General features: G+C 37.2%; 1 protein-coding gene and 1 long non-coding RNA gene across 2 annotated transcripts; one reads left to right on the top strand and one right to left on the bottom strand.

Annotated features, from left to right (window-relative positions):
* The first annotated feature begins 6,373 nt into the window (after positions 1 to 6,373).
* On the top strand, positions 6,374 to 52,192 carry Patr-1 (Protein associated with topo II related - 1). Its single transcript, XM_089647869.1, has 15 exons — positions 6,374 to 6,493; positions 7,221 to 7,308; positions 16,366 to 16,443; positions 19,150 to 19,259; positions 20,039 to 20,335; positions 21,516 to 21,632; positions 26,920 to 27,675; positions 30,541 to 30,672; positions 30,922 to 31,042; positions 36,621 to 36,760; positions 37,265 to 37,471; positions 41,101 to 41,415; positions 44,688 to 44,839; positions 45,858 to 46,002; positions 47,660 to 52,192. The coding sequence occupies exons 1-15, from the start codon at positions 6,455 to 6,457 to the stop codon at positions 47,918 to 47,920; spliced, it is 2,958 nt and encodes a 985-aa protein (XP_089503995.1). The 5' UTR covers positions 6,374 to 6,454; the 3' UTR covers positions 47,921 to 52,192.
* A 3,998-nt stretch (positions 52,193 to 56,190) lies between these two features.
* LOC149410758 (uncharacterized) lies at positions 56,191 to 61,707 on the bottom strand. The gene is made up of 4 exons (XR_016305001.1): positions 61,696 to 61,707; positions 60,649 to 60,718; positions 60,444 to 60,542; positions 56,191 to 56,347 (listed from the first exon to the last, which is right to left on the bottom strand). It is a non-coding gene; the product is annotated as an uncharacterized LOC149410758 (long non-coding RNA).
* Positions 61,708 to 72,089: the final 10,382 nt, after the last annotated feature.

Raw genomic sequence — 72,089 nt, forward strand, 5'->3', positions numbered from 1 at the left:
ACACGGAATCACAATTGTATACTCAAGTTCGTCGTATAGAGAATTTGGGTAATGATTATTAGTTAACGAATCAATCACTAAATATAAACAGGTATGAGTAGAATTTATATCAGCAAGCAGACCGACAAATATAATTAAACAAACTGCCTAGCGCTGCTCCGACTTATTTCAGTTTCGCAACCGTATTATAGCCACAACTTCAACACGGAATCACAATTTTAAACCCAAGTTCGTCGTATACAGAATTTGGGTAGTGATTATTAGTTAACGAATCAATCACTAAATATAAACAGGTCTTAGTAGATTTTTTTGTTATTTGTTTTTGGGGTGTTATGCCGTGTTGCGCTAACTCCTTCTTTAGCCAACGTTTCGGACAGCATTGCAGTGTCCATCATCAGGGCAGATGTGTTATCATAACGATAAAGAAAAATGAGTATGGCTAATTTATTAAGAATCTTTTAAAATAAACAATTATTGGTAATCCGGTTAAAATGGGATCGCAGGAATTACGAATGAATGAACAGGTTTTCTGATAAATTTTGAGTAAATAGAATAAAATGTAATGATATATGTATTACCAAGGCAAGTACACGTGTTCCGACATAGGAACAAGATAATATATTGTGACGAAATGCTAAAATAATTGCATGATTCCTTTCTAACATACAAAACTAACTTATTAAATTTCTTAGCATGACATATTTCAAAAATATTTTCACATCATTTTTCAAAACTCCTATTTATTAACAGTCAATTACAATTCGTGAGCTTATTATAATTCTTGTTTTCAATTCATTTATTATTTATTATTTATTATTTTTATTATTATCCACACACTTCCTTCCTTTTATAACAATCTCAGGCGAAATTACGTAATGATATTTTATGGACATACGTAATAGGTACTACAACTATGTAATAACTAAAAATATCTAATTGTATCTAATTGTATCCATATAATAATACAATATAAAACCATAGTATTTATACCTTGATACTGGGTACATCTACTTTAACCGCTGTCAATCGGTTTTCTAATTCTAGAATTCGCCACAAGATGTCGCCACTTCCGTTGGCATTTCGCACTTGGACGGGCCCAGGCCACAAACAAATAAGCACAAACTCGACAGCCAAAATTTACACATCTTCGGATCTACCGGATCTGCCTTGATGATGGACACTGCAACGCTGTCCGAAACGTCGGCTAAAGAAGGAGTTAGCGCAACAGGGCATAACATTTCACTCCACTATATTTATAAAAGTATTTATTAGTACAGATTTTACGCGAACAGAGGTCCCATGGAACGTAGGTAACATTTCCCTAAGATTAACGAGCCCGACAGAGGTAGAAGCTTATATCCGTAAACTGAAGACTGACAAGGCTACAGGGCCGGATGGAATCCCTTCCAGTACTATCATTAGCATAGCGCCAATGATAAGTGAAGCTCTTTGTCATATATTTAATACCAGTATTTTGACTTCTACTTTCCCCCAGATATGGAAACTGACCCGAGTCAGTCCCATTTTCAAGGCTGGTGACAAGACAGACGTCAAGAACTACAGACCGGTAGCCGTATTATCAGTGCTACCAAAACTATTTGAAAAAATGATTTGTGACAAATTAAGTCTACAGATTATGCCATTCATTGGAGAAAATCAACACGGTTTCCTTCCAAAGAAATCAACAGTCACAAATCTGCTTACTTTCTCGAGATTGGTAGCCACCGGTTTAGACTCAAGGCACCAAACAGATGTAGTTTACACCGACTTTGCCAAAGCATTTGACCGTGTTAACCATGATATCTTACTGAGGAAAATGTTTAAACTAGGCTTCGACCTACCAACACTAAACTTTTTCTCATCATATTTAAAATCCAGAAAACAATTTGTTTCGGTAAATGGACATAATTCAAAAAAATTCTCAGCGAAATCTGGAATTCCACAAGGGTCTAACCTCGGACCGCTGTTGTTTCTAATACTAATAAATGACATCCAAAACTATGTTAAGAATAGTAAATGTCTACTGTTTGCAGATGACCTTAAAATTCTAATGGAAATAAGCTCCCAACAAGATTGTCTTAAAATGCAAGCTGATCTGGATGCACTATCTGAATGGTCGTTGATAAACAAATTAGATTTCAATACAAAAAAATGTGTCACTATGTCTTACACTCGCTCTTTAAACACTATACTTTACGATTATAAGATAAAGGGCGAAACACTATCACGTGTAAATTCCGTAAAGGATCTCGGTGTCGTCTTTGATCCCGAACTGAAATTCTCTGGCCATATATCGCAGCTCACTCAGTCTTGCTACAAACTTCTTGGGTTCGTCATTAGGACATGCAAGCAGTTCAATAACCAAGATGCTATGTTAGCATTGTTCGATGGCATACTGAGAAGCAAGCTGGAGTATGCGAGCGATGTTTGGGCACCGTACCACCAGAAGTACATTGAAATGATAGAGCAAATCCAGAAGAAATTCCTCAGGTATGTCTATATGCGGACGCATGGAACCTATCCCAGATTCATGCACCATATCGACTTACTTGAGGAAACCAATTCTGTGAGTCTGGAAACTAGGCGGAAAGCAAGCCTAGCCACTATATCTTTCAAAATTTGGAACAATTTTATTGATAGCCCATTCCTCTTGGGATGCTATGATTTATATGTACCAGACCACTACAGCCGAAGTCGATACCATGACTTATTTAGAGTACCAAAAGGCAAAACCGACGTCCTGGCAAAGCATAGCATGACGAGGGGAGTGGTGCTGTTGAACGAACTTGCAAAGAATTTGGATGTAAATGACTGTTCTTTAAACGACCTAAAACAATTATTGAAGAGTCACTTACCCAAATGCTGATATGATGTAAAATTATACTGTTTGTAAAATTGTACTGTAACTGGAACGAATGTTCTGTTGTGCAATAAAAAAAAAAAAAAAAAAAAAAAAAAAAAAAATAAAAAAAAAAATTGTTAGGCTGTGGTTGTGTTGCAGCACGGGGTGGTTATAGAACCATGCACATTTTGTCTGTTGTCTGTTCGAAAACAGTGTTTGGTTTTCGTTGTTGAAAGAATCTTTATGAATTTGTAAAAGTGATGTTTTTTTTATAAATGATTAGCAGAGAAGGGAATTGTATATCTTTAAAAGATCTACAGAAAAGTACGCAACGTTATATGTTTATCTCCTAGGACCTAGGATAACCCCCAGCAACGCCGAGAAAACGTCATCTTGAATGAAACTCGATCATCTGGGCTCCATATGAATTAACATACACTTTACGCATTGAAAGAGTCCATATTTTTTAATAGTTTTTATTCTCGCGGCTCTATGGACGTTACCCTTGGCTTTACCCATCGATTTATATATTAGGCATGACCAATTACCACTCCCTAGAGACACGTAGAGGTATTGCTTTGCTTAAATATTTTTTCCAACTAATAAACGGTCACTTATCTAATAATGAGATACTGGCCCAATTAAATTTTTTTGTACCAGAGTCTCACTCTCGAGGACGTCATCACAATCTTCTATATAGTAGAGCAAGCCGCACTAATTTATTTATTAACTCACCTGTGGGGAGAGCTACGTGCTTTTTGAATGCAGTAAGTAAGTGCAAGGCATTGCATGTACACTGCATAAATGGTACAATTATAACGTCTTAGGCTTTATTACCTGTAATTGTTATAAATAAATGTACAAATTATATATAAATAAATCTAGTTCAAAAAATCTTTTAAAAAATCCGTGTATTTCTTCGGTAGTAAGGGGCTAAATTTTTGACTTGTTTCAGTTTAACATTGTATACATTACAGAATGGTCAGAGCGCGAATAATTGCACGTTATCGATTTGCTTTACAATAATACTGAAATAGTAAATATTTTATTATATGTAGCGTCATGACTGAAAGGATTGAGATGAATGTAATCTCTCAGTTGATTTTAAATCTACATGTGTAGGGTTACACGTCATATTTCCGATGCAACATAATTCCAACAGAATTCAGGTCTAAACTAAAAAGGTATACCTTTTTATGCTCTCATATCCAATTAAATAAACCTGTCCTAGAGTAGCATTCTTGTATTGCCTATAATACTTATACATCCTAATCACATTATTCTTATTGCATTTACGTTATTCGAAATCTGTCTCATAATCTTATATGTACTGTTGTACGGCCAATATAAAAAAATGTTTTTCCTTTCCTAAACACGCTTTGCTAAATCACTATTTTGATTAATCTTTATAACGAATTGGTGTACATTATGAATAACAAAAAATATGCTTTAGATAAATTGAAGGTTTTCCTAACTTTCACTTAGTAGAGTAGAATACAAATAAAAAAATAAATTACTCAATAAAAAATATAAATGTAAACTTCTAGGAAAAATATTTTTTAAATATAAATGTATGAACGCGTAAATTAAACAACTTTAAAAAATACAGCTAAGATTATCTGTGAAAGTTTCACTTGATTAACTTTTTTGCATTCTTATACAATTATTTACAAAATAAATAAAAACCAGTTTTGTGCTTGAAATCGAACATTTCTAGACTCCGTTTGTCAAGCGATTTTAATGCCTATTACCTACAAAATAAGGTATATCAAAAATATATACTAATTTTTGGCTTGTAGCTTCCTCTTAAAGAACACACATATATAAATATATATATGGTGTAGAAATGAGATCCCCGAGGCGTATGTGTGGTAAAACCATGTACGATCAGTGCAAGGCTGATGTAAGCGTAATGAGTAAGATCAAGAATGGGACGCTTAGGTAGTTTGGGCTTGTAGAGCGAAAGAGCGGAGAAGGGAGTGTAAGGAGGATATACGATGCAAATGTGAATGGTAACAGAAGTCGGGGACGCCCGAGGAAGACATGGCACGACCAAGTAAATCAGATACTTGAGTCGAAACATGTAAGAATAATAGAAGAGTATGTATGAGACGATGTATGAATGTGAATGAGGCAAGGAGTGTGTATCAAGACCGAGTTGTTTTACGGTCTGCCTTCTTTATTTTTTTTTTTATTTTTTTTATTTTATTTTTTTAAATTTTTTATTTACTGTTATTTATTTTTATTTATTTGTTAACATGTAACTGTTGGGTTATGTGATATAATGTGTATTTGTTGGGTTAGCTGGAAGTTATACCCTTTGTACTCTTTTTGTGCAATAAATATTTTTTTTTGAATTTTGAATTTCTCTGCATACCCCTGCGGGAAACGGCGTGATGTTTAGTTAGTTTTTTTAATATTTATTATTAATATATATTTTTTAAATAATACAACCATTCTTACATTACGAATAACCAGCTGAGGAATTGAACACACAGCATGGGTAGGACCCAAACGCGATGCCAACTCAAATAGGTATATTAATTGAAAATAATATTAAAATAAATATAGGTATATAGGTATATTAAAATAAATACCAGAATTAATAGTGGCATTTCAATTTATGACCGGTCTGTGGCTAAGTTGGCATTGGGTTTGGATCATTGAGCATGAAAATAGAGCATTTTATAAATATATTATTTTAAATTTGTACAGCGCCCTTGGGATGATTTTCAAATATTAAAATCATCCTAATATAATGATTTTCTACTGTGCCTGTCTCACTAGCGATGTTCTGTGTCGATAGAGGCTACTTTACAAATATTTTATTTTATCAATAGGTACCTACATTTAAAGTTAATTTTGAATGGTACATAGGTAGCAAATATTATTTGATAAAATTGGTTCGTTTGTTCAAAATATTATATCTCCGAAAGTTTTTTGCCGATTGCTTTGAATTTTGACACAACGTTTTTATATACTTATATTTTATAGATATCACATGTGACAGGTAAAAACATGTTTTTTTTAGACAGCCCCATCTGTTGAACGTAAAAGCAACACCCGCTATTGTTTCTCTATCTTCACAGACTGACTGAGCCACAGTTACGCGTTGCGGGGTACAGCTAGTATTATGTAGCTAGCGATAATAGAGGTATTTCTATTTACGACTGGTCATTTTGTTCTAAAATCGGGATAACTCGGTGCAGCTGTGGAAATTTTTTTGTTCCAGGTTAATATTTACGGGTTTTGTCGACACACTCGGGTACTTACTTAGATTTCTTTAAGTTCGAAATCACACGAAAACAAAGCATCAAAATAAGATTATTGCTGTGAAAATTTAAATAATAATAATAATATTAAGTCAATAATAGCCATTATCACAGCTTTTCTATTTTTTTCGAAAACGGTATCATTTTTCGGATCAGTATTTTCTCAGTTTTTCGAATGAAGCTTATTTAACTTCATGCCACTCGTAAAAGTGACAGTCCCGCTATGTTTTGTTGCGGCGGTAAAAACGAGAACTGCAACAAATGTCCGCCATTGAAACATATGTCCAGTCTTAGCGTGACGAGTCATGTCAGTTTTATTTAGAAATTCAGAGAATAACAAATGGCAGATTCTTTTTTCGGTTTCGATACATCATCATCGGTAAGTTTACGCTGTTAGCGACCTTCCTCGGCCAATTTTGGTATAATTAATTATTTCACAACAGTGTTGGTATACTGGCCATAATATTTGCAATGCCAATGAACACCATGCATTTTGCACAATAAATATTGCTTTGTATCTAAATGTTTTTAAATTAAAGGTACGCCATGATAATCTTCATGTTTTATAATCAGTTTTTGTATAACTTTGCATACTGTTTTTCTTCTCTGTTTGGCTTCAAAGTGAATGGCGTAAAATTTCCCCGGTAACCTCTCGTTTTTGATTGTAAAGTTCATTGTAACCAATGTTTTGAATTTAAATTTGATCAAATCGTTGGGTAATTGTCAAATCAGCCTTACCAATTATTTAAGGATTTCCAGAGTGCTCTATAAAATGACTAGTGATAATTACTTTTAAAGCGTTTGTGTCATAATGTTAAATGGAATGAAAATAATGGAAACTTTCCAACAATTTGTGTGATTTTGAACGGCTGCGATCGTGGCGGCGCGGACTAGAACTACGATAAAAATCCGATGCAAAAATTTTCTTGGTGTTCATTTTCTGTGGATAAATTGTTAGTTCTCAGCTCTGCCGGGCGGCATTTCTGGAGAAATGACTGCCGCTCAAATTTGTATGTCGATCAAAGAGAGTTTCCTGTTTTCGTTGTTATTGACAAGTCCTTGTCTATTCTAACAAAAAATGCTTATGTCTGATCACGTTTTGACAGAATTTGAATGAAAGAGACGATGGCGGGGGGCGCGAGGCCTCGGAGGACGAGTACGACGCCCTCAACGATGAGACCTTTGGAGGATCGGGTGAGTTTTCCCTTCCATAACGGCCCAGGCTGCCCCCAAATTGCGCAAATGCTGCGTACATAACCTAAAAATCTCACACATTTGACATTAGCAGACCGTAGAAGAAATATTATTATATTGTCTTCCCAAGAAATAGATTTGGTAATTTTGCATTTACCCGACGTTCGTTTCATATAATATATATATGGTATACAGTATATGATTATACTATAATCTTTAAGAGGAACGACTGCACGGCCTTCATGCAAAAAAAATTTGGATTTGTTTCCAAAATACTTGATTAAACTAAATAATAATTTTTTAAATAGATAAAGCAAATATCTAGTACGGATATGTGCTGCTTTATTTATTTGTGTTTTAAATTAGAAAATATAGGCCATTAAGAAATCGATTTTTCACAACTTTAGCGGCAAATTAGATTTTTTTTGCGGTATAATGGTAATAATATAAATAATCTTTCCCAACCTACTATTTAAATACAATGAAATTTAAATAAAAAAATAAAACACTGTAAAAAAGGCGCTTTTTTGTGTCGGAATTTAAAATGTATACATGACAAATTTGGGTTCCAAAGTAGATCGGTCATTTGAAAATTAAATTTAAACCCATCAAAATAGATTTTTTTTATTTATTCACCAGCTGTACTCCACAACACGTTGCTTTGGCTCAGTCTGTCAGTGCAGATAGAGAAACAATTGCGCGTGTTGCTGTTACGTCCAATAGATGGCGCAGTTTAAAAAAAAAACATGTCTTACCTGTCACAGATGACATCTAAATAATATAGGTACATAAAAACACTCGCATATTCGACTGCGACGTTGTGTCAACATTTCGAAGAACTTTTGGAGATTTCAAATTATGAACAAATGAACATTTTTATTTAAATTTATATTTTTAAAATTTTATATTTTTTAACCCTTTTTCATCGTTTCATTGTAACTACACTTTCGTCGAGTGGAGTACGCAATAAAACACTAGAAATAAATCAAAAATATTTATTTAAGATAGGAACTTGTTACATAGCACAAAAGTAAGGTTTATAATGAACAAATTAAGTACAAATTAATATAAAAATATCAGTCTATACAGTGACCACACATGTCAACATTATGTGGACCACAAATAGCCTTTCTACCAGTGGCGGTTCGTGGTTTTTTTAACAGGGGGTTCAGAAATTCAAGAGAAGATAAACATATCTAATTAAAATTTACTTACTGTTGTCCTACGTCAAATAGTCGAATACGGCAGCAGTCACACAACTTAAATAAAGTTAGTGGGAGGGGTACCTACATATTATTGTTTTTAAATCACTTTACCTAGACACAATTATTAGATAATGAGAAAAGTTTTATAGGAATTAAATTGTTTAATGTTTTTATAGCACTCAATGTAGGTACGTTGCTAATTATTATTGTTTTTTAGAGAAGAATAATTTCGTAGAATATATAATAGATATTTTAAAACATCAAAAAAACAAATAAAGGTGGCACGAAATAAATTTAAAAATAGGTAGTAGATTTACAAATGCCATAAGCAAACGGTTGGAGAAATGCAGAAACAAGAAAACAAAAATATGTACAAAAATGACTACAAAGTTAAATACCATAATATAACATAAAAAAATAACACTTAACTTGCATCCCTATGGTTCAAAGGTTAAACGTCGGCCGCGAAGTTCTCGGGTTTCTTCGGTTACATTCGTCAATGTTCGGAGGTCACGTGATATCACAACGCGTGTTCGGCGCACACAATTTGTCTTATTTTTGCAAAGAAAGACCAAATTTTGTATATATCACCGTCATAGGGTCTGTACCGGCTAAGATTATTTTGTATGGAGAGTTTGGCGCGGATTTCAACTCGCACAAATTTGGAATAGGCATCGTATTTTTCGGTGGCGCGGGTTTTGAAGGCGAAATTTTAATAGCGTGCTATCTATAATGTGCTTATATTATTATAAAACAAGGATGTTTTATTTTCTCATATTTTTAATGGGGGTTCGCCGCACAAACGCACTTTAGAGAAAACCGCCACTGCTTTCTACATCTGGTGCAACGGTGTTTGGTCATCCTCCCGGCCTTGGATGGACGCAGGTAGCTAATTTTAGGCACGTTTGACGTAGATGGAACCGGAGCTTCTATTGTAGAAGATTCGCCAACATTAACAATAAATATAAGAATATATGAATGTACGTACCTTAAAAATAAAAATTGTTGTTATAACTAAACTTTCATCCAGCGGACGACGAGATGGTCATAGGACACGTCCTAGTATGCGTGTGGCCGCAATCGCGTCACGTGCTGCACTGTTTACTCTAATTAGGAAGGTAATGAAAGAGTCAAGGTCGGGGAGCGGGGAGAAGTAGGTGATTTCGAATTTCGCCGAGTAGCGCGTCGTCGCCTCGACGAGCGATTAGTTATCTAGGGTTAAAGATGCTGTCAAAAAGTTTGAGAATATATTTCTGAACGTATCCGAAAAGTACAAACTATTTTTGAAAGGTTATAAAATATCCTTTTAAATTTTGTTTTAATAAACATTATTTTTGAAATATTAAAATTTTGAAATCAAACCTAATTTTTTGGTTTTAAAATGGTTCACCTCACTGAACGGAAATTACTGGTAATGATTTTTTTTTAATTAGACTAATTTATTATAAAAACTAATTATTTATTGCCACCTCGCTTTTTTGCCATTTCATATTAAAAAAATTCAGTTGCATAAATTTTTTTTCGAATTGCGGTCGGCACCATGGTACATTTTAATTCTAACTAAAGATTTGAATATAAAGCGTTGTTGTTTTGTCTTTCTAACACCGTTTAGATCCTTGAGGCAGGTATGGGTACCGCCGCCCCGGGAACCATTTATTGGATAAACAACACCCCTGCCATAGGTCAACCCAAGTGGTTCGTTACGTTTGGTGACTTAGCAGGGGTGCCCGGGTTCATGAGGTGAGGTTTGTCTAGGTTTTGGCCGCGGATGCGTTTACCCACCGACTGCGTGGCAGGTCGGATCGGAAGAGACTGGTTGAGACCTGTCGCTTTGCACCGCAGTGGGAGGGATGGATTCATACATCTGTCACTCCTGGACATACTGATCCCCGAATCCCTACCCACCCCTAATACCTCTTTCCTTCCCAGAACTTTCTCTTCTTTTCCCTAAAAAGACCCTCAAAGATGGCAAAAGCCCTGACAGAATTTTTTTCCTCAGGGCTAGCTCCCGAGTGAGGCTAATGTAAAAAAAATATCATATTTCTAACCATGATACAATGATTTCTATGAGATGATATAAGCTATTCCGAAAAGCAAACGGAATTGATTCTATGTTCTCAAAACAGGGGTTAAGCCTTATAATAGAGTAATAATACCTTAACTTACTTAGGCCACTATTTGCATTTGGGGCGATGATAAATACTGCATTAAAAATTTCAATTACGTAAAATGAAAATTTGCTTTCGTCATATGAGATGACAATCCATTTACGATGATTTCTGTCTTTGATATTTTGTCATGTTGGTATTCCTGATAAAAAAATTCATAGAGGAAAATTTATTTTTATTTTTTTTTGAAAGAAAGACAAACATTCCCGGGTTACGAATAACCTAACAATATTTGAAAATCTCCTACTACCACCACAGTAAGCTGAATATGTTGCTTGTGTTGTAATGGAGGACTTAGCCAGCCGAGGAATTGAACACACTATGCCTGGGTGGGACCCAAACGCGATGTCAACTCGGCCACCGACCGGTCTTATTTATATGTTTGTATGGACCGAAAATCGCACCTACAGTAAAGCGATCGTCTCTTTTGTAGCGTCAAAACGTCTTAAGTTTATCACACTGTCGCATAGCTGATTGCAGTAGTGCCACCACTCGAGTGGCTTCGTCAACAGTAGTGTCAATTTTAAGGGGTTGTTTTCTAGAGCTAATTATTCACGTGTGTCCTCTTCAACGTTCGGATATTGAATGACCTACATTTGATTTAAACTGCTCCTTTTATAACCCAGAAAGGTGACACAAGTTGCGACACCTGTAAAGATTATATATGTAACTTTTTTTAAGGCGATGCCATACGTAGTAATGCAAAATCATGTGTTTTCTGTTAGAAAATTTGGTCACCCGGAAATGTTTCAGATGCTTTTTTAATTAAATACTGCGAGTAGAATACATCTTGGCCTTTGAAATAATCGAGTATTTTTAAGATAAGTCTTTTTATAAGCCCAGAAAAAATTATGAAAACTGCTTTAAAGTTCAAAATCTCCTACTTACGAACCCATTTTGGGTTATGATTTTATTGTATAACGTGGCAAATTAAGTTATTTATAAAATGATCGAAAAAAATTGAATATTTATGCCTGAACATCCACCAAATAAAATAAAAGGCACTTTTTGGCCATGTTTTTTTCTTGCATAAATCAAAATAGGCGGATGGTGTTAAGCGGGAATTTAAACCTTATCGCCATCTACGTAAGGGTTGTTATTGATAGCGCCTCAATTTAAAATATCACACGACGTAGTGCATCGCCTTAACGTCCCGTACTCGGAAAATTTGTACTGTTTATGAAATGTAACTATTGTCTGATAAGAGGCAGTTAAATGTACTTTCAATTGATTACGCTTGAAACTTATTTTCGAAGATTTACGATGTTTGTGACGCCGAGTGCATAATCATTATGATTCAACATTATTTTCAGTGAGGCAGACATGAGTAATTTATAGATATGTGTAAAGTCAGGATAGAAGGCCAAATAGATACTCAAATTTACATGAAGGCGTATTCTTAATGTATTTTACATTAAATTAATGATGTCAGAAGTTTCAAAAAATAATTTTCGTGTTAAAATTAATTGGCTAATTGACACCGATTATATTCATTCAATCAAAAAGTGCTTTTTAGTTTCACAATTTACCAAGCCTCGGGGAACATGTGCAAAAGTGTCAGCAAGTACAACTGCCGATAAGCAAGCGGCGATTGGGATATGTTGTCAGGCTGAACAGAGTGGGATTGAAAAAAGTCAAGGGAGAACAGTTGGAGAGGTCAAACTAGCCTCTACCGAAGACCTGGTCACACCTCACTCGATGAACCCGGGCACCCCTGCTAAGTCACCAAATGTAGCAAACTACTTGGGGTGACCTATAGCAGAGGTGTTGGATACACGAAAACAATTCGAAATAGATTTGTACAAAACTGGGTACGTCTAAATATTTGGATATTTTCAAAGAACTGGTAGGACTACTAACGGGACGCTGCTATCTCAGGAGACACATGCAAATATTGGGAGTGGAAAACACCAACAGATGCAGGAAATGTGAAAAGGATGAAGATACTCCAATTCACCGATGGTGCCAATGTCCTGCCCTGGTGGGAACTAGGCGCAGATACCTGGGGAGACATACAGTAGAACCAGAAGACATAGCCACATACCCAATAATAACCCTGGTGAACTTTATTAAAGGGACTGGGTTGTTGTTAAAGGATTGAGGTAAAATGGGAGATAGTACAATGGGCCTATGGACTAACTGCTCACGGGAACTACGTGTAAACCGTCTCCGCTTTATGGCGGCACAACATATTTGCACGTGTTGCAGTTAAATAGTGGGCCATCGTTACAACTGAAGACATACCGTACATGAAAAACAACAATCGAAAGGTGTTTTCAAATAAATAATTACTTTGAAAACTCTAATATTTTCATTCTTGCGAAGCCGTTTTACATGAGCTCAGTATTTAAGGCGAAGCTTAATGGTAAATCACTATTTTGATTAGGACGGGTTGTTTTGGAGAATTTGAACAATTCATCAAATTTCAACTTTCATTTCTGGGTTCTGTGAAAGTCCTATTCAAATTCTGTTTTTATATCATTATAGGCTAGTTGCTTGACAAAACTGAAAAAAAAAACAGAACTTTAAAAAATCTTTCCCAGAACTTGAAAATGAACGTTGAAATTTGATGAATTGTTCAAATTCTCCGAAACAACCCGTCCTAAATCTTTATAACGAATTAGTGTATATTATGAATACCAAAAATATGCTTTAGATGAATTGAGGTTTTACTATCGTTTCGCTTGAAAAAAGTAAATTACTCAGTAAAAAATACAAATGTACACTACTAAATTTTTTTTTTTTTCTATAGAAATGTAGTATTATAGCCAAGATCCATCTGTGACAGTTTCACTTGATTAACTTTTTTTACTTTCTTATAAAATTATTTACAAAATAAATAAAAAACAGTTTTGTGCTTGAAATCGAACATTTCTAGACTCTATTGTCAAGCGATTTTAATGCCTATTACCTACAATATTAGGTATGTCAAGAATATACACATTTTTGGCTTGTACATCTGTTGTCCCTTAGCTCTCGAGTGCCGCCATAGATCCACGCATGCCGCCACGCATGCCGCCACGCATGCCGCCACGCATTCCGGCGGCATGCGTGGTTTGAAAATTTCCAAATATTTAAATGTATCCAGTTTGATACAAATCTAGTTCGAATTGTTTCCATGGAATACTGACGATCGTTTCATTAAATGTAGAATTTCGGTGAAAACTCTTTAGATTTGACATTTTGCATAGATATTTAGACAAGAGCAAAATTTTGATTATCTCCAAACAACAGATTTGGACTCAAACGAATTTTGACATTCGTAAGCCGTCATAGATGTTATATTCAAGAAATAAACAGTAGAATCTACAGTGATATTAGCGCAAGGGATAGTTATTTATTCTATTCCTTTATATATTTTTCGAAGCATAAGGGTTACAATTCCAGCGCAATAAATCCAGCGTGGACGGTACTACGTGATCGTTAAAAGTGAACCACACATGTGCGCGAAAAACAGTTCACTGGTTAATAACTAAAAGTGATTTCTGTCTGTCGAATTAAATGGTCAATCTTAAATACAGTAAAAATTATATATTCGAATTTATCAGCAGATGTTTATTAATGTTGTAAACATTTCGCAATATCAAAGGCAACACTCATATTAACTAGGACAAAAACTGTAATCGACATTGAGTCAGCAATAAATCACATTTATTTTTATTGCACTTTGTTTGATAAAATTCTGCAAAATAGTAAATAATGCAATGAACCTAAAAAATTTTTTAATATCTAAAAATTTATTATTTTATTTTTTAATGTGAGACAGGATGAGAGTCCCAACTGTTCACGACCATCTGGAGCCAGTGAGACAATGGCATCGCAAATTGGGGTATTTTTTGAGAATGAACGTAGTGGGGAGGGGAAGTACCCGACAATACAGATCAGATCACCAAATAGTACATTTCTAGCGACGTTTCAATTTTAAATGGTGGTCTTACACCACGATCTTCCACTCTGGAACGTGCTGCGAATATATCACATATTATTTTTAATGAGTAAACTGCGAAATAACACAAATTAATCAAATAAAATTTACTTGCGCAAGCCGGGATTTGAGCCTGCAATCTCCGGCCTGCTAGTCGAGAGCCTTACCCCCCGAACGTGGAGGCTCAAATAATGTAATAAATGGGCATAATAGAATTTTTAACTATGTATAGTACGTTACGTAGTATATTACGTATGTATAGTGGTACGCCACTACTTGACTCGAACGTTATTCTAGAAGTTTCCAAACAAGCTTCTTGGATTTTCTTTTATTTTTAATATTCGTTTCTGTAGCAACTGCAATGTTCGAGAATGTTTTATTTTCCACCTAAATAAGCGACAACGTAAACGAAATAGTCAGTACAGTACCAGCAACCGCGACATCGAGATCGAATTATTTTGCCTACGTGACGCGCTTCGTAACATTCTCGAACCTTCCTTTCGTAAATCATTTTGTTGTATTTTCTATGTTTATTTATTGTTTTCGGATGTATTATTAAAAACCGCTTCAGCCGAATTTCGTAGTTATTTATTAATAAAAATAATACCGAACATAACTACATATGTATGAATGAAATCCATATAAATAAAAATGTGAATGTTCATTTGTACAAAATCTTAAATACCCGAAAGTTCTACACTGATTACTTTAATATTTTGACACAAAGTTGCATTCAAATACGTGGGTTTTTTTATATACCTTTATTATATATCATCTATGACAGGTAAAACATGTTTGGACGACGTAAGAGAACACACGCAATTGTTTCTCTATATGAACTGACAGTCTGAGCCACAGCTATGCGTGGCGGGGTACAGCGAGTACAAAATAAATTAATAATACAAAAATTTATGTTTTGAATATGTAAACCGTTTTCAGTATTCGAACATTTGCACAAACAGATATAAAGTATATTTGTGCCACGTTCCGGAGTGGTGGATACACAGGTATCGCCCTGGTGAAAAGCACTGTTGCAAAGGGTTAAATTTTGATTGATTTTGTTGCTGTTTAAAACTGGGAAGAGCTCCTTTTGGCGAATATTTCGATAGCTGTATTGTAATTTATGGTTTAGAAGTAAAAAAAATAAATAACTTTTTTCGAAATTCCGAAGTTCTAAGGTAGTTTTTATGTAAAAAAAGTTCAATTCAAGTATGGAAAAATAAATATTCTTCTATGCAAAAATATTTTAGTATGGAAAAAAAAAGTTGAAATTTCGAAAAAAGTTATTCATCCTTTTTACTTCTACCATCACGTAGAATCACCTCCTGAAGTTAGTGCACTTTACCCCCGGAGACACCCTGTATATTCGTATAAATATATGTTTTTTTCACAGTTATCTCCACAATGGGAGTCTTTGGTTTTTTTTATTCTATAAAGATAGGTATTTCCGGGAAATGTCTTATGAATATAAACATGAAATAAATATAAACAATAAGATACATTATCTGGTAAACAGAAAAAAATTGCAAAAAGTAATTAAAACATTGTTTTAATCCCGATATTTGAACTAAACTTGTCAAGGTAATTTACTTGCGGTTCTGAAAATTCTCACCCTATAGTTGGAGGTATTTTGAATTTTTCCGGTTCCGAGATTCAACAGGTTAATTTGTTAAAATATTATGTATAGTGTTGCAACTGAACAGAAAATGTATAAAATCGATAAGTGCATATTTAGTAAATTTGTTTGTTTGTTTTCCAGGGGAAGATGGAGATTGGGAACAGCAGCACGAGGAGCTGTCCATGCTTACGGAGGTCGACAAGCACCATTCGGACTTGGGTAAATCTATTATCTTCTTCTTATGGTGGAGGTCAAAGTGGGATGCTGAAGTTATGCAGCTGGTCGATGGCATCAGGAATCACTTGGCACATCACGGTTTTGCCTCTGGGAAACTAATGCAGGGGCCGTTCTGAATTTGTCCACATTCACACACTTCAGAGTTCTTATCTCCTCCACCATTTTAGGGTCATATATGACCGGGCACCCATATTTTATAAAAGTATTTTTTTATCGTGCAGAAATACATAGTTTTTTTAACATTGTAGCGTGCGGTATTTCGTCCGATGCACAGATCCGAATACTTTCTCCCTCACACGCATAGCGCCGTCTCGCTTGGCAACTTTCAGCTCATCACCCGTACAGGAAGACACCCCATTGGTCGAGCTACCCCCACCCCTCCGTCATCGGCCGGCACTACCCTGCCCCAAAGGGTATATAACACTCCTATATGGAGTCAGAGTATCCAGTCTCCTGGCTAAACTAAGCAACAGAATCCTAGTGGTCATTGTCCAGTTAAACCCTCCCCAGTACCAAGTCGAGAGAATCCCCCGGGTCCTCCTTGGGAATTCAAGTAACAGCTCCCTCGGGGACATGACTTGTCGGGAAAACCTCTACCCAACTAAGAAACCACGGGTCCTCTGTTGAGGTTATTACGCTGTGTTTAGTGAGAATGTTAGTGATCATTGTTTAAACTCTAAATGACTTTACCTTGTGCTACAACTTTCCTGTACTCTGTTTTTTACTATAATCTGTGAACCCTGTATGTAAGAGAAATAAACTGACCAGACTATTTTCACCCTGACACAACATTAGAAAGAAAAATAATAATTTTTTCCATTTTGCCACCAAACATGCATTATATCAAACGATGGTGTTTTAGAAATATCGTGATTGCAGTAAAAAATTAAGTAAAATGTCGATAGCGTTTTTGACAACATTTTATCACTTTTGATAATAAAATTTTATTATTTAGAAATAGTAATGTTTATTTTAAAAGCATACACTGGATTGATAATTTTATCTAGTTTCTAAAACAGTATTTGTCTTTAAGGATAATTAAAAAGTAAGATGTATAAATATAGCTTATTTAATATACACAGAAAACATTGCAAACTGAACAAAAGTGTTGAAAGTACTGGAAGGTCAAGCTAATTTCACGCAAGCCGGCCGCAGTACATCTCTCCAGCCCGATTGTCGACACATCTTTACACCGCAGTGGGTGACAGAAGGGATGATTCATATACTTACTGTACAGGGCGTACTGTACAGGGCCCGCAGATACTTTAATAGTACACAACTGCTGACCCTGTACAAATCGCAAGTGCGCCCTACTGTCGAATTTGGCAGCCATCTCTGGTCCGGAGCCCCTAAATACCTGAAAAAAACCCTTGACTCTGTGCAAAAACGGGCGGTCCGTTTGATAGATTCCCCAATCTTAACAGACAGACTGCAATCTTTAGAGCACAGGCGTCAGGTAGGTATGCTGTCCTTGTTCTATCGGTATTACAATGGAAGATGCTCTGAGGAACTAGCGTCATTGATCCCTTCGGCACCGGTGCGTAGTCGGGATACACGCCAAACGCGCGCCCAACATTTGTACACGGTTGACATTTGTCACATGAGAACGGGTCGCTTCTACGATTCGTTCTTAAGTTCAACAGCTCGGCTGTGGAACGAACTGCCGGCCTCTGTGTTTCCTCCCTCCTACAACATGGGACTCTTCAAGACCCATGTTCACTCCTTCCTCTCCACAAAAAGACCCTCCACACAGCATCCCCAAAGATGACATAGGCCCTGAGGGAAATTATTTTCTTCAGGGCCTTCTGTGTGGAGTTAATATAAAAAAATATGTCCGTCACTCCTGGACATGTTAACTCCCGGATTCCTACCCACCCGTAATACTCTTTTCTTCCCAGAACTTCCTCTCCTTTCTTTCCTTAAAAAAACCTCCACTTAGCGTCCCCAAAGATGCCATAGGCCCGGTGGGAAAGCGTTTTTCTCAGGTCCTCCTGTGTGAAGTTAATAATCTTTCCATCTATCGCAGTTGGTCGACGCTTAGACGAGACTGGGGACCCTTTGGTCTGCTCGCTCTGCTCTTGTCTGCCAGATAACAAACTGGCTTGAACCAAGTACATGTGAATGGTTTGTTATCTACCGGCTACCCGGTGCCAGACGGCTTGCTACCTGCACGCCGCGGTGGGAGAGTTCTATGGCACGGGTATACAAAGAATGCTACACCGTGTGCAAAAATGCATTGATGGTAACAGGGATTATTTAGAAAAATGATAGAAAGTCCAGGCTTTCCGACAATGTATAGTAAATTGCAAATAAATGTGTTTTTCTATGTGAAAAGAAATTGTAGACATTATTTTATGGATAACCCTTGCATAATAATTATTTTATAAGCAATAATTATTAGCCTGAAACACTCATCCACATTGAAAAATCTCCTGATAAAAGATACATGACGCCAACGGCACTTGAACCCGTGTCCTTTCGATTTCCGGTCGACAGCTCTGACCACTGAGCTATGGTGGCTTATCTCTTATCCGCGAAATAATTCAATATATACTAGTGTTTCATTTAACAATTACTGCTTGTTACCCTTTGTGCTATGCATAAAAAAATCTTGTCTCAAACATTAGTTTACCAAAAAATAATAACTTGCATAATAATATTAATATTGTTTTGTTTGTTGTATTACAGAAGCCTTCCTGTCCCACCTGGTGCTGGAGGAGTATGACGAGTACTCCTCAGAGGCCACAAGCCCGGTGCCCCCACCTCCGCAGCAGCACAACGTACCCAATCTAGCTCAGGTAACCACACATCACCCACCACCCTTTTTCTTCTTCTTCTTATTCTTCTTTAGCCATTTTCTCATAGCCCAATCCAATTAACCTTCAGGCTTTTAAATATTTTTACCAGTCCAAATGATGGTGAAATTTCTCTTGGAATTTCGGAATGCTTGAGGCTTTTATGTTGTGAGGCTGAAGGTAGTAGGGAGGGGAAGGAGATGGGGAAGTGGAAAGGGGTTAAGTACATGGCTATTCAGATCTGGTCACCAAACATGGCTAAAGTCGTTTTAAGCATAAAGAATAAATAAATAAAAATAAAAGCATTTTAATTTTGAATGGTGTCCTTGCACCAGGATGATGCTGATAGTATCTTCCCCTTTTGAGCGTGATGCAAATATACTGTGTTATTTTAAATATGTAAATATCTAAAATTCTATTGCCAAAATTATAATTATAAATATGTAACAACTGTTGAGAAAATAATTTTTTTTTTTATTACTATATTAATTGTGAAATAACACAAATTAATCAAATAAAATTTTGTTGCGCAAGCCGGAATTTGGATTGCTAGTTGTAATTATCTCTAATTTAATGATTATCTATATTTCTTGGAATAAGGATCGTTGGATTCTTCAATAGGTTAAACGTAGACTGTGGTCTGGTCGCCACTGTCGGTTAAGTCCGGAAAAGGTCAAAAGCGATCGACTTTGCGCGCGTGTTAGTCGGCAAATAATAAATAAGGCAAGTACCTACTGATAGACACTACACTAGATGACATCTAACAAATATAATTCTTCCAGGCCCCTCCCCCATCATGGCTAAAGAACGCCTGCACCGTGGAAGAGCTGGAGCGCAACATGCGGCAGAACCAGCCCCCTCCTAACTCCCACCCACACCCGCCCCCCCAGCAGCAACACCCACTCCTGGGCGGGAAGGTGCCGCCAGCCCTGGCGCTGGTGCCGCCACAGCTGCAAAAGCTGCAGCAGCAGAAGCTCCAGCAGCAAAACAGCATGCAGAACATGGGACAGCAGAACATGATGCAGAATCTGCAGCAGATTCAGCATCAGGGTATGCCAATGCTGATGCCGTTTTTTCAGGTGAGGCTTTTATTATTGATTCTTCTTAACCTTTATACTAATCGGGTTAGGAATCCATTGCTTTGAAAAGGCCCCTCCAGAAGTCCCTGTCTACTTCAGCAGCCTCCGTCCAAAGCAGACCCAGCATCTCTTTGCACAGCTAAGTAAACGTCTTCCATCTGGAACTTACATTATCTCCACACAGGAGGTCTTGAAGAAAATAATTACCCTGGGGCCTGTCATCTTTGGGGATGCTGTGTGGAGGTTTCTTTTCTAGGAAAGAAAGGAAGTTCTGGGAAAAAGTATGAGGGTAGATATTGATGGGTAGAAATCTGGGGGTCAGGTCTGGGTATCTATTCCCCAGTCTCGATCGCTCGCAATTTCCGCCGAAAGTACATACACTGGTAGAGTTTGTTATTCTTGAGTCTCACCGACAGTACATACTACACGCCATACGTCAAAATTCATTCGACTTAAACAACGAGTGGGTCGAAGCAGTAGAGATCAGCAAAACTGTCAAAATCTCATTGCATCCTGGTGAATTGCCTTATACAAAAAAAAAATCGTTTCCCGCGCACTTTTCGAAGTTGGTATCGGATTCGTTTAGTTCTGCAAAGTTATTTTAACCATTTTTCTGGCATTTCGATATGTATCCACCACAAGCCATTCATTTCAGAAAAAGTGCGGTAGCAAATAAAAACGTTGACAGAACGACGCGACAACGGTTTGTTTTTGACATTTCAAATTAACTTCATAGAAACCTCAAACACATCAGAAACATAGACAATATTCACAGGGTTGCCAACACAGTCCTCTTCAACCGTGCGACACTCAAGAATGTATAAATATAGAACTTATGACAAAAATCGTAGAGATTTTCGTTCGTAGATGGCGCATAGCGAGTAATTCGTGGTAGAGACTCTGGTATATAATAGATACCCTGGTCTGGAGTGACGGACGTTTGAATCCATCCCTCCTTCTGCGTTGCAATGTGGTGAGTCGAGAGAGTCCGACTGGAGAGGTCAAAAGGTCTCCCTCAACTTGCTTCTGCCAATCCTGCCTGTCACGCATTTGGTAAGCAGGTGCATCCGTCACCAATATCAAACCGTGACGAGTATCCCTAATGATCCCAAATGTACCAAACAAATTAATTTAGTTGTGTTTTAAATCCATAACCTCAATATTTTGTTTATATTTTCAGGGTCGCTATCCTACAGGCATTATCCCATCAGGGATTCCGCCTCCCATGTTGGGTCCCCGGCCCCCTTTCATGTCAGGGCCCCCACCGCCCATTCACCCCTTTGGGGGCAATTTCAATGTGAGTACATCATCATTTAAAAATTAGTGTCTTTATTTACACATGCAAAACACTCTTTTCCACTGCTGTACTGTGGAAAAATAATATGTACATAATTACAACATGAAAAATTAGTATTTTTACTTGTATTGTCTGTGGTACGGACTTAATAAAGATCTGTAGCGTCGAGAAGAATCCAGATTGAATAATTAATAATAAACCGCTCGACCTACTTAGGTACGTACTTGCAGGTGCGTACTGACAGCCAAATGGTAAACAAAGCAACCTACTTGCTACGAGCACCTACTTGTCTATCGGCGACAATACTATCGCAATTCAGTCTGGCATACTACGACAACTCGCCAGAAGGTTCGAGTCTACCGCCTGTGCATAATTGCCGCGCCGCCGAAACTTCGCGAAAGGCCCAGGCTGAGCGAGTGGCTTCGATTTAGTTGCCATTCATCTACCTACTGTTGCCACTGGCCGAACAATATAAATAAGCCCGACGCAGCGAGCAGGATTATTAGTATTCAGTCTTTACTACCGTCGGCTACTACTACCTACTTCAACCGTACTACGGAAACCTTGACCCAGTTTCGCGAGCATTCCATAGTATTGTGAATAATAAACTTTTAATATCGCTATTGTAAAATCACTTGTAATTTATCAATAAACGCTGTAACTGAGTTGGGAAGATCTTTTATTTGTACACCTCGATAACTACAGTGGTATTGGTATTGGAATACGGTATTATCCGATAGGGCAGTGCAAATGACAATATCATTTACACACGCATTAAAACTCAAAAAGCCCTGCAAAATCTTGCACTGACGAAATCTTCAACACACTTATTATGTCAGTTAAACAACTCATTCAAATAATATTACTTTATGTTATATCTCTGCTTACTACGCAGATTTCTGTGTTGGGAACTCTTTGATAAAGTAAAAGGTTCTTTACAATAATTGCGTTTATTTACGTTACAATAAATGAGTCTGAATTTAGCTACACTGTTCATTACCCGAGGGTTGGTAATTCTCTGTTTCTGGAAGCTTGAAGTCTGACAAGGATACCCCACAGGCAATTGCTACACTCTCGCGATATCTGTCAGACTCTGGAGTAAGCTTTCTGACTAGTGCCATCTATCGCTTGAATACCCAACTTTTTACCATACATCACACTTTACATTCATAAATACAAAACACAAGAAATAACAAGTAACACATATACAGTAGAACCTCGTTAATTCGAAATCCACGGGACATCAAAAATCAAATTTCGAATTAACGAATTCCCACGTAATTCGAAATTTTATGAAAAAATAAAATAAAAAAATACCCCGAAAATCGATTTTCTCGGCCGCCTCTTCAAATCCGGGTGGTATTTTAGTTGTAAATTCGTATTAATACAAACTATTTCTTTATTTTCACGGCCGATTACCGTAGCGGCGGGCCCTTTAAATTCAGATATTCGCAATAAATTCGTAAAAATGCTATATATTTACGCGTAAATCGAGATTTGACTGCCGATTTCGGTCGCGGCCTACCCTTTAAATTGAGATATTCGTAAAAATACGATATATTTCCGCGTAAATCGAATTTTATCGGCAGTTTTTCGTCGCGGCCGGCCTTTTAAGTTCAGATATTTGAAGTAAGATTGTAAAAATATGTCATATTTCGGCGTGAATCGAAATTTTTCGGCCGATTTTTAACTCGGCGCCATATTTTTTAACTCGGATATTCGAAGTAAAGTTAGTAAAAATACGATATATTTCCGCGTAAATTGAAATTTCGCGTCCGATTTCCGTCGTGGCGGGCCCTTTAAAATTCACATATTCGAAATAAATTTGTAAAAATACGATATATTTACGCGTAAATCGAGATTTCGCGGCCGATTTCCGTCGCAGCGGGCCATTTAAATTGAAATATTCGAAATAAATTCGTAAATATACGATACATTTACGCGTAAATCGACATTTCGCGGCCGAGTTTCGTCGCGGCCGATCCTTTAAATTCAGATATTTGGTGTAAACTCGTAAAACTACGACATATATCCGCGTAAAACGTATTTTCTCGGCTCTTCAAACTCGGATATTCAAAATAAATTTGTAAAAGTACGACATTCCAGTGTAAATCGATTCAGATTTACAAAATAATAATACTTATTAGGACGATGTATAACCACGTAAAAATACATTTTTCGGCGTTTTACCGCCACAGCTGACTTTTAGATTCAGATTTACGAAATATTGTGATTATGACGAAATCAAATTTTTTCGAATTACACGAACAAATTTTCGTGCGCGGACAAAAATAAATTTCGAATTACGAATTAACGAATTTCGAATTAAAAAAATTTTTGTATGAAAAAAATTTTCTGCGGAAATTTTTTTGGCAAAAATTTCGAATTACTCGTTTTTTCGAATTATCGGGGTTCGAATTAACGGGGTTCTACTGTATTAGAAATACTAGATCTCAGGGTCAAAAACATATCCAACAAGCAACTACAACATATAACATTTGGGCCAAAAAGTTTCCTATACTATGGTACTAAATTCTACAACAAAATCCCACTTTCTTCAAAACACAACAACATCATAACATTTAAATCTATATTAACCTTTCCTCATCTGTGGTGTGTATTTACTACACATTGCTTCTAATAACTTTAATAACTCTATAAATATAATAAATTCTGGGTTCAGATTTTAGGTATTCCTCCGTTATACATTTATGCACTGAATTAAAAAATAATATATGACATAGTTTTCAAATTTAATTAAAAATCAGAGTTTTTTTGTTAAAAATCGGGAACAAATACACCAATACAATCAACCGTGTGATACTAAATACGCGAAGAGTGTGCGAGGAAATGACATGCTATTGATGTCCCGCTTTAATTCGCTATGCTGGAACATGAGACTTCTGCAGTGTAGTTTTTGATTTAGACCAAGGCTGCCCAACCCCAGAACGAATTATAAGTGGCCCGCGTGAACCATTTTCAAAAAATCCGCCAATCCGCCAATTTGAAAAAGTGTCGTGGGCCCGCGGTAAAACAAACAATGCAGCTTGCGCGCGGTCACCAGTGTTGCCAACGAAGGCGATTTATCGCTATTTAGGCTACTCAGAACGAGAATCAGCGACGAAAAAATCTAACCTGTTGAACTTACTTTTTAAACAAAAATACATCGGTTTTTGATATAATATTTTTTGCGTTCGAAATGGAATCTTGTAGCCACCCCCCCGCCCCATGGAATTCGAAAAATTGTTGTGGGGAATCATATATGATGTTTTTGGGTGCGCGGAATTTTTTCTCATTTTTTTTCAAGTTCCGTAACAACCCCCCAACCCTTAAATTATGTTTTATAGAAATTCTCTAACAACCCCCCCCCCCCCCGCATGGAAATAGGAACCGTCAAGTATTCAGTGGCCCGCCAGTGATTCAAAATCGTCAATTTCGCCCAACTGTTAAAAAGGTTGGGCAGCCTTGATTTAGACCATCGATACCTACGACCGCACAGCTGTGTTTGTGCCAGTCGCCAGCCGCGCCGCTAGCCAGTTGGCCGCGAACCGTCGTTAGATGTGGACCCCTTGCACGTTTCTTTAGCATCTGCTGATGGTTTTTTCATGTTTTCAGCAATTAAATTACCATTATTATCACTTTTGATATAAAATATAATAAACATAATCAATTAGCTATGAATATTCATATTTTTCATATTTTATTCATATTTTTTCTGATATTAAATCGCTTATTTTGAGATGTGTATTGACTACACAGCACCGTAACGCGTGTATTTTTTTAGCACAGTAAGGGAAAGGTTGATAGAATTTTAAACGATTGTTTGTTTAAAATATCTTAAATCTTCGAAAGATCTACACCGATTATTTATTTATTATTCTACATTTGATGTAGAATAATTATAAGTTACATATTAGGCCAAATAATGTATACATGCATATTGGATATATGCACAATGATATTGACAAGTAAAATGTACAGCGAGCTGTGAGATAAAGCTGCGGCGAGGAAAACGTGCAGGCGTGAATACATTACGGCCCAGTTAACAAAGCCAATGAGTCAACGTTAAGTTTCCAAATAGGCAGTGCCTATTCTAAGAAACTAATCATGACCTTAATTTGTGTTGTTTGGTGCGTAATATCAAATATTTTAAATTTAAAAACATATATGTTATTATTATTAATCCAGTGATGGATTCAGCGATGAAACCTGTGATGAAATCAGTGATGAAACATGCGATGTAACAATCACTGATGAAACTGGCGATGTTGTGTTGAATCTAGTGATGAAACACCCGATGAAATCACTTTTGAAACTGGCAATGTTGCTTTGAAATATTGACGCAACGTTGCATTCGAATACGCATGTGTTTTTATATACATATATTTTATAGATGTCACCTGTGACAGGTAAAAACATGTAGTCATATCTTTATGGTTACTAAAAATTAGTTCAAAACATACTTTCTGTTCATGGGATTTTGTCCGTAGCTTACTAAAATAAATCTTATTCTATTGGCAACAAAATAAACAATGAGTTCTTGCTTTTCGTTTAGTAAAGAGTAGCCATTTTAAATTACATAGTTACTACTGCGTCATTCTTCAATTTGTCTTCAATTTAACGCGCAGTTTGTGTAGTTTGTTGTGTATTTTGTTAAAAACACTTGTTTAGCTTATGGAAAATATAATAAAACTTCAAGAATATTTTCTTAATTCTTTTTAAAAATTTATTTATTATTTTTTTTTATGTGAAACCGTATAAGAGTCCCAACTGCTCCTAACCGTATGAAACCAGTGAGACTATGGCATCCCCAATTGGGGTATCTTGTGAGGCTGAAGGTAGTGGGTAGGGGAAGGAGATGGGGAAGAGGAAGGTGGGGAAGTACCTGGCTATTCAGATCTGGTCACCAAACAAGGCCAGAACCATTTCAAGCAACATTTAAATTCTGAATGGTGGTCTTACACCAGGGCGATACTGAGAGTATCTTCCATTCTGGAACGTGCCGCAAATATTCCATATACATATTTTTTTAAATGAATAATTTGTTAATTAACACAAATTAATCTAATAAAATTTACTTGTCCACGTCGGGAGTCGAACCCGCGACCTCCAACATGCTAGTCGAGAGCCTTACCCGATTACTATATTTTTTCAATAACATGTTTGAGAAAAAAACATTGGAAACTAAAAATAGTAATTGATTGATTCGATGTGAAAAAAAAACTTGCACCAATTTGTTGAAACAATCGGCGCATTCTTTTGACCAATTGTTGAATTTTTTTTCCAGCAATTGCCGCTTAACAAAATGCCTCCAGGCCTGCTGCAAAGACCGCAGCACACTGTCGCCACCCTCCAACAGCTGGAGCAACAACAGCAACAGAATAACGTCCACCACAACAACATGAATCAACCCATCAACAATGCCAACCAACCCATGAATAACATGAACCAACCAGGACTCAACAACATGAATAACATGAACCAATCTGGCCTCAACAACATGAATAACATGAGCCAACCAGGACTCAACAACATGAATAACATGAACCAACCAGGACTCAACAACATGAATAACATGAACCAACCGGGACTCAACAACATGAATAACATGAACCAACCGGGACTTAACAACATGAATCAACCAATGAACCACATGAATCAACCGATCAACAACATGATCCCTCCAATCAACAACATGAGTAAGATGCAAATGGTAAATCAGCAACAACCAATGAATAAAAACATGAATCAACACAACATGGCTGGTCAGCCGGTGTTCATATTACAGAATCAGCTGAACAATCAGCGCCCGAACATGCCCACGATGAACTTCAAGCATCAGCCGAACAACGGGCAGCCCATGATGATGATGAACCACAATAACCCCATGAAGAAGCCCAATGGACGAAGTGATGAAAGGGTTTTCTCTCAGGAGGAGGTGATGCAGATCATACAGGAGACGCATCCGCTGTTGCAGAAGTCTAATATGCAGAAGTTCGGAAGGCAGAAGAGACCTGATGAATTTATGGGGAATAATAATCAGGTAATTAATAATTTGGTTTAATATTCAGCAGTGAAACTTGACTTATGATATAGTCTTCATATACTATCTTAGAAATCGTTGTTTCTCCCTTAACCCCATAGTTAGAAATATGAACTAAACCGTGTTAAAAAGAGAAAGCACCAAACTTTTTATTCAGTTATGGAAATTAACCACAGAATAAATTAAATGTATACCTCTATGAAACCAAACATTCATGTCATGAAATTTTTCATTCATTCATGAAAAAACAATTTACGAAATTTTGTAAATTTTTTATTAATTATTTTTATATGAAACGACAAAAAAGTGAGTTTGCAGAAATGTTCATGAAAAATTTGTCTAATAAAATATGTATTTTGTTTTCGTTATCAGTAATTTTAGTTTAGGGTTTAGATGAAAAAACGTAAGGAGAGCCATTTTTAAAACTTTATTGTTTGGTTATTATCAAAAACCAGCTGACGTGTGCCCCGGCATTGCTCAACTTTTCTCTACTTTCAATAAATATAATATCCATGTATTATATATATATATATATATATATAAACCTTCCGGAAGAAATTCTCTAAATGATAGTGAAAACCCTATCAAACTCAGTTGCATAGCTTAGAAGAACTAAGCGCACAAACAGACGAGCATAGTGACTTTGTTTTATACTACAGGGTTTTCCAATAAGAGGTGTTATTTTGATATTCAATTGTAAAAGATCAATGGTTTCGTTGCTTGTGTGGCACGTAGCGCCGTCTTGTTAAAAGTAAACGTTGTCCAGATCAATACCGTCCAATTCCGGCCATAAAAAATCATTAATCATCTCTTGATAGCGCAATCCATTCACAGTAACTGTTGCTCCAGCCTCATTTTCGAAAAAGTAAGGTCCAATGACTCCGCCGGACCATAAACCGTACCAAACAGTCACACGTTGAGGTTAGAGAGGCTTTTCAACAATAACTCTTGGGTTTTCCGAGCCCCAGATGCGACAATTTTGCTTGTTGACGAAGCCACCGAGGTGGAAATGGGTCTCATCACTCAAGATGATTTGCATTTGATTCACTCAAGTGAATTTTAATAATTTCAATGCGTTGTTGAAGCGTGTATCGTTCCATTTTTATTAATGGCTTAGTTTCTACTTGTAAAATGTCAAAAAATGACAGCTTCAAAAGTAACATCTACCGAAATAGCAGGCTATTCAAAATAACACTTCTTATTGGAAAACCCTGTATTTAGAGATTGTTTATTTCTAATAAAATGTGAAAGTGTATTTTATCACATTTCAAAAACAGTTTTCGGATACTTTCAGAAATATTCCATTTATTTCGATTATATTGCAAAGCCGAAATACTCCGACCTTGAAGAGTTACGAACTTTTAATTGCACTGTTAATTTCTTTAAATTTTACTATGCGAATTTATGAAGGAGAATCGCTACTACCCGTGGCTCTATCCTACTGACTTTCTCTTGGGTATGCTCAGAATAGACGGATGAATATCACATTCCTGATTTGTGGATGGTTTAAAAGCTCGACTATTGTGGAGATAAATAATTTCTATGTTTCCAATGGTTATCTCCGACAGCAGTTTTAGCTCGCGACCTGCAGGACTAACTTGTCCAATGGTCGTGCTGGAGGGGAGTGCTAACTTGTTTTTAAATAGAATCACTTTGGATATTGATATATTTAACATCAATGAAGCAGAATTTAAATGGCAGTATTTTTTGCTGCTCATATAAAATCTGTTTTTGTAATCATTGTTTTCCTTTTGTATCCTTAACCTTTAACTATGGACGTGAAAAAAAAATCACACTCCCATGGACGTCGGGTCACACAGACCCCTTCACAAAATTCTTCTTATTTTCAAACCTGGACCAATCTGACTTTAGCAAGGAGCTTATATGTAGAAAGTATTTATAAATAAAAGATCAAGTAATAAAAATAATCAAATTTTATTCATATTTTAATAATTATCTCCAAATTTAACAAACCTAGTCAGTTTCAGTCTTTATTGACTTGAGATCATATTAAGGCTCCTTAATTATAGTAGGTATTACAAAAATCAAAACCAATAATTTTTCCTAGCTAATAAAAAAACAGTAACAAAAATCATAAAAAAAACTTCTGAAAGAAATAAAATAAAAATTCTCACAAGGATCAAACTTATGTAAAATTACTGGCACTCAGAACATAGAGGCTTGGAACACTGAAGACAAACTGGCTTCTTGCAGTTAATACAGGCATGGGTTGTCTGTCTAGAGAGCTTTGATGGGCAAAATCTACATCTTTTACGATTTTAAGGACCAACTTCTTCAGCCTGTATTGCCGCTGGGGGCACATCTGCACCTAATATTCGAGTAATTGTCGACCTCAATTCTCTAGGCAACTTTGTGCATAAAACTCGTCTTTGAGCATGTGGCAGGACTAGAGACCGCGCTAAAGTTTTCAAAAAATCACCTATTTCTATTTTCTTTTCCTGTTCCTGATTGAACAAGACGTAAGCATTTACTCCACTTAAATCTAGAACAAATTAAACAGATTATAATACTAAAATGTAAGAAAATTATAGTAGACGGGTCACATAGGCCCGAGTATATTTGTATGGAAATTATAGTCAACGGGTCTCCCAGGCCCTGATCAGATGATTATTACTCACGTAATAAGTGCCGGATGACGCGACCTTCTCCCTCCTTGGTCATAACACAACTAAAACTGAAGCTACTGAGATGCGCGGGGATGGCACGCGCGGGGAAGGTGTTTATTCCGAGAAATTGAAGAAGGGGTTGGGCCTCTGAGACCCGACGTCCATAGTTAAAGGTTAAAAATAAATTAATTTTTTTTTTATAAAAAAATGATTGGATTGAATTGATTGTATCTTCCAGGCAATTCAGCGGAGAGGCGAGGGGGACCAGTACAGCGGGTTGATGTCCCAGAGGGAGAAGCAGTGGCTACTCAACATACAGCTCATGCAGCTCAACACGGGGACGCCCTACATGGATGATTACTACTACACCGTAAGTCTGTCGACTCCGTATCCTCCATTACTCCAACTGTCAGTGGAAGTGGAGAAGGAGATCTGTTGCCTGTTCCAATTGTGTGCACCTACCCCTGTACTCTCTCAATCCCACCCCTCAAACCAAGTATTTAAACAAAACTGATGGAGGTAATTTTCACGCAGTTCTGTGAATTCTCAGCCGGGCTGTATTTAGAGAATCTTCTGCTTCGACATTCGAGTGGTTAAATATGTTGCTATTTTCTTCTAGGTGTTCTTGGACCGGCAGGCCAAGAAGGAGAAGCAGCTGGAGATGAAGGAGGCTCACAAGGCTAACCAGCAGAATCATCCCTTCAGCCAGCAGAACCTTACTAACAACAGATACAATCACGGTGAGTAACCCCCTAACTAACGGCCAGTGTCAATGTTGTCACCAATCAAATTAAGCGACTGTTTAGCTTTAATAATTTGATGCAAAACCTGTTCAAATGCTCATCCCACGCTGTTACCAATGTAGACTAGTGTGAATTAACGCTAATTGGTCATCCTAAAGCCATGACTAAATTTATGTCGAGTCAATCGTTGTACATATTGGCAATTTCACTCTGAAGCGCCCTGGAGACTATCAATATCAATTGTCAATAGTTATGTCAATCTACGTCTTTGATATGATTTTATCGTTTACCGAGGCAATTGAGACTTCCGGTTGATGGCGGGATTGATGTGTATTTTGATAGAGCTCATGCAAGCCTTAGATAAGTGAAATTCGTTTGTACAATTGGTTTTTCTATCGAGTCCTTTGGGATTCAATTTCATCACGGAACGAAATTTGTTTTACATACAGGGTGTATCGGCACTAACCCGACAAACTTTAACCAGCTATTCCTTAGCACATTTGGAGTAAAAAATGTTATGTGCACTTTGCTGTCCGGTAACGTTTTTTTTTAATAAAAAATTAATTAAACATATTTTCACCACATGTCACCACTGTTTTATCCTTTGTCAAAATTTGAAAGCAACATCGCAACTCTCGCGTGTTGCTGCGAACGAAGCCCGTATTACATAATCCAGTACCAGAAAAGAAATATTTTATTTAACAATAATGATTATTCACATTTTTCGTATGCGAATCACTGATTGTCTTCTTGTATTGTACACATCAGTTTTATTTTTGTATCTAAATTGTTTCACCTCTGGAATGCTTTGGTTTCACCTCTTACGCGTTTCACGTATTAAATAGTCTAATTTTGAAACTAAGAAACTAATTAGTAGATTTCCTGAATTTATAATCGAAGTCCAATAATTCTGAGCACTTTTAAAAACAATTTTCCTCACTTAGGTACTTATCAATAATAATAATTGGATTATTTGAACAGCGCCGTTGTTTTTTAAATCACCGTAAGTGCTCTGTCAAAATGTTACTTGCTAGGCTATCCTACAACGTATATTTTTTAATAAATTTAGTTATTTACAACTTCGCGGAATGTGATTTATGAATATTATTGCTTATGTTAAAAGCCTTCCAGAATTACCGGAATATAACGAGCAGCTTGACACACTTAAGTTTATTTCCACTAATTTGAAGGTACAAAGAATGTATAGTTTTAAAAACAATCCCGATGAATCAAAAAACGGTTCATATAAAACTGCTGCGCAACACACTGAGACAAAGGAAAGCACTCACACAAACGTCATGACTGCATTGGATTGACCACCTGCAAATGAATGCTGCCAGATTGCTAATTTATTTAAACAATAATTATTAAATTTTATTTAAAATATCGCAATTTTTTTAAAAAATCGACAATAAATTACAACTATAATTTAAAAAAAATATTCTTAACCCCACGCTTTTTCGTAATTGATTAATTAATTCAGAATTTAAACGTTGCTTGAAATGACTAGCCGTATTTGGTGACCAGATCTGAATATCCAGGTTCAGAATTTAAACGTTGCTTGAAATGACTAGCCGTATTTGGTGACCAGATCTGAATATCCAGGTTTAGAATTTAAACGTTGCTTGAAATGACTAGCCGTATTTGGTGACCAGATCTGAATATCCAGGTTCAGAATTTAAACGTTGCTTGAAATGACTAGCCGTATTTGGTGACCAGATCTGAATATCCAGGTTTAGAATTTAAACGTTGCTTGAAATGACTAGCCGTATTTGGTGACCAGATCTGAATATCCAGGTTCAGAATTTAAACGTTGCTTGAAATGACTAGCCGTATTTGGTGACCAGATCTGAATATCCAGGTTTAGAATTTAAACGTTACTTGAAATGACTAGCCGTATTTGGTGACCAGATCTGAATATCCAGGTTCAGAATTTAAACGTTGCTTGAAATGACTAGCCGTATTTGGTGACCAGATCTGAATATCCAGGTTTAGAATTTAAACGTTGCTTGAAATGACTAGCCGTATTTGGTGACCAGATCTGAATATCCAGGTACTTCCTCACCTTCCACTCCTTCCCTTAGCCATAAAACTTACCCCAATTCAACATAAAAATTGTTTAAATTATCGGATGTAATGAAATGCATAATAATTAGACCCCAAAATACTTAATTATTCAGGGAAATAAACCCCTGAGTCATCAGTTGGAAATACCAACGACATTAAGTGAAATTAACAATGCAATAATCCTATTATTGCATTGTTTAAAATTTCACTTAATTATTAGCATTAGCAAATAATATTGGGATTAGCAAATAATAATTTACGACAATTTACTCGGAAATCAATAAAGCCAGAATAATAAAAAAAGAAAGTTATCACTTACGTCGTCTGTAAGTGGCTTTACCAAAGTTTGATAATGCCGTCAGAAGGTGAAACAGCTGTCACGCGTAATAATAATTACAACTAGCAGAACTTGTTTATAAACACACTGTTTTTATAAATTTTTTAATAAGACTGTTAAAATAAAAAAAATCTCTAAATTGAAATGGAGTTCTACAAACTAAACTTAAAATCAAATAAATTTATTGCGAAGGTTCAAAGTACTGTACTGTAATATTATATTAAATAATTTTTACGTGTTTAATTATTGTTTAAAGTCAGATTAAAGCGATTAAAAAACCCACCTGGCAATTCTTATTCGAGTTTCGTTGTTTTTACGTATTGGCGCGCTTACAAGCATCAGTCGTCTCATTTTTAACCATTAATATTTAGTGTGTAGGAAAGAGAGAAGACGCTTTTCGACACACTTGTCGAAAAACTTGTTGAATGCCGACGGGCATACTCTTCTACAGATTTTATTAAATATTGATATGTAGGTAATATTGATGTGTAAATGAATGACATTGTGAGAATTTTACCAATAAATAATAAATGAAAATGCGGACATGTAGTTTATGTTAATTTTTTTATTGGAGCATTTGTTCGAAGTGACTACCATTATTTTCGATGCAAGCGTGTAGTCTTGTTATATTTTGATTATTTAAGTTTGCAGGATTTGCTTTAATTTCTGCAGCGGCTTCCATCACTCGTTCGAGCAGTTGCTCTCTTGAGGCTATTGGCTTAGCATACACTTTTTCCTTGAGAGCCCCCCACAGGTAGTAATCCAGGGGGGTCAGGTCGGGTGATCTTGGTGGCCAAGCAATGGCCGGACTTCCACGGCCTATCCAACGACCAGGAAACTCGACATCCAAGTAGTTCCGCACGGCAATCGAATAGTGTGGTGGGGCTCCATCGTGCTGGAACCACATTCTCCGTAGTAATTCGAGGTTCACATCTTCCAGAATCTCGCCCAGTTGCACTTGTAAGAACTCCAAATACATCGGTCCATTTAGTCTGGGAGGCAACTCGATTGGACCGAGTATTTGATTTCCCAGGATTCCTGCCCACATGTTGATGGAAAATCTGTCCTGGCTCGACGACTCCCGAACAAGCTTGGGGTTTTGTTCAGCCCAATGGTGCAAGTTGTGCACATTTAGCACTCCTGTTTTAGTGAACTGTGCTTCGTCGGTAAACAATATGTTTTTCATGAAGTCTGCATCTCTTATGACATTATGCAGCATTCTTCTGCAGTACACGACTCTGGAAAAGTGGTCATTCTCCATGAGGCCTTGGCAGCGCCTATAGTGAAAAGGTTTGAGCCCGTGCTTCTTCAGAACTCTCCATACCGCCATGTGTTCCCTGTGTCCTATCATCAGAGCGACCCGACGCACGGACAGCGTGGGGTCTTCGGTAATTAAGTTCAGGATTCTCTCCTCAACTGCCACAGGAACGATGTTGTGTCCTCCGCCGGCGCCTTCAATCCGTCCGATGCCACAGTCACGCAATTGTTGATACATCTGAAACAAAACAACAAATAACAACTGCTTTTATTATTCAGCTCAGTAATAATGTCAAATAAACAATCGCGGGCTTTTTCACTCATTTTATTTTTAAAGAACACTTATTTTAGGCACATATCAGAAAACTTACGTTTTCTCTTCATTTATTTCATTTTTTTATAGTAAAATGTATAACAAAGTGTTTTAAATTATAATTTTCTTAACTAGGTACGGTTGATATCTTGGATTCACAGGGGTGAAATTGAATTCAAGTAATTTAAATAATCCCATGGTGAGAAAGGGAGTGAATTCAATTGCAGTGAATGATGCATTTATTAGAGATTAAAATTAATTAACTTTTTAAAACGCCGTTTAGTGACCACTGAACACAAATCACCTAAAGTACAATTTACATTTTTAAAGTTGGTGGCCCCTTGTTATGTTTTTAATGTTCCCAGTTTAAATTTCAAAAGCGCTTTTTGGCATTATCAATGAATGTAAATAGTTTCAATAAACAATTGATAGGGTACAAACCTGGACAAAGGTAGCATGGTGTGGGACGCGTCTTCCAGGAAACCTCATGCGATACTCCCTTACGGCTGCTCGTGAATTTCCATTGCAAAATCCATAAACAAAAACAATATCTGCTTGCTCGGCAGGTGGATAATTGAGGGGCATATTTCAACAGTAAAAACTTAGATAACAAAACAAAAACGAAACTAGAAACTTGATGACATGCGAACTCCCAAAACAGCACTGACCACTGATACGAGACGGGGTGGCGGGAACCACACGGGACTTGAGACAGAATATGTGTGAAAGAGATGACAGTAGCGCGGCGTTGCCAATTATTTTACCCCTATACTGTGGGCAGTAGCGGAGTGTGGAAATTTTATTTATTTTTTGTTTTTAAAAGAAAAAAAATGTTACCGGACAGCAAAGTGTACATAACATTTTTTACTCCAAATGTGCTAAGGAATAGCTGGTTAAAGTTTGTCGGGTTAGTGCCGATACACCCTGTATAATCGCATTATATCGCGATTGTCCAGAGTTATGGAAAGAAAAATCCAAAGATTATCGCTGTATTTGCACACGTCCACAAAGCAACTGGTGGGAAAGTATTGACAGGTCGAATGAAGTTCCGTCAAATGTACACCATTCTTCTTCTTTCTTATGGTGGGGGGGTCAGAGGGGGACATCTAGGTCTGCGAGCCAGTCTAGGGCCTCAGGCGTCTCCATGTGAACCTCATCAATCCTGCCGGGGAACGAATGGAGCGGGCATTCGTTGACCACATGTTCGGTGGTCTGCACCGCACCACATTCACACATCGCCGACTCTTTAAGGCCCCATCTGTGCATCATGTGGGCACAGCGGCTATGGGAGCACCTTAACCTATTGATGGCGCGCAAGGTTTTGCGAGGCAATGAGAACCCAGGCTGTCTCTTGGTGGGGTCCTGTATAAGATGGGAATTTCCACTCAAGTTTCCACATATCTTCTGGGGTGAGAGGTAATCGGAGGAGCCTCACTCCTTCCGCCCAGAAGGGCTACCTAACGTACACCATTCAAATTTGATCTGTCAAAGTATCATCAACAAATTTTTAAATTTGTGTCATAAAGATTGCTTGAAAAGTGTGTGTTAGTACCATGGTTTGAGTCAATTCTAATATGTAATTTATTTTTTTATTATTTTAGGTGCAAATGCGACCAGTGGAGAGGGAGGTCGCGAACGGCGCAACAGTTCTCGCAGCACCGGGGATGCCGCAAACTCGGCCAAGGACGGGCCCCGCCACTATGTGCCCACGCAGTTTGAGAACTCTCTCGGCAAACTGCAGGTCAGTCTTAGTCCTTTTGAGTTACCTGGCTATTCACATCTGATCACTTAACAAGGCTAAAGCTATTTCAAGTTGAGTATGGTATTTCGCCGGGTCGATACCGAGAGTATTGTAGTTCCAGAGGGAGGTCTTACGTGACGTCATTGACGATCGTCTTAAAAAGCTTCCTCCTCGCACGTCTTTTATGAAAATGAAAAAGACAAGATGCTGGAATGATGACGTCACATGCAACCTCTTTGTCTACTCGAGAGATTGAGATTTCTGGGAATTCGGTTTTGGATTCAGCTGCGCTCATTCAATAAATCATGCCTCGGAACTGTGGTTTAAAGCCAATGAATCCAACTCGATTTCATAGTTTGTCCCATATATTTGTAGGATTTATAATTGAGCGGTTTGGAGGAATTTTTTTTAGATGATTTTTTAAAATGGGCTGTACTTGAATTTTGTGAACACATGCCATGTAATAAAACATAATATTTATAATAAATATAACTTTTGTTGCAGTGCGGTTCGGTGACGGCTCCCCGCAAGATAATGGACATGGAGGTGGTGGCCGACCCCGTAGGTGGTCCGGGAGCCTCCCCTGCCGCTCCCGGAGCCTCGCGCAGCACCCGCCAGACCCTGCTGGCCATCGAGGCCCTGTACCGCTGCCTGCTGCGGGTGGAGGACCTTGAGGAGCCGCGCGCCATCGCTAATGCCTTGGTGCTCAAGGTGACGCATTCTTCTTCGTTAGTCGTAGCCTCCTGTTTCCTACTTCAATCTCGATTGACCGATTCCCAATGTTCCAAGCTCCGTTGCATTGCTTTTACATTGACCAAGAACAGAACCAGGTTGAATTTTTCCAGCGTGATCGAGGTCCAGTTAAGAGATCCCACTGCCCAGAGCTGTTATTATGGGAAAGGATAGAGTAGGATTATTAGGATCTGGCCATTCAGATCTTGTCACTCACTACACATGGCTAAAGCTACATTTATTTATTTATTGGACAATTTGTATAGCGCCGCTTTTGTGAGATATCACCTCAGGGGCGCTTTACAGTTGATGCAGGTATTACAAAAATAAAGTAAAGTTAAGTAAAATGAAGTACAGGAACAGGTGACACGAAGATAGAAGATGGAGACTCTGCAGCAAGAATCCTAGGTGGTGAAGAAACTGGACCAGCTGCTGCAGCGAAAGAGTCCACCGCGTCCACCAACAGTGCCAGCACGAGGTTCATCATCCGTCCAGTTATGTGTCTGCTGCTAATAGAGCGCTGACACAATATCCTCTCATAGATAGCAGCACCGCTGTGACGTTCGGCGAGTCCATCATTCATCTCCATATAATCCTGTTCCTGGTGATTGTGTTAGTTAGTGGTGCATTGTGCCCGAATAAAAAGCGACAGTCGGGATAATAAATTACCCTGGGCTTAGCGAAACACTTGCTAGGGCCTTCAGAGTTTCCGAGAATTCCATTCAAAACATCTGGCGTATAGTTACCGATCGACGTTTGTTTCGAATTTTCGATTATTACATATTTCAGTCTTCTATAAAATGTTGTATGTTTTGTAGTTTTTAATTTTTTTTAAATGTATTATGTTTTTTTATTAGTTGAATGAGCAGCCAGAATTCTGCTGATGCGCTAATATATAATTTGACAGTAAGTTCAATTGTGATTGAGTTTATTTGAGTCACAAATGAGAATCCAATCGAACTTCAAATTGATTTATATTTGTAACATCGATGGCAACATATTGTGGAAGTTAGTTCCATGCTTCTACTACTCTATTTGCAAGCATTAACATAAATACAAAGACGAGTTATGTTCATACTAATCGAACAAAAAAATATGGCACGTTCCTGTTTCTAGATTTAAATCGAATCGAAATCGAACGAAACGTGTGAGAAAAGAATTGCCACAATGAATTAAAGAAATGTAAATTACATACATTGGTAAATTAATGGAACACATTAGAAAGAGATAGCCATTCAAAGAATATTTGTAGGGGTAAGATGACTATATGTATTATTATGAATGCCCCTCGTTTCTCTTACCTCCTCGCGACACCAGTAGCGAGCTCAAAGCGGCCCACTAACGGGCGAGCGTGTTTTTGTATCGACGTCTTGCTTAGACTCGCCGCAAACATGCTCGCCCAACAAACGAGGTACTGTTACCAGGTTGTCTTTCATACTATGTGTTTCTGTGTTTGCTGTCTCACTTTATTTTATTCGAAAAGCATTATGAATAATTGAATTTATTGAAATACGTGGGTGGGTCAATAAGTCCTTAGAAAAAAGCATTAAAACAGTTTGTATTTTTGTATTTTTTTTTTTATTTCTCAACATAATCTCCTTGGAGCTCAATACACTTGGTTAGACGTTTCTCAATTTTTTTTAAACTGTCAGAAAAATAAGTTTTCGGAAGGTCCTCAAAATAAGCATTTGTCCGATCGATGACTTCTTCATTTGAAAAAAAAACGTTGTCCACTTAGCCATTTTTTTAAGTTTGGGAAAAGGAAAAAGTCACTGGGGGCTAAATCTGGCGAATACGGTGGGTGGTCGACCAATTCGAACTTCAATTCTTCAATTTTAGCCATTGATCGTAAACATGTGTGAACACGGGCACTGTCCTTATGAAAGAGGATTTTTTTCCTGTTTAAATGAGGCCGTTTTTCTTCAATTTTGTTTTTTAGCTGGTTCAATAAAGATGCATAATAATCCCCTGTTATTGTTTTTCCTTTTTCCAAATAGTCAACGAAAATAATTCCACGTGCATCCCAAAATACAGTAGCCATAACCTTACCAGCTGATTTTACGGTTTTCGCCTTCTTTGGACATGGTTCGCCTTTCGCAATCCACTGCTTTGACTGTTCTTTCGTCTTGGGAGTATAGTGGTGTATCCATGTTTCATCTACAGTCACAAAGCGACGAAAAAATTCATCCGGATTGCGTTGCATGAGCGACAACAGGGCTTTAGAGGCCACCACCCTATTGCGTTTATTGTCGACTGTGAGCAAACGCGGCACCCATCTTGCAGAAATTTTTTTCATGCCCAATTTGTCATGTAAAATAGAAATGACGCTACCTTTTGAGATCCCTGTAACCTCAATTATCTCACTCAACTTTAATCTTTGGTCACTTAACACCATATCGTGGATTTTATTGATCATTTCTGGTGTAGTCACCTCTACAGGACGTCCTGAGCTTGGTTCATCCTTTGTTGATGTACGACCACGTTTAAATTCATTTAACCAGTTATAAATAGTTGCAAGTGAAGGAGCAGATGTGCCGTGAACTAAATCCAACTCATTTTTTATTTTCTTTGCTGTTAATCCTTTTATATTAAAATGTTTAATAACAGCTCTAAACTCAATTTTCTCCATTTTTGTAAACAAGCAAATTTTTTTTTTTAAATGTACGAGAAACACGCAACAACCCGACCAATCTGCTTGAAACTTCGCAGCATATTGAATCGGTAGTGCCGCTGCATGAAAACAAACCGCTTACAGTACTAGTCGCGCCACCTGTCGGCTTTTCTAAGGACTTATTGACCCACCCTCGTAATAAATGATTTTTGACTGTATGCGAATGGAAAGAAACTCCATCAGATTTGGTTTTTTGTTCGAGAATTATTTTTGCACATCTCAAAAGCACAGGAAGACTTTTTTTCACAAAAAGACCCTAGAGCGACGTGTTTGTGGTTTCCATGATAACTCAACAAAGTAACAATTCAACACACATTTAAAAAGTGATATAAAGTCATTAGAAACGATAACCTAACCTAACCTACATATCCCAGTTAATAAATTTTTTGTTTCATCACTTTTCATGACGTTATATAACTTTTTGAAGATGTGATGAATTATCATTTTGATGATTTATCCGGTGTTTGTGGCAGCCGGTGACAGCTTTTCTGACCGACAAGCTTATGTGCGATACTAAACGCAGTAAATCACCAGTTTGTCCACTGGACCCAGTTCAGTGCAACTACGCGCGTCGTGTCAGTAACCTATCTTCCCTTTTAATTCATCTAAGTTTGCAAGGAAGTGTTTCCTAGGATTGGATGCAAAAAGTTGTTTTGTTAATTTTTTTAGCTTCCACATTTATTTATATAGTGTTAAAATTGCAACTATAATGCAACTATAATGTCCAGATAAAATTTATAAAATCTGAACTCAAGTCACCCGTTTCTCTTCTTCCTTTTAATTTGAATTTTACAGTTGCTTTGTGCAAAAGTGGGTTAGAATCTTACTCTGGATTGTGCCAATAACAGTTAGTTTTTTATTGCCGACTGTTTTTGTGAAACAAATATTGAAACAGCTGCATGCAACTAATTTAAAAAATATTTTATTCTATTTTCAGGAGCGCGAAGAGAAACAGAGAGCATTGCTCCTAGAACAGCAAATCGACGAAGATCCCCCTTCTGCCGAACCCGCCAATCACTTCCTCCGTGGCATCGAGAGCATCGCCAAGCGCCAGGACAAGGACGCCATCGCCGGCAATACCGCCAACAGCACCGGCGCCAGTCATAATGCGTCCTCCACCAGCATCGGCTCCCTGGGGGGCGGCACCTCCAACCTGCTGGATGAGAATAAGACGGAGCTGCTGGGGAAACTGCTGGCTGGATTACTTTACGAAGACAGACTGGCAGCTTTCTTGATGGTTCGGAAGGGAAAGGTTAGACTTTTGACTGAAGGTTTTAAATACAATATCTGTATATGTAACAGGTCTTTCTGGAATCAGTTATGTCTTTATTGTTAGAATTTTCCAATTTGTCTCTTTTGACATTAAATTGCCATATGAATTCAATATTCACCCATGGGGGTTATTACACACCCCACAAACGAGAGTTTTGTGCGATATCCAAGTTGTTTTTCACATCACATACTCTATAATTTAAGGTAATCCTATAAAAACTAGTACAGTAGAACCTCGTTAATTCGAAATCCAGCGGACATCAAAAATCAAATTTCGAATTAACGAATTCCCACGTAATTCGAAATTTTATGAAAAAAAAAAAAAAAAAAATACTCCGAAAATCGATTTTCTCGGCCGCCTCTTCAAATCCGGGTGGTATTTTAGTTGTAAATTCGTATTAATACCAATTATTTCTTTATTTTCGCGGTCGATTACCGTAGCGGCCGGCCCTTTAAATTCAGATATTCGCAATAAATTCGTAAAAATGCTATATATTTACGCGTAAATCGAGATTTTGCTGCCGATTTCGGTCGCGGCCTACCCTTTAAATTGAGATATTCGCAAAAATACGATATGTTTCCGCGGAAATCGAGATTTCGCGGTAATTTTCCGTCGCGGCCGGCCCTTTATTTCAAATATCTGAATTTGAATTCGTAAAAATACCATATATTTCCGCGTAAAACGAGGATTCGCGGCCGTATCCCGTCGCGGCCGGCTCTTCAAATTCAGATATTCGAAATAAATTCATAAAAATGCTATATATTTACGCGTAAATCGAGATTTCGCTAGCGATTTCGGTCGCGGTCTACCCTTTAAATTGAGATATTCGTAAAAATACGATATATTTCCGCGTAAATCGAGATTTCGCGGTAATTTTCTGTCGCGGCCGGCCCTTTATTTCAAATATCTGAATTTGAATTCGTAAAAATACGATATATTTCCGCGTAAAACGAGAATTCGCGCCCGTATTCCGTCGCGGCCGGCTCTTCAAATTCAGATATTCGAAATAAATTCGTAAAAATATGATATATTTCCGCGTAAATCGAATTTTGTCGGCAGTTTTTCGTCGCGGCCGGCCTTTTAAGTTCAGATATTTGAAGTAAATTCGTAAAAATATGTCATATTTCGGCATGGATCGAAATTTTTCGGCCGATTTCCGTCGCGCCGTATTTTTTCAACTCGGATATTCGAAGTAAAGTTAGTAAAAATACGATATATTTCCGCGTAAATTGAAATTTCGCGTCCAATTTCCGTCGCGGTGATGAAATACGATATATTTACGCGTAAATCGAAATTACGCGGCCGAGTTTCGTCGCGGCCGACCCTTTAAATTCAGATATTTGGCATAAACTCGTAAAACTACGACATATATCCGCGTAAAATGTATTTTCTCGGCCTTTTAAACTCGGATATTCGAAATAAATTTGAAAAAATACGACATTGCAGTGTAAATCGATTCAGATTTACAAAATAATAATACTAATTAGGACGATGTATAACCACGTAAAAATACATTTTTCGGCGTTTTACCGCCACGGCTGACTTTTAGATTCAGATTTACGAAATATTATGATTTATTTTCGCAAAAATCAAATTTTTTCGAATTACACGAACAAATTTTCGCGCGCGGACAAAAATAAATTTCGAATTACGAATTAACGAATTTCGAATTAAAAAAAAATTTGTATGAAAAAATTTTTCAGCGGAATTTTTTTTTACGAAAATTTCGAATTACGCGTTTTTTCGAATTATCGGGGTTCGAATTAACGGGGTTCTACTGTATTCGGTAATCCATCTGCATAAAAAAAAAATGAGTCCCTTTTTCTATTTTTTAAAACATTAACCCGTTAACCGTTTGCTCGCACCATTGGGGCGACTAAAACTTTTCCCACATACTTAGATAGTTCACAATAAAATTATAATCTAAATAAAAGCATAAAAAGTGTTTTATTTGGGGTACATTTGTTTAATGGGGTTCTAACTGCACAGTAAAAATCCTTTTCAAGTATGCACAGATGTCACAAATAAAAATTAGTATGCCGATGGGTTTTAATATCTAGGCAATTCTAATGAAATTACTCTTCCCCCCCCTCGAATACCCAATACTATAAAAATCCACGTCGCAAGCAGGTCGCGAGTGCAGTTGTCATAGGTGCATTTTAATGGAAAGGACAATAATATCTATGTCGTATATATTTGAGTTACGCTCGATTTTGTTTACCGTTCTCTTTTACTATTTTGCATTATTTAATGATTGACTGCTGGGCGATGTCAGGTTAAAAGAGCTGTAATAACTAATATCTGAATGTTACTTGTAAGGACAAAAGGAGTATGTGTTAAGATACACAATCACTCTGTGATATATACAGGGTGTATCGGCAAGTACCCGACAAACTTTAACCGGCTATTCCTCAGCACATTTCGAGTAAAAAATGTTATGGGCGCTTTGCTGTCCGGTAACATTTTTTTTCCAAAAAACAAAAAATAAATTAAAAATCCACACTCCGTCACTGTCATTTGCATTGAATCTCGTGTTCAACAGCTGTTATTAGCAAGTGTGTCAAAAAGTGTCCTCACTCTTTCGTACACACTAAATAATAATAGTTAAAAATGAGACGAATGGTGCCGTGCCATTTCGTTGTGATTGTAAAAGCGCGCCAACGTAGGTACGTACGTACATTATTCAACGAAACTCGAACAAAATATTGCCAGATGGGTTTTCAAACTTTGACAAAGGATAAAACATTGGTGACATGTGGTGAAAATATGAATAATAAATTTTTTATTAAAAAAAATGTTACCGGACAGCAAAGTGCCCATAACATTTTTTACTCCAAATGTGCTAAGGAATAGCTGATTAAAGTTTGTCGGGTACGTGCCGATACACCCTGTATAGGCGACCCTAGTAATCCCCCTTGGGTGGTAATTTAATTTATTTATTTTGCAAAAACAGTATACAAACCAATACATTGGAGAAGCGGTAAAGAAAGTGATATATGGTAACGGCCCTTCCTGTATTATTTTAACAGTCTTTGTATCATATTTAATAAAAAGGTTATTCAATAACGAAATTATGCGTGATTTGGAATGGTCTTCCTACTGGACGTCTTTGTGCATTTTCCTCTCCGATACGGCCAGTTACACAGTTGGAACTCCCTATCATTGGGATTTTTAATTTGTCTTCAATGCCCAATACTAGTGTGCTGCTCTGGCATATGTTTTAAAATTACCATGTTTTTTTGTACCCGCAGATGTTGGTGATTCGCGTGTTGGCCGTGGCGCATCCTGCCGAGTGGTGGCGTGCGCCGCTGGGCCGCCTGTGGCCACGCCTGCTGCGCTGTCTGCCCGCTGCCTGCCGTCGGGACCCACTATGTCTGCAGCCTCTCGTGCAGCACTTCCGCAGGTGACCAACCAACCAAGCAACCTTACCTAACTTGTATCTTGTGATTTACACGCTAGCCAGGTTTAATATTTATAGCATAATTGTGCCTGCAAGACAATCATTGACCTAGTTCTAATAATGTGATGATTGATGGATTCCTTTGTATTGAACGGGGTTTTTTTGCCGATGAGATGTAATGTGTCCTCGTTTATTGTTGTATTTAGTACAAGAAATGTATATAGAGTCTTTCTGGAATATCGATCGTATATATTACTGTTTTGAAGGTTCTGTGATAAGCGAATAGTTATCGGCTGATGGAACCTAACCTAACCTGGGACCAGTTTTCGAAGTATCAGGGCCTAACGCTCCAACAAACTCCTTCCGGAACTAAAAAGCATTACATTATTAAAATAAAAACTATAGCAGACTTAAGATCATGCGACGACCAGTGTTTTTTGATATAGTGTCCTCTGCGTGCAGTTCTATCTTTTATAAGCATAAACTTTTTAATATAAGTGTGTTTGTTGGAAGTGACTTGCCAGGTAAGTATGTTTTGGTATCATTTCTAAATAACAAATGTAGATCCTAGGAAATAAATTGTACAGCGCCCTTGAGGTGATTTTTCACAAAAACGGCGCTCTACAAATTATCCAATTATTATTATTATTATTATTATTAAGCTCTACAGAATTTCGGTCCGAAATAAGTTAAAAACTTATCTTTTTAGTCTCTACCCTTAAATTCAGTATGTATACCTGAAAGTATCTTTTTTGTATTGCTTACATAACTTAATTATACTTTATCTTATTGGATTAATATTACGTACTATATAATTTATCTGTGGTTAGTATTAGGATATAATCTAAATAATAACTGTACAGCTCCCTTGAGGTAATTTTTCACAAAAATGGCGTTATGTAAATAATTCAAATATTATTTGACTAAACTGATTTTTTTTATATAAAGTTTGACACCTTTTCTGTAGACAAAAATGAAAAAATGAGAATCTGAAAATAAAGTAAATGTGTGTTGGTTCCAGTTACTTGAACGGTACAGAGGGCTGGGCACCCGTGTCCGACCTGTGCACCGTGCTCACTGAGGGGGTCAATCAGCCCCCGCCCACCCTGAGGGCCAACACACCCCTGGTGCAGAGGAGTCTCATGCACTACATCATCTCCACACAGGTAAGCAGCTAGAGAAAATGAGTTTGAAGTTGATGAGTTTGAGTACTTGGAAAATATATTATGTATGTATGTTAGAGCATTTGGATGAGTTCGCATACCTGAGGAGCCTCATGCACGTTGGAGCAGGTGGATGAGTTTGTATACCTGCTTGGGAAGTATGTTGGAGTAGGTGGATGTGTTTGTATATCTGCTTGGGAAGTATGTTGGAGCAGGTGGATGAGTTTGTATATCTGCTTGGGAAGTATGTTGGAGTAGGTGGATGTGTTTGTATATCTGCTTGGGAAGTATGTTGGAGTAGGTGGATGTGTTTGTATATCTGCTTGGGAAGTATGTTGGAGCAGGTGGATGAGTTTGTATATCTGCTTGGGAAGTATGTTGGAGTAGGTGGATGTGTTTGTATATCTGCTTGGGAAGTATGTTGGAGCAGGTGGATGAGTTTGTATATCTGCTTGGGAAGTATGTTGGAGTAGGTGGATGTGTTTGTATATCTGCTTGGGAAGTATGTTGGAGCAGGTGGATGAGTTTGTATATCTGCTTGGGAAGTATGTTGGAGTAGGTGGATGTGTTTGTATATCTGCTTGGGAAGTATGTTGGAGCAGGTGGATGAGTTTGTATATCTGCTTGGGAAGTATGTTGGATTAGGTGGATGAGTTTGTATATCTGCTTGGGAAGTATGTTGGAGCAGGTGGATGAGTTTGTATATCTGCTTGGGAAGTATGTTGGTGTAGGTGGATGTGTTTGTATATCTGCTTGGGAAGTATGTTGGAGTAGGTGGATGTGTTTGTATATCTGCTTGGGAAGTATGTTGGAGCAGGTGGATGAGTTTGTATATCTGCTTGGGAAGTATGTTGGAGTAGGTGGATGTGTTTGTATATCTGCTTGGGAAGTATGTTGGAGTAGGTGGATGTGTTTGTATATCTGCTTGGGAAGTATGTTGGAGCAGGTGGATGTGTTTGTATATCTGCTTGGGAAGTATGTTGGAGCAGGTGGATGAGTTTGTATATCTGCTTGGGAAGTATGTTGGAGCAGGTGGATGAGTTTGTATATCTGCTTGGGAAGTATGTTGGAGTAGGTGGATGTGTTTGTATATCTGCTTGGGAAGTATGTTGGAGCAGGTGGATGAGTTTGTATATCTGCTTGGGAAGTATGTTGGAGTAGGTGGATGTGTTTGTATATCTGCTTGGGAAGTATGTTGGAGCAGGTGGATGAGTTTGTATATCTGCTTGGGAAGTATGTTGGATTAGGTGGATGAGTTTGTATATCTGCTTGGGAAGTATGTTGGAGCAGGTGGATGAGTTTGTATATCTGCTTGGGAAGTATGTTGGTGTAGGTGGATGTGTTTGTATATCTGCTTGGGAAGTATGTTGGTGTAGGCGGATGTGTTTGTATATCTGCTTGGGAAGTATGTTGGAGTAGGTGGATGAGTTTCTATATCGGCTTGGGAAGTATGTTGGAGCAGGTGGATGAGTTTGTATACTTACTTGGGAAGGATGTTGGAGCAGGTAGATGAGTTTAATTAAGTTGTTAATTTGAGCAATTGAATGAGTTTGTGTACTATGTACTGGGAAATTAAGTTAGAGTGGATAACTTTGTGTATCTACTTGAGCAATATTCTTTAAGTCTTGAATCTTAATGAAAAAGTGTATACTTTGTTCAGCTCGGTCTCACGCTGCTAGTGGCGCTAATAGAGCGCGCCGTGTCGCTGCCCCGGCCCTTCCCGGCCGCCTGGACCGCGCTAGTCCGCGCCGCCGCCAAACAAGCACTGGCCCGCAGCGCAGACGATGGCCCCCATGCCTGCCCTGCGCACCCGCTGCACGCGCTTCCCCCTGCCGCGCTGGCTCCACACTTTGCGCAGGCCACGCTCACCCAGCCCGAGGAGGAAGCGCTAACCTTCCTGCTCGTCGACCCTGACTGTTGACTGACGGATCCACAGGAGATTGTGCACAAGAGCAGAGGTGAAGATGTAATAAAGTCTCGCCGCTGAGAGCTCCGTTTGAAAAAGAGAAAGGTTGCAATATAACCTCTCTTTTTGTTGCATGCGTCATTTGTGGGAAAGAGGGAGAAGTTACAAATTAACTAAACCTCTATCTGTTACATGCGTAGTTTAGGAGAAAGAGGGAGTTCTTACAACATAGCCAAACCTCTTTCTGACTTCTGTAAGAGAAGAAATTTTATAACATAACCTAACCTATATATCTGATAAAGAGGGAGAGTTTACAACATAGCCAAGTTTTGGTACACGCATCGTTTTGTGAGAAAGAGGTTGACGAGGTTGCAACCTTTCTACCCTCTAAAAGAGCATTGGTCGTGAGAAAAAGGGATAAGGTACAATCTAATATATGTATCTGTTACACGCGTAGTTAGGGAGAAAGAGTGAGTTTTTACAACATAACCAAACCTGAACCAATTCTGAACATGCATCATTAATGAAAAGGAGGGAGATTTTACAACAAAATCTAACCTCTTTCTGATTTGTGCGTCGTTTGCGAGAAAGATGGGGTAGTTTTAGCCTAACTTAACTCTCGATCCATTACAAGAAAGAGGGAGATTTAATAACATAATCCAACCTGTATATCTGACAGAGATGAAGAGATTACAACGGAGCTATCAGAGGTATGCAAATTGGGCATTTTTAATCTCCAATTTATAACCATTTATTTTTACTTTGAGATAAGATGAAAGATACATCTTTAAAATTTTTGTAGAAATGTTGTACATTTGTTAATCTGGACCATAGCTAACAGTAGAAGTCACGGTGGCATTATTTTTACAGAGAACATTATTTTCAAATATACAATTTGTAACCTAACCTGAAAATAGATGCATTTTAATGAGGGACATTGAATTTATATTTTTTTTATCGAATAATTGCGATGTTGACATTGTTTTGGCAGAAATGGGACGAGCGAGAGTGTCGGATAGCAAATTTCGTTGTGGATGCGAATAGCAGTTTCATTTAAAACTAAGTAAGAAAGTTATATAAAAATCTGCTACTATTAGCTAAGCCTTCCTAGCACAAGCCACTTGGGCCTATTTTGAAAATAACTAACATATTCCTTAACATGTTGATGCAAAATAGAATTTTTTTATATTCATAATTTATAAATAATATGTTAAAAATTTGTTTTGTCCTCGGTGGATTAAAATATTGTATGTAATTTTTTGTATTTTATTTTTCCATGCTAAAGCACGATAAAAACGATTTTTTTATTTCCCGCTTGTAATTATTTATTTTGTTAATGTTTTTTTTTTAATCTGCAACTGTATCGCAACGCATTTTCAGGAACATATTTCTTTCCACGTCTGAAAATGCCACGGGACGGTAGAAAATCGAATTCTTATCGTGCTTTTCCAAAGGGAAATTACTATTATTTTATTAAATTGACAGCCAATAATATGGTTTTACATTTCATATAATTTTTTCATTCTGTTAAACCCGTTCACCGCCAACTGCGCCATACGATGTACGAATAATCTATGCCTTCGGGGTGGCATATCACGTTGCATCTATTTACGCGTCCGTAAAAAACCCTGTATGTATAAATAAATTTGTTTTTATCCTTAATTGTGTCATGCAGTGTTCTATACATATATAGCGGGAGTGCAGTGAAAGGAATTATAATATTTTATGTACAACATATTTTTCTTTTTCCTCAAGAGTTAAAAAAAAAAATATATATTTATCAATGTAATTTGAAAGGTATATCTTTGTTTCATACTGTTTTTGCAATATGTTTCAGCGAAACTTTTTTCGTAGCAGTTCCACTTGATCATACCAACTTTTGCAAAGTTTTATCTTGTTGGTTCTTTTTAATTTCATGTCAACCAAGTCTAAAGTCCAAGTGTAAAGTGAAACATTGTACAACAGCTTGATCGTAGTGTCGATAAAACGTGGACACAAAGTATCCTAACCTAACCTAGTTTATTTTAATGACGGTAGTTGTCTGATGTTGAACAATTAAATTTAGGATAGTTTGACAGTGTTAGATATGAAATTAAAAAGAATCGACTATTTTTGTATATTTCACGCCATTAGATTGTGTTATGATTTTGCCCATATTGTAAAAAAATAAATTCACAATAAATATTATATAAATAACATAAATAATAGCAAAATAACAAAAATTTATGAAATATAATTTTTTAATATATTAAGATTAATAATTATTATTATTATATATTTTCATGTAAATATTTTTGTATCCCAATTTGTAATTAAAAATGTGTCGTTTATTTATCAAATTTTAATAATTAATTAACTGTTTGTAAATGTTAATAAATTTTTCGGAAAATTATTAAAATATTGTCAAATTTAAAAAAAATTGCAAAAGCATAAATTTTTTTTTCTCTTTTAGTTTTGCTTATTGAAGCTTTGCACTAACTATTATTGAATATTTTATATGTGCAAATAAATGTAACACAAAATGATATATTATTCTTAAATTTATTGTATTTAGCAAATTAGCGTTTTTAAGTTATTTTTTAAAGATACAAAAAAAAAAAATTGGCGCTTTTTGGCATAAATTTTATACACTTCTCTTAGAAACATATTATATTTCATTGAAATGTTAAGTGTTATATTATTATTATTATCATAAATAATAATAAAATTAATAATTAAATTTGAAAGTTTGATCTAATTTTTTTTCATATTATAAATGTAGTAGCTTGTAAATTTGATAGTTTTCTAGCACTGATCAGTTTTGTTTTTAAACCTCTTAAAATGTGCAACAATTTTTTTTGTATAAGTTTTGTACATAATATGTTAGCGACATGAAAGAATTCAAAGTTCGGTGCACTAGCATAAAAAAATTATATCCCTCGTAAATTTTACCTACTTTAATAAAATGATGAGATGTTATTATTCATTACTGCAAGTTAAAATGTGTTCAAAAAAACATTTATGATGAAGTAATTACAATAATTTCACATGAATACTCAGTGAATGTAGTGGATGTAATGTTTATATGTAGACAGAAAAGTTTATTGTAAAAATATGTTTTTTTACATTGAGTTTTTTTTTTTTTTTGTAAAAATTTTTACCGATTCGGTTGTCATTTTTACCGCTATAAATAAAGTTACTGTGGTAAATATGCTTACCTTAACCTTTTAAATGATTACGTAAGTCTTGCAACCGTCTCACATTCATTTCCTTTGGTTATTATCTTAAAGTTAACTTTTTAAATGATTTTATAAGGTATACAACCTTTCGTTTCTTCGTTAAATATACTCGCTGTAACCTTTTGAATGATTTCGATAAGTTATTTGACCGACCCAAATTTGATTCTTTCGGCAAAACTACTTACCTTAACCTTTCTTAACCCTTTGCACCTTAACTACTTACCTTAACCTTCCTTAACCCTTTGCACCTTAACTACTTACCTTAACCTTCCGTAACCCTTTTCACGTTCGGTAAATAATATGCTTGTCTTAACCTTTTAAATAATTTCGGCAAGTTTTTCAATGGTTTCCTCGGTAAATATGTCAACCTTAACCATAATAATTTCAGTAGGTTTCGCAACCGTCTCACATTTGGTTACTTCGGTTAACATGCTTACCTCATCAGTTTAAATGATTTCGGTTAGAATACCACCTAAAATTGGCTTGAACTGTTTAATATGCTCATTCTAATTTATACAAATTTACTATTCCTTACCTCAAGATTTCCAATGATATCGGTTAATATTTTTATCCTAACATCATGTAACGGCAACTTTGTCAATGTTTTAACTCTTTAAATGATACCCGTAAGAATTTTTACCGATCTATATTTGGTTCAAGCGGTAATACTGTTGGTAACATTTAAAGCGTTAGAATGAATCAGCATGCTTCACGTTACTTTATCTCCAACGGTAAGCAAACTTACCACTCTTAGCACCGATGCGAGTGAACTTATTAAATTGAACACCCGACAGTAAGCAAACTTACTTTAAGAGTTTAAAAGGTTAAAAAAATAAAAGTTATTTTTAATACAATTTTAGGCTTGACCCAGCTAAATGCCCATGAAATTAGGATATGAATTTAATGTGGTAATCTAGAACTTATTGGTTATTATGAAAGTTATTTTTGATTATTATTAATTATGAATAGTTATTATTATGAACTAATTTGGGATCCGTTTCTTGATATATGTTTAAAATTGTGACGGTCCCCGAGAGAGCTTTCTCACCAATTTATGATAAAGATTACAAACATGTAAATAAATTTTTAATTGTAGCCGGATTTGTTTCATTACTTGGTTTATTTTCAAATATCAAATTTTTTTATTTTAAAAGCAAAGGTGGATAACCCGGTAGTTCCGCATCATTTGGAATTGAAACGTTACTTGAAATTAGTCCTGGGTTGATCTATCATTTTGCACGACGAAGTAATCTTTCACCTGCCATAACACAGGGGCATTCCTAGCATGGTGATTGAAATAACATTCAAAATGTAAATTTTCTTAAAATAAAATATAAAAAAAAGTATCATAAGTAATTAATAAGCTTTTGAGTCGACGCCGCTGCTGGTGACCGGACTCGTTGACGTATCAGGTACTGGTGAAGGCCATGGGCCTTCCGGGTGCTCCAGTGCTGAACAGGGAAGCCGAAAGGTGCAGTGGACCTGGTCGGCGGTCGGCGGAGATGCATAGACCAGCGAGGATGTGGATGTCAGATGTGCTGGAACCAGGGCGCTGTGTGATCCAATGTAGCGCTGGCCAGGAATGCTGGGGCCAGGGCTCTGTGATCCTTTTGGAGTCCATGAATGAACCGTGCAGAGCCGGGTATATCGTCCTGTGCGCAGCGGAGGTGCGCCGGTTGTCACTTGCGAGACTTGCAAATTGTTGAACGACTGATGACTGACTGACTGCTCGCTGTGTCGGGCCTATTTATATAGCCCTGCTGGTGGCGGTAGTAAGTAGGCGAGACCGCTGGTAAAATGGAGACAACTCGCTGAGTCTGGGTGCTTCTGGTACTTTTGTTGGCGCTGGAATTATGCCTAGGCAATAGGCTAGAACCTTCTAGCGAATGCACGTAATGTGGTAGTCCAACTCGCAACGTTTTGACGTAGGTAGTTCGCTCGCAAGTAGGTACTCGTAGACAGGTAGGTAACGAGATAGGAACGCTTCGCATTATGTCTGGAGTGTTCCGGTTACGATGCTTTTTGTATTGACGAGTCGTTCTAGATGAATCTCGTAGCATCGCTACAAATCTATGACAGCCAATACTTCAGGTATCTACTATCTAAATTCAAGACCCCTGGTCTAAAAAATTAATTCATTTATCAGATCACGTGTGCTGACTGAGCTGACATCTCATCGTTCAAATGATCGAATCTTTTTTGAAAAAATAACCTGATCGATTATTGGTGGTTCGTGATCGGGTCAAAATAATTGGGTCATTCACGATTGACCCTGGACTACTTGAAATGATTGGATCGTTCACGATCGACCTGACTACTTGAAATGATTGGGTCTTTCACGATCGACTTAGGACTATTTGAAATAATTGGGTCGTTCACGATCAACCCAGGACTACTTGAATGCCATTAGCCATGTTAAGTGGCTGGAACGGAATGAAATTCCCGATTCTTTCAGATTCATAAAATACCTGAAAATTTTTATTAGTTCAAAATGTTTGTATTTTTTCCACAGTATGTCAATGCTAGATTAATCTCTTCGACTCTGTGGGCTATTCTTCTTATTTGCAGGTATTTCAATGGAGCCTGCTTGAAGGTACTAGGAGCTTTACCGAGAAACTCAACGACAAAAGCAGAACACCTATTTACAGTTGATGTTGATTTGACACATTTGACTTATGACTACATGTGGAAAGAGCTTCTGGCATCGATCTTTCCATCTTCAAGAAATCAATGCCCCTTCAAGACCCACATTAATAATTCCCTTCCCTTCCCTTCTTTGATCCACCTCACAGCACAACTCAGTGGTGATTATGTAGCGAAACTGATAGAGATAGGTTAACCTCTTGTGCGCTGCCGTTGCCGATAAGCACAACCAAAAAATCGTCTCTGTATTCAGGGTGTCCGGGGTCAAAGTGCATCAACTTCGGGAGGTGATTCTATATGATGGTAGGAGTCAAAAAAAAAAAACTTTTTCCGTAATTTCAACTTCTTTTTTTCCATATAAAAAGATATACTTTTTTTTAATATTTTTTTTTAATATTAATCCACACAGGAGGCCCTGAAGAAAATAATTTCCCTCAGTTAATCCTCAATGTGGATTAAAAATCCTTATCTTTTTCACGGCATGAAACGTTCAGTGAAGTAATCAGCTTTCAGAAGAATTAATGAATGAATCTCTTGTTACGTAACGGGCCTAACCCATTATCGGAGGTATTTGTTCATAATATTTCTGTAGCGGGTGTTAGTTCTAGGATAGGATTTCAAATGATCGAAAAGCAATAATAATGCAGTACGCACACGCCGGCGCAATTTTTCGTTTGTAACTGAAAATTACAGGGTTTTCCAATAAGAGGTGTTATTTTGATATTCAATCGTAAAAGATCAATGGTTTCGTTGCTTGTGTGGCACTTAGCGCCGTCTTTTTGAAAGTAAACGTTGTCCAGATCAATACTATCCAATTCCGGCCATAAAAAAATCATTAATCATCTCTCGATAGCGCAATCCATTCACCGTAACTGTTGCTCCAGCCTTATTTTCGAAAAAGAAAGGTCCAATGACTCTGCCGGACCATAAAACGTACCAAACAGTCACACGTTGAGGATAGAGAGGCTTTTTAACAATAACTCGTGGGTTTTCCGAGCCCCAGATGTGACAATTTTGCTTGTTGACGAAGCCACCGAGGTGGAAATGGGCCTCATCACTAAAGATGATTTGCATTTGATTCACTCAAGTGAATTTTAATAATTTCAATGCGTTGTTGAAGCGTGTATCGTTCCATTTTTATTAATGGCGTAGTTTCTACTTGTCAAATGTCAAAAAAAGACAGCTTCAAAAGTAACATCTACCGAAATAGCAGACTATTCAAAATAACACCTCTTATTGGAAAACCCTGTACATCTAAAAGTTGAAATTTCAAAAAAGTTTTTATTTTTTTTACTTCATGTAGAATCAACCCCGAAGTTACTGCACTTTCACCCCGGACACCCTGTATAAGTAGCTGTTCTGGGGAAACTACTGTGGTAGATTATATAATATTTTTATTAATATACTAGCTGTATGTCACGTGTTGCTATGGCTCAATCTGCCTGCATATAGAGAATCAATAGCGAGTGTTGCTTTTACATCCAACAGATAATAATAATAATATATATCTTTATTTAAGAAAGTTTGCAACATTACAACTATAAATGCATATTATGGTGTATATTGTACATTGATTTGTAACTTTTTTTTGAGGTTATAAAATTAACAGAAAAATTGGCACTGTTTAAAAAAAAAAGGCATATTTGTCCAACAGAAGGCCCAGTTTAAAAAAAAAAACATGTTTTTACTGGTCGCAGGTGGCATCTTTATAATATAGGCATATAAAAACAAGCGTATTCGAATGAAACGTTGCGTCAAAATTTCAAAGCACTCGATGAAAAACTTTCGAAGATTTTGAATTAACAAACATTTTTATTTATACATATAGATAAACACATTATCTGGTAAGACAGTACAATTAAAAAGACTTAATTTTGCAAAAAAAAATACAGTTATTACGAAAATAGAATCAGTTGATGCATGGTGAATATTTAGCATTGGCATATGAAGCGCTAATAATTGTAAAAATAATTCAAAATGTGTAATTGAACGATAGACTGACGGCCTGTTTGGTCGAGGGTTATCGCTTTCGACTAGCAAGCCGGAGGTCGCGGGTTCAAATCCCGGCGTGCGCAAGTAAATTTCATTAAAAATAATATAAAGTATATTTGCAGCATCTTCCAGAGTGGAAGATACTCTCATTTTCGCCCTGGTGGTAAGACCACCATTCAGAATTGAAATGGCTTTGGTATTTGGTGACTGAATAGTCAGGTACTTCTCCACCTTCCTCTTCCTTATCTACTTCCCCTCCTTATAACCTTCAGTCTTACAACATACCCCAATTGATGCCATAGTCTCACTGGCTCCCGACAGTTGGTAGAAAACATAAAATGTGGAAGTAATAGTTTAATTTTAAAAACACAATATAATATACTATAAAATAAATATTTGATTTCAAAGTTGGGTAATTGTATAATTAGTATATTAGGTTAGGTTATTCTGACTAGGAAAAGCTGCAGGGCTTGACGGCCCAAAGCAGATCCTTGACATTCTCCACCAGCCTCCAGGGTATCCTGGCCAGTATCTCTTTGGCTTCCTCGCCCCCGTGTCCTGCCACCAGGCTGTAAAGATCCGGGTAGAACTGAAATTATCACACAACCAATTTAATTTTCACCCACGTTAATTTATTTTGCAAAAACAGACCAGCTGGGGGCAAACCATATGACCATATTTTTGGCACCAAGAGGGTTTGAGAATGCTTTCAATAAACTATTTTTTATTTTTTTTATTATCAATATAAAGTTTTTTTTTCAAGACTTGATGTCTGTTTTATATTTCGCAAAAAATTCGTTCAGTCTAATGGCTAGTGGGAGAGCATTATATAGCCTTGTTGCAAAATATCTAAAATTTCTTTGGCCAAAAGTTGTTTTAGCGAAAGGGATTTGTAAGAGATTATGTCCTTTGGTTCTAGTATCACGAGCAGTTTGGACATTGTCAAAAGTAGTTTTGTGTTTGAAGAGGTATGCTAGTATGTTTTTGGCATAAAGTTGCCTAATGTCCATAACGCAGATTTTCCTAAAGATTTCATCCGAGCTGCTTGTGATTGGTAGTTTGAGGATAATCTTTATTATAAGTTTCTGAGCTTTAGATATTAGATCAATGGCGACAGCGTTTGTTCCTCCCCATGCTATGATACCATATTCTATTAAAGATTGACAAAGTGCATAGTAGATTGTTTTGAGCTGGCTTAGGTTGAGAAAGTTGCGAGTTTGTCTAAAAAAGTAAATTAATTTTCTAAGTTTGTTTGCCGTAGTGGTTATATGTTGTTTCCATTTCAAATTGCTGTCAAAAATAATACCTAAGTATTTAATTTTAGTAACCTGTTCTAAATAAGGTACAGTCATACTGATACATCAGTATCAGTCGTATATTGATCACCGAAGAGCGCACATTGAAATAACCAAACCCTGTGCAGGAAAGAAAAGTTTGCTAAAGTAGGGCAAAGGTTTGCAGAGCTGTCCACCGTGGGATTTTTCTTCTTCAGTATCTGAATGTTCATTCTAAAATGAATCGCCTGGTGTAGCGACGCTAAAATTGAGTAAGGTGGGTAAATTAGAACACATTTATAAAAGTGTCTAACTAAATAGTGTAACAATATATAACATTTTGGAAATAAGTCCCAACTTTTGTTTATTCGATTTGGGATATGTAGTAAAGTATTTTACGCAGCCAGAAAATTGCGTATCATTGTAAAAAAGGCTAATCATTCGTAAGCAGAATTTATTTTCGAGGACCGTATGGTGAAATTACAATGCAAGTTGCCTGTATATCATGAAAGTGGGACGGTCCCTGTTGGTTTTTTTCCCTTTCCTTGATGGGCTTGTCTATTTATTTCGATGTCTATGGTAACAATACATTGCAAAAGCGATAAAGAAAATTTAAAAAAAAATGGTTGGCATAATAAATATATAAAGTTAAATGTAGGACAAAAAAGGCTGCACACAGTTTTTTATTATTTTTATTTTTTTTACATTAACTGCACACAGGAGGCCTTGAGGAAGATAATTTCCCTCAGGGCCTATTTCATCTTAGGGGATGCTGTGTGTAGAGTCTTTTTATGGAAAGGAAAGAGAGGAAGTTCTGGGAATAATAAATGTATGAGGGGTGCATAGGAATCTGGGGGTAAGTGCATCATGGAGTGATGGACGTGTGAAATCCTCCCTCCAACTGAAAGAATCCGTCTGGAGAGGTCAAAAGACCGCCATTAACCATACCTCGATCTGGCCCGCCATGCAGCAAGTGGGCAGATACATCTGCTGCCAAGACCCGGACAAATCTCACCCCATGAACCCGGGCACGCCTGCTAATTCACCAGACGTAGCGAACCACTTGGGGTGATCTTTAGCAAAGGTGTTGATTATCCAATAAATGGTTCTCGAGGCGGCAGCACCCATACCCGCCTCCCAAATTGTGAACAGTTAAAGGTTAAATAATACTTTGTGTTTATTTTTCGGAATAACTTTATTGAGTAAAACCTCAAATTGTAATATTTAATTATTGAAGACAATATTAGTGGTTCCTGTCCTAGGTTCCTGGGTTCGTGTCCTAGATGTGACCGTATTAGTGGTTCCTGTCCTAGGTTCCTGGGTTCGTGTCCTAGATGTGACCGTATTTTTTTCTGATTTTTCTGTTTCAGATTTTCGTTTAAAAACCACCAATATTGTCTTCAATAATTAAATATTACAATTTGAGGTTTTAATCAATAAAGTTATTCCGAAAAATAAATATTCATTCTAGACTTGCAGAAAAGTCAATTGATGTCGCACATTAAAAATTAAAAAAAAAAAAGATAGGTTTATCTAAAAAGACGCTGTCTAGATTGCATTTAGTTCGGGTTGAATCTTGCGATCATACATAAAGATAGTTGCCAATAAAAATGTGCGGTGAAAAATGAAGAAAATGTGGGTAGTTCTTATTCGAAGTATGATACAGTTAAAAGTGACCGAGGGGGATAGGGTCCCATTAGCTCAGTTGGTAGAGCACTGTCCCGGAAAGACAAGGGTCCTGGGTTCAAGTCCTAGATGTGACCGTATCCTTTTCTGATTTTTCTGTTTCAGATTTTCGTTTAAAAACCACTAATATTGTCTTCAATAATTAATACTTTGTGCTTAAATTTGTTGAAGGACATGTGAAAAATATCGAAATTTCCTTAATTTTTATTCCTTTTTATTTCCTTTGGCAGTTAATCAGTCATTACTCTTTTAAGAATCAGAAGCATGTTTTTACCTCGCGTGAAATTATCCGGAACATAGAATTGTATTTCAGCCAGAATGTTTAGTATTCATAAGCAACCGTTCAGAAGCGTATAAGCCATCAGCAGTAATGCAACATCTTTCCTAGAACGAAGGCTGCAGATGGAATATGTTTAGAAAAAGAAAAGCTAACAATTCAATAGACGCTTCCGCATCTGGGTAGGACTATGAGTGGACTCGTCTCCTATTGGGCCTTCGGGGAACCAAGGAAGAGTGGAGAGGAGAGATGAAACCCTCTTCCCTCGTGCGACCTTTAGGGAATCAAGGAGGAGTGGAGAGGAGAGATGAGGCCACCTCCGTGAACTTTTCCCTTGTTGGGCCTTCAGGGAACCAAGGGGTATTGGAGAGGAGAGATTAGATCTGGGAAGACACATTGTGAAACCAGAAGACATAGCCACATTTCCAATGGCAACCCTGGTGAACTTTATTAAAGGGACTGGGTGACTGTTAAAGGATTGAGGTAAAGTGGGAGACAGCACAATGGGCCTGTGGTCTAAGTGCTCACGAGAACACTGTATAAATAAATAAATTAATACTGACTAAATTCATAACATTCTTAAAAAAATAACATTCAACCTAATATGTCAGAAAACTTATTATTTTATTCAAATATATATATTTTGTTTATCACAATTCCTTCATTTTTTCCTGTTCCGCTTTCAGTTTGAATTGAAAAATTAAGTTTGAATAGCAGAATAACAACAGTTTTAATTGGATAGCATCTCAAAAAATATTCACTGTAGATTTTTAAGCAGTTGCATTTTATAAAAACATATATTATATTGTGATGTATTTATCTTTTTTTGATTTGGTCTTGAATTTTTTAATGTTTTTTTTTTTATTTGTCAATGATGTAAACAATTCCTAACACTGTAAAATATGAATAAATAAAGACTTTTTATTACGCAAATAAATAAATTGTTCACTACTCAACTTTCCGCTGTTGCGCGACGTCCAGGCTAAAATAAAGAAGCCAAATCTAAAACGAACTCGCAATCTAAGTTCATCGTCCCACCTGCCGGTAAGCCGGCATAAACCGAGTTAGATCCCGTGAAGAAAAATAAGTTCGCTATATTAAGGTAACGGTCTGCAGCGCACTTCAGTGTGGAACTTTTCTGCGCAGCATTTTGTCATAATTAATATCTAATTCTCGCTAATTTTGTACACTTGCTAATAAATATTAGATTATGACATCATCCTTTTTATTTTGATCCTACCCACATATTGGTATAAGTGATGGATTAGATAGATGGATTTGGTATAAATCTTTATAATATACATTTATTCTCTGTTACAAGGTGTGACTCCTACGTGGAGATAATGTAAAAAAGGAGCTGATGGAGATTACTTGTGGAGTATGTTAAATTCCATCCTGTGATGAAGCATGGCATACCTAGCGTGAAAAAAATATAAATTCATACTCACCGGTAAATCTGGGATAGATTCCGTGCTGTATTCGGCTGAAACTTCGGTAGCCACGACCAGAGAAGCGTACAGCGGTGTAACATGGAGTATCTCAAATGTCTGCAATTAGGAAGATAGAAAGATTCGTGAGCAAGAGTGTATATAAGGGGGTTTAGGTTTAAACCTCGTATAGATATGGAATTAAATATCTAGTGATCAAACTCACCTCAATATCTGAAATGAGAAATTCTCGAAATTGTTGTACAATGGCTCTTCTTCCGGCTGAGACGTTCCATCTGAAAGCATTTCACTATGGTTATTGAAAGCTGGCAGACAACGGGGGGGGCAGCAACCGTAGACGGACCTAGGTAAAGTTAGGTTAGGTTAGATACAACAGAAGAATTCGGGATGTGAAAGATTAGGGAAGTCTTAATAAGTTCACCTGCCTTGCGACATATCTAGTGACGTTTCGCTACTTCACACTGATGAGGTATATAGATAGAGTCAGCTTTGGCGTTCGAAGTGTGGGCCACGCATGACGGATCATTGCCCGATGTGAGATATCTCGGGCATCAGTCGGTTAAAAGCGCTCGCCGGGCACAGGTCTCCGGCGATAACTTCAAAATGCCGATTCGCTGAGATATTATACAAGTCGTACTGGAAAATATAGGGAAAGTAGGGTTTTCATCGGTAAGTTGGATTTTACCGTAAATTAGTAGTCGTGTAAATTGACTTATTAATGGCGGCCGCCTCGTTCGATTCGGGCGACATCGACAGACGCCACACCCTCCTTCCTACTTCCCGCACGGGCACAATATTTCACACTGATATTGTAAGGAATGTTGACTCTATGCATATATAACTCAATGCTTCACACGCTTCATCAAGAAGTTTCGCAGCGAGTTAAACAAAAACGAGCACTATCAGGTCCAGCAGTCAGCAATATGCACTTGCCTTTGGTTCCAACGCTGGTCGCGACAACGAAATTTGTGTGGAGTTTTGAACTGCTGGTTTGTTGCAGCCAAATGAAATGAAAACATGACGGGAATTTGAGAAAATACTACGATATTAACACAAATCAGACACATAGATGTATTAAAATCCAGACATTAAATTGTTTCCTAATTTTTCTGATTATTAAAAAAAAATAGTTTTTGTGTTTCAGTAGAGCCGGTCCTGTGCAAGGCGACATGGAGCCAAGGCACCGTTTGGCTCAGGCCCGACTATGTGTATGAGTAGTGGAGGCTCTGAAACTAAAAATAAAAGATGATACCTCGACCACTGGAAGTTGTATGCCGTGCAGCAATGCGCCATGCAATGGTACAGATGTTCCTCCATAACCGGTAGCTTGGGGCAGCTACCTTCTATCAGGAGGGGCGTATCCTCGGAGGGGAAGAGGTCCACTCCGCCGGCCTGGAGCCTCTGAAAGCAGACATTTCTTCTTTAGTCGTGCCCTCATTGCCGAGGATCGTGACTCCCACACTAATTGCACAAGTGAATTAGGTTCCTCACTCCACGGAGCCGCGAGTTTTGGCATTCTGTACGTCTGGGATACTTAATCAGTCCAACGCATTTAATTAAAACCTGTGAGATAGTACTGATGATGGTCAATGCAGACATCTCTAGTTGCTCCATATTTACGGTGCGCGCCATTAGAATTGTAGCGGCCCTCCTGTTTTAATGTAAAATGGCTACTAATTAACAATATTAACAAACCAGACAAGTCATCTTGAAACGCTTTACACGTCCTAAGCGGGTGAAAAGTTACTATTTAACACTGTTGTTGAGACGAGACAAGCAGAACCGTATTCATGTCCTGTTCATCAACCAGGCTGGCCTACCCCAATCAAATCCCTCAGAGTGAAGACCCGCTTGACCATGTCCTGGAGCGCCTGCGTGGCCCCGTTCTGTATGGACTTGACCTTGATGCCCGCCTCCAGCACTTCCAGTTCCAGAACTATCACAGCCCCCATTATTGTCACCACTACGCCGTTCCTGAAAAAGTGTCCAATCTTTAATTTTGTGACATGCGTCATTAAATGCACGGTGAACTTGTGATTTATTTTTTATTTTTTTTTATTTGGTACAAATTTTTTACATTTTAAGTTTTCCAGTAATGTAGGCCTCACTGGGTGGCTTGCCCGTGCTGAGGCCTTCATTTTATAACACCTTATCTACAACACGGTTCTAAGAACCTCAGTTCGAACCCCGCTCAACTCGAAAAAAAAACAAAAAAAACACTGTTTTTTACTTTTATTTATTTTTCTTAATATAAAAGTGAATTCGGTTAATTTCTTCAACTTTCATTACTATTCTACTATACGTTCCCAATATACATTAAAAAGGCCACTAATCGCCAAACAAGATCGAACCCTTCCGCGGGAGACTCATCCAGCTCCGTAATGGAGCAACTTATGAAGATCAGCAACCAGCTGGCCGCGCTCTCCTACTTGCCGGCCGCCGTCAAGGAACTGCGGGATGAGGTCAGCGAGGTAAAACTCTCCATCGATTTCAGTGGAAAAGTAGTTGAGGACATCAGCAAAAAGTTAACAGCAATGGAGAACAAGATGAAGCTGGTCGACCTACTGAAAAGTGAGGTTGATTCCTTGAAGGTCTGTATCGCCAATATTCAAGATGACATGGAACAGCGCGACCAGTGGGTGCGCCGCTCCAATATTGAACTGGTCGGCATTCCGGAAAAAAAGGGCGAGAATTTAATTTCGATTGTATCTAATCTAGCCAAAAAACAGGTTTCGACATCGATCCGAATAAAGATATAGATTTCGTCACTCGAGTGGCACCAAAAGAAACTAAGAAAGGGCAATGTAAACCTATAATCATAAAGATGCAAGCACGATATAGAAAGGATGAGTTCTTGCTATCAATACGAGGAAAACGGGATTTAATTAGCAGCGACGTCGGTTGCGGCGGAGAATCCCGCATTTACGCCAATGACCACCTGACGAGCGCTTCTAAACGGCTGCTGCACCAGACGAAGGAAGCGGCCAAGTTAAACCACTATCGATTCGTCTGGGTCCGGAACTGCAGAATCCTTGTTAGGAAATCAGAGGGTTCACAAATCAAAGCAATCCTCAAAACAGAAGATTTAAACAAAATTATATAAAACTTCCACTTAAATGCGCCACCAAAATATTACCATTTTTATCGTTTACTTTTTATCTTCTCATGTATTTAATTTTATTGTATAATTGCTTCTTAATTCCAAATGCAAGGTACGGGTATTATAAAAACTTTATATCATTATTTTTGTGGATAATTTTGTATCTTATGTTTTTAATGCTTTGCTTCACTATTCTAAGTACAAGTTACAGGTATTATAATAACTTCATAATTCTAGGTTCAAGTTACGGGTATTATAACAACAGTATGGTATTAATTTTATTTTACCAATTTTTGTCTTAAGTATGTGCTCTTAATATTTGTATCTATGTTTGACCTATATGTTATATACAAATGCATATTATCGGTGATTTGAATATTTATTATCAAAATGTTAGAGGTCTCCGAACGAAATCCCATGTCTTCCTTTCCGGTGTTTTGAATGCCAATTATGACGTGATATGCCTGACTGAGACTTGGCTCTTGCCAAGTATATTTGACTCAGAATTATTTGATGAACGATATGTAGTGTACCGTTGTGATCGTGACTATGAGCTGTTGGACCAGGCATTCGGCGGCGGTTCACTTATCGCAGTGCGCCGCGAACTACCAGTGTGCCCCTCACCCTCCCTCCCATCCATTAAGCGTGCAGAGACAGCCACAGCTACTCTTGCACTAGGTTCTGGAGGCCGTGCTTCTAAACTACGTATATTCTGCTCATATTTCGTTCAAGGCACGGAGCAGATTAAATCATTAAGTGACTTTTTTGAATTTATATCTACGTTGCATACAAATTTCCCCAATGATGAATTCCTTCTATTAGGAGATTTCAACATACGACATGCCCCGTTTTTCCCTTGAACGGGGACGGTTCCCTGGTACTTAATCGATCCTCAATCGACGCACTGACTTCAACTCTTTCTGATTTTTTGACTATACCGGCTTCCGTCAATTCAACAACCAGCTTAATGTAAACGAGCGTGTTCTGGACCTGGTTATATCGAGCTGCACGTGCACTGTAATTGGGTGTGACATACCACTAGTGCCGGAGGATGCACACCACCGCTCGCTGGAAGTGTCGGTGCGCATGTCCTACGAACCGTCCCTCCAAACGCCACGCTTGCGCACGGTCCGCTCCTATCATAGCGCTGACTACGGGCAGATTAATAGCGCCTTGGCAGCCGTCGACTGGAAAACGACTCTAAACAGCAGCAATGTAGACTCAATTACGGCGCGTTTCTATTCAGAGTTAAACAAGGTAATTGTCACGCATGTACCATCTAGATCAATTAACATAGACTCCAGGTATCCTCCATGGTACAGCTCTGCATTAAAAAAAGTAATTAAAGAAAAACTTAAATATCACAAAAAATACAAAATTTATAACCGTAACTGTGACTATCAAACTTTCTCTCTTCTCCGAGAACGACAAAAGCGTATGGAGAAAGTGTGCTATGACAATTTTATTAATTTGGCTGAAATTAATATTAATACCGATCCCAAACACTTTTGGACCTTCGTTAAATCTAAGCAAAAAAACTCTGAAATTCCTAACAATATGTTTCTTAGTTCTCAGCATGTATCGGGTGGGGAAGATATAAGTAACTTATTTAACGTACATTTCCAATCCTCCTTCGAATCCCCCGCCCCGTGCACCTCGTCTACAACTCGAACATATAATCCTAACTCATCCGTTCTCAACCTTAATAATGTTAATATAGACGCTGAATTAGTTTGAAAATATCTTAAATCATTAGACCCTACCAAAGGCAGTGGGCCTGATGGTATACACCCTGTACTTTTAAAGAATTGCGCTAGTGTTCTATGTTATCCACTAAGTCAAATATTCAAAACTTCACTGTCTTCTGGCATTTTCCCACAGGAATGGAAAAGTTCATACATTGTGCCTATATTTAAAAAAGGAGACAAGCACAATATTGAAAATTACAGACCAATCTCTAAGTTAAATGTAATAGGTAAACTTTTTGAAAAAATAGTTTTTGATATCATTTTCCCTTGTATATGACCATACATCATTTCGAATCAACACGGTTTTGTCACCAAAAAATCAACTGAAACTAATCTATGTGAGTTTGTTGACACAGTTCTTGTTGCTATGGATAACGGATATCAAGTTGATGTAGTCTACACAGACTACTCCAAAGCCTTTGATAAAATCCCACACAGCATCTTAATTGATAAAGTCGAAGCAATGGGTATTCACGGTGACCTGCTACGTTGGTTAGCCTCTTATCTCGACAATCGTACTCAAGCTGTAACGGTACAAGGGTTCTGCTCTAGTTTCGTCCTCGTAACCTCAGGAGTTCCCCAAGGTTCTCATCTTGGTCCCCTTTTATTTAATATTTTTTATAAAATGATGTCAACAAAACTATCCATAACTCTCAGCTGTATGCGGATGACAAAAAAATTGTCAAAATAATTAAGTCTGAGAGGGATTGTATGGAGCTCCAGAATGATCTGAACTCTCTGGTTAATGTATATTGTCTAGAAAATCGTCTTCTTCTGAATGCAGATAAATGTAGCGTCATCTCTTTTTCTCGAAAGAAAAACACAATATTATATCCATACTTAATTAAGAACAATATTTTAAACAGGGTAAATGTAACAAGAGATCTTGGAGTTCTATTAGACAGTAAGCTTATGTTTCAATCTCACGTCGAGCATATCACGTTGAAGGCTTTGAAAATGTTGGGATTTATACTTAGAGTAAGTTCAGTTTTCAAAAATCCACAAACTTTTAATATTCTTTACATATCTTACGTCAGAAGCCACCTGGAGTACGCTTCAACAGTGTGGAACCCTCATTGTTCTACTTATAAAGCACATCTAGAAAGAGTTCAGAAAAAGTTTTTCAAATATGTCTCTTATCGCGTGCGAAATGATGAATACTATGTCCCTATAAACCTTAAATCTCTTGAACAACGCCGTGATATCAGAGACCTATTGATGCTCTATAAGATACTTCATAACCATATTGATAGCCCATACTTACTACAAAATATTCATTTCAAATGTCCAAAAAGAGTTACTCGATCTCTGGATACGTTTTATATTCCTAAAAGCAATACAAATTACCATGAAAATGTATTTATAGGAAGAAACTGTAGCACATTCAATAGATTATGCCCAAACATCGATGTGTTTAACACGAACCTAGCTAAATTCACAGCATCCGTAAAAAAGTGATACTGCATCTTATTTAACCAAAAAACTTAATATTTCATTGATTTTTTTTTTAAATATTTCAATTGATTAATACATTTTTGATAATTGATGTACTTTATCAGAATTGTTTGTATTAGGTATGTTGTTATGTATTTTTCTGTTATGGTTTGTTTTGTCGTTATTTTATTGGTCAATGACATAACTACTCTGATCACTGTTATATATGCATGTATAAAGACTGTTTATAACGCTAATAAATAAAAATAAAAATAAAAATAAAATAATATGAAAATATAATCTACATAATACATTTAAAGAGAAAAATAATACATTTAAAATTAAAAATACATAATATATAATAATATATTTAAAATTAAAAAATAATACATTGAAAATAATCTTGTGTGTTTGTGAGTGATGTATGTTTATATTGGTTTTGTGTGTTACGTGTAGGTTTTATTTTTATTTTATGCTATGACATTTTGGTAATATTGTCTTTTTTGTTCTTTAATTCATTTTGTAATTTTGTGTGTGAATTTATTTTTATTTTCCTCAATTTTAATTTCAAGTTTTACACTGTTGAAAGCTTGTATAGTATGGTATTGGTAGTGTCTTTGTCCAAAGCTTGAATTTACTGTCGGAGTTTTTATGTTTTCTTTGTACGCTTGTCTAACTGGTAATTAAATTAATTAATTTTTGGTAATTTGTAAATTCATTGTGACGTAAATAAGTAATAAACAGTGCTCTGAGGTATTCCATGAAAAAGTTGACGGAAAGAAGGCTATTTTGATAGAAAAACACTGAAGTACATAACAAAATCAAGTTTTTGCAGGTCTCAAAATATTCATAGGTTTTACAGTAGTCAAATCCCGACGGATGAAATCTTTCGATGACATTCAAGAAGTTTGGTGTTGGTGGTCGTCGAGAAAATGGCTGTCGAGAAGTTTAATGTAAAAGAATTACCAACCGGGATGTATTTGGCTTCAGCTCCCAGCCCTGGTAGGGCAGATTACAATACTTGAGGGTGGCGAATCCCATAGGTTCTGAAAAAAGAGATGATCAAGAGGTCAAGTTCTCTAATGTTGTCATTCATAGACACTTCCTACTGTATTTTGGTAGGGTCAGCCCTGTGGAGGTGCAATTTGAGTGGTCCGCTCCGGCCTCCGACTTGCCAAGGCGCTAGAGAACCAAGGCGTTGATAATACCTACATGGCTTAGGGCCGACCCTGCATAGTGGCATGTAAAACACAATATGTAGTGGTGCCTACCTAAATTCACTGGCAACTGGCGTACACAGGCACTCAATGAAAGTCGTAGTAGATACTCACTGAATGAGCCGATCCTGAAGGTGACTGTGAACTTATCCTCGTTATACTTCAGATCGTGAATGTCCGAAGTTATCCAGGTACTGCAATCTTCTTCCCAGCAGCAGACAAGCGGGGGCTCTAGCCAAAGAACTGTATCGGGAAGCCTTGGTGAGAAAAATGTTATTTTTGATTAGTTTGAATAATTTTGAAACAATGTCCAAATCACTTCAATCTTTCTCAAATTCATCTCCTACAATTAAAATTAGTGCGTCGTCTGCAAATAGTTGTATTTTGATAAGTGTTTTATTTTCCGCATCTCATATATACAGAATGTAAACAAATTTGGCCCCAATACTGATCCTTGCGGTACTCCCAGTGCATTTTTTGGATTAGATATAATGTTGTTTACAAACATATTTAGAACTAAAAAAGTAGAAATAATATAGCAATAGCTGCCACCTGTTAACTCACTGTATATGCACCAGCACCAGTTTCTCCAGGGCCGCCTCCTGCCTCCTGATATCTGCTTCTATCTCTTCAGGGGCGCGCACGGTTCCCGGCAAGGTGGCCGGCGGGGGCGTGTAGTCTTCGCGGAATGCCACAGAGCTTAGCGCGTCCTGCGCTTCCACTAGAAAGATTAAATGGCATCCTCAAACACAAAACAATACTGATGGGATACAGTAAAGTTAGTTACCGCAGTTTTCAATTAATCGCTTCACTTGGTACTTCATCAAATAATAGAACCCCTTGAGTACTTTGATAGGTAGGTATCTTATTGTCTTATGGGACCTTTCTCAATACTAATTACCTACCCTTTCATGCACCCACCAGCCTGTAATCCATCTCCTTTTCGTCATGGATGGGAGACGGTTTTTGAATTGTCACGTGATCAAGTCAGTGCCATCGAGCAAAGATTGTTTGCAGATGCCGTTGATTGTTGTTGATACTCGTTGGTACTGTTGATTTGTTTTGCCGTAAGCATATTACTATTTCAAACCGGGTACATAGCTACAGTACTGACTTCATCATGTGCCCAGGCCTGTTTATAGGAAATCTGTCAGTCCATTAGTTAAACGCATTCTATCACGTTTTTAACCGTATTACGAATAATTAGACGAGATTTTTAATAAGTTAGCAGTAATATTCTTTTTTATCGTACGCAATACTGAGGCCGTTGGAGAGGGAGTGGGTGGGGGGGGGGGGGGGGGGGGGGGGGGGGTTTGAACCCCCCCCCCCCCCGTTACCTCCCGGAAAAATGAGGGAATTGCTGAAACCACGGTTTTGATGGAATAGTTCTTTGTATTGAGGCATAGCAGGCTCCCTTGGATTGACTAGCAATGTGCCAATACTCTGCCCAAACATTGCGGGATCTATCTTTGATGATGGAAAAAATGTCAGATAGGGGAATGTGGTTTACGAGGGTAACAACAGGGTTGGACGCTCCTTGTTTTGCCAAGGCATCCGCAATATCATTACCCATGATACCAACATGTCCAGGAATCCAAATCAGAGTTACAGTTTTACCAGAGCTTTGAATGGAGGCTATCATCTCTCGAATAAGGCATACAAAGTGATCATCAGGATGAAGAAGAGGACTGGATTTAAGTTTTTGGAGGGAACTGAGAGAGTCAGAGAGAACGAGGGAATGTTCGAAATTATTTTTGATTATATATTTGAGAGATTCTATTATTGCAATGCACTCGGCTGAAAATATTGAAAATTGATTTGAAATTGAATGAAATATTCTGTCATTAGAATTATTGTGGTAAACGTTAATACCTATAACACAGTTAGGAGAGTCGGGAGATTTGGATCCATCAGTAAATAAAAGAGAAAAGTTGGGCCATTTAGATGAAATAATGTCATTGAAAATATTATTGACAGTTCGGGCCGGGAGATTGGAATGACTTTTAAGGATTCCGATCCCTTCAAATATTGTTGGGGATAGGGTGACGTGACTGTATTTTAATTTGTATAAGGGAAGTAGATCATTTTGGATGATGTGAAGCTCTGAGAGAGACTTAAAATTTTTACAGATGTCAGGAATAGGTTTAGTTGAAGCTCTGATTGTAGATGAATGGGTTGAGTCAATGAACAACGAGACGCTGGGGATAACCTGATGACATTTAGAATTTAAACATTTAAGAACAAATTTGTCAGCAAATAGTTGACGCCTTAAATAAAGAGGAGGATCAGAACATTCTACTTGAAGGGAATTGATGGGTGACGATTGCATCGCTCCAGTTATAATTCGCAAAGATTTAGATTGAATTTTGTCTAATTTATCAAGTACATTTTTTGAGGCAGTACTAAAAAGGGGGCAGGCATAATCGAGATGGCTTCGAATAAGTGCGTTGTAAAGCAACTTAATGCAAGTAGGGTGAGCTCCCCACCAAACGCCAGATAAGGATCTGATGATATTTAAATTTTTTTCGCATTTAGTAACTAAATTATTAATATGGGAAGACCATTTAAGTTTCCTATCAAATGTTACTCCCAAAAATTTTACTTCAGAAGCGTTGGGGATTGGAGAATTTTTAAATAAAATTTGAACGGGGGGGTTTTTATGGCGGTTTGAGAAGGTGACACACTGAGTCTTTTGGATTCAAAGTTCAAAACCATTTAAGGTGAGCCATGTGCAAAGGGCATTCATGGCTTCGTTAAGATATTTGACGGCGAGAGGGATGATTTTGGATGATAAGAAGAAAGCTATGTCATCTGCGAACTCAATAACTTTTACTTGTGGGGGAATAGTGACATGCATATCATATGTGTATATATTATACAGTAAGGGGGACAATACATCGCCTTGTGGTAAACCCTTCCAAACAGACCTACTTTGAGGAGAAATATCTGGAAGTTCAATGAAAATTTTTCTATCTAGAAAAAGATTAATAATAGATGGACAAACATGGGGGGAAGGCCAAGGCCTAGAAGTTTTTTTTTCAGGATTGGGATGGAAACATTGTCAAAGGCGCCTTCTATATCTATAAAGACGGCAAGACAAACTTCCTGTTTAGAAATTGATAAATTAATATCAGTGCTGATGATGGCAAGGTTATCTTGAGTGGATTTTTTTTCCTAAATCCAAATTGAGATGGAGAGAGAAGCTGTTTACTCTCGACAAAAAATTCTAATCGGTTTTTAATTAATTTTTCATAAAGTTTACTGAGGGTGGATGAAAGAGCGATCGGCCTGTAGTTGGATCCAGAATTTGGTGATTTGTTTGTTTTTAAAATAGGGATGATTATTTGACAACTCCAGTCATCAGGCACTATACCAGTCTGGAAGATTTTGTTTAAGATGCTTAAGAAGTGGTTTAGAACATTATCATTACTATTTTTGATTATGCTGTAAGGTATACCATTTCTGCCTGGAGATGAGTCCTTGACTATTGATAAACAATTTTTTAGCTCAATTAAGGTGAATGGAGAGTCTAGCTAATGATTAGACATAGGAGTATTATAGATAGGCGTTATTTCATCTAAGTTAGGTACAGAAGGGGGGGCAATTTTGTCCAAGAATTCATCTATCCATTTAGAATGAGACGCTCAAGGAGATGGTGAACTGAAGGAGGATCGAAATCTTCGGATCATAGACCAAACTTCCGAAATTGGAGTGTTCGGAGATACTGAACTGCAGAAGTTGTACCACCCAGATCTTTTTTTTGACCTCAATACCCTTTTGGCATTGGATTCAGTGTTTTTGTATATAAGATAGTTCTCCATAGTCATATTGTAACGATAGGAAAGAGATTTAGCTTTCCGAATTCTTACTACTTTGGAACATTCCTCATCCCACCAGGGAGTTGGAGGGAGTTTTTTAAAAAGAGATTTAGTTTTAGGGGGAGGATTTGATTTATTTATTGCAGTTATGAGCATTGATTTGAAGTTATTATAGTCATCTTTGACGGAAAATATATTGGTGTCGGGTAAATTTAGTAGGAACTTGTCCATATGAGAGTTAAATTCATCCCATTTGGTGTGTTTCGTTTTAATCTTTGTCGAAATATGAGACTTGTCCGATTGGAAAGAAGTTTGATAAGTAATGGTGA

Source organism: Hesperophylax consimilis, chromosome 27 (genome assembly GCF_061612785.1).
Source record: "Hesperophylax consimilis isolate HC1 chromosome 27, BYU_Hcon_1.0, whole genome shotgun sequence".
Lineage (NCBI taxonomy): Eukaryota > Metazoa > Arthropoda > Insecta > Trichoptera > Limnephilidae > Hesperophylax > Hesperophylax consimilis.

What these genes read in the sequence shown, in the direction of transcription:
- Patr-1 (XM_089647869.1), top strand. Translation starts at nt 6,455, where the DNA reads ATGGCAGATTCTTTTTTCGGTTTCGATACATCATCATCG. An exon ending in TGAGACCTTTGGAGGATCGG is followed by an intron (nt 7,309 to 16,365) that starts GTGAGTTTTCCC and finishes TTTGTTTTCCAG; the next exon opens with GGGAAGATGGAGATTGGGAA. An exon ending in CAAGCACCATTCGGACTTGG is followed by an intron (nt 16,444 to 19,149) that starts GTAAATCTATTA and finishes GTTGTATTACAG; the next exon opens with AAGCCTTCCTGTCCCACCTG.